Source organism: Miscanthus floridulus, chromosome 15 (genome assembly GCF_019320115.1).
Source record: "Miscanthus floridulus cultivar M001 chromosome 15, ASM1932011v1, whole genome shotgun sequence".
NCBI lineage: Eukaryota > Viridiplantae > Streptophyta > Magnoliopsida > Poales > Poaceae > Miscanthus > Miscanthus floridulus.
In genome coordinates this window covers 948,860-1,020,948 of record NC_089594.1, presented here as the reverse complement: position 1 = coordinate 1,020,948, position 72,089 = coordinate 948,860, and the positions used below count along the sequence as shown (strand labels likewise).

Below are 72,089 nucleotides of genomic sequence, written 5' to 3'. Positions count from 1 at the left end.
GTCCCTTGCCAAGTTTACGAAAAAGTGGTGTAAGGCATAATATTGATAGAAGCACCTCCATCCACCAACATCTTGTTCATTGGCTTCCCATCAACAAAACCTTTTACATATAAAGCATTTAAGTGCCAATGCTTGACTGGCTTATCAAATATAGCCTGCTGTATAACTATCAACTTGGCAACTATTTCTTCATACTCTGATTCATCGAAATCTGAATAAACTTCTTGATTTGCTAGAGCTCTAAATTCTAACAGCAATAGAAAAACCATATGAATATTAGCTGATGGTTGCCCTCTATCGACTGTTTGTTCAACACTGCCACACTTGAGGTTTACCAGATACCTGAGCCTGTTCTAGCTCTATCGACTGTTTGTTTAACACGCCACACTTGATGTTTGCACTCTTCTTTTTATGGCTTCTTGTCAAACCTCCTAGACACCATTGGTCTTCCTACCTAAACATATTCTGTAACAGTCCCGCCTCTATAAGGTCGGGCCCACTTACATCTGACAGCTTTTCTAGGACATAGACTGCCCTCATAGACCCACACAAGTCTTTTCTACGTACTTTGTACTCACTCATGCGCACCTAGGAAGGACTTCTCGGTCGGTCACCCATCCTGAAATTACTCTAGACCAAGCACGTTTAACCTCAGAGTTCTTTAGAGATGGACTTCAAGAAAAGAAGTTACAACTTGTTGGTATGAGTATCCTATTAATCCTATTAAGCTCTGGGCTAGGATGTTACATCCTCACCCCCTTAAGAGACCAACGTCCTCATCGGTCAATTCCAAGCCAGGAACGTCCCCTCTTGGCCACATCCATGTGTTCAAGTGCCAGCTGCATGTGCCATGATGTGTGAACTACTCTAGGACCACTCCTAGCCATGCGCACCATGTCCTGCGCAACTACGACACACAGCGCCTGTGAAACCAGTGAGAGTCGGCTCTGATACCATTCTATAACGTCCCACCTCTACAAGGCAGGGTCCGCTTACATCTGGCAGCTTTTCTAGGACATAGACTGTCCTCACAGACCCACATAAGTCTTTTCTGCACACTTTGTCCTCACTCATGCGCACCCTGGGAAGGACTTCTCGGTCGGTCACCCATCCTGAAATTGCTCTAGACCAAGCACGCTTAACCTCAGAGTTCTTTAGAGATGGACTTCAAGAAAAGAAGTGGCAACTTGTTGGTATGAGTATCCTATTGATCCTGTTAAGCTCTGGGCTAGGATGTTACATATTCTTCCTCATTACTTTCTTCTTCATAATCAGCCCAGTTTTGATCAACAACTCGTTTTCCAAGCCGATCATGAAAACTTTCTATTTTTTAAGCACCGATCCATGTTATTATGATGATGCGCATCTTGAGCATGGATAGACCGGCGGTTGGCTTAAGATTGCCTAAACTCCCAATATTGCTCGCTACACTCCAGACAGTTATTTCTGGTAGGCAATTTCAAACCTTCGTTCTAGCAATGTCTGAAGAAAGGATAATTCCAATATGATTTAGCTCGTTTTCTTTCATACATCTCTTTTTCCTGTTGACGCTGGTATTCTTGCTCTTTCTAACCAATGCTAATAATCATTTTCCTTCTGTCACTGCCATTTATTCAACAAAATTTGAGATGTGACACGTAGCCTTGTCGCCCCATACTTTGATGTTTCCTCCTTGCTCATATCGGCTCTTTTGTTGGTCACGATGCCTTCTAATTTCTCTGTATTCATCAGCCGATATTTACATCTTAGGATTGACTATTCTAGTTTCTCTTGATCTGGTTGATGTCAGGACCTTAGTCTTCCCTTTGAGCAGCCTGGCATCAACCATGTTCTGATCTCTTGGGAAATTATTATTATCAACTTTCATCTTTCGAGGCGTATCAAATTTGACCCTTCCTTGCTGAATAGCCCTCTGTATATGCTGCCTAAAAACTCTGTATTCATTAGTAGAATGAGATGTAGTGTTATAAAACTTGTAGAACTTCTTATTCTTCAACTGATTAGGGAGCAACATAACATGATTATCAGGCAAATTGATCTGTCCTTTCTCAAGCAAGAAATCAAAGAGTTTGTTTGATTTTGTAACGTCAAAATCATAGCTCTCTTCGACTCCTCTTCCCTAAAGGATTTGGCACCATTATCGTCTTCTTACCCCAATTCTATTCAGCCACGGCAACCTCTTCTTCTTCATCATCTTCATAGCCATCATCGACTGAATATGGATTATAGGCTTCGGCCATTGTGGTATTTTTCTAGAATCAGGTATCTCTGTGCATATTCTGGAATTGGCTATTGAGCACTGCCACTCGTTGAGCCAATTGACCCAGGTTGTCAAATTCTTGTTCCAGCAGCTTCTCTCTCCATGTTGGCAACATTCCTTGAACGGCCAAAGCAGCTAGCTGATCATCAGTCAAGTTCAGTGAGAAGCACAAATTTCTGGTCTCTCAAAATCTCTAAAGAAACTCAGTGCCTGATTCATTAGTTCTCTGCCTTATAGTTGTTAGATTGGTAATTTTCTTTTCCCCTGTCCCAGTGTAAAAATATATATGAAACTTCTTCTCTAGGTCAGCCCAATTGGCAATGGAGTTAATCGGCAGTGATGAAAACCAAATGAAGGCTGTCCCTAACAACGACAAGGAGAGGAAATGAACTCAATGGGCCTCTTCAATGGATGCTTCGCCCAACTGTGTAAGATACTGACTGACTTGTTTTATTGTGCTTGTGCTATCTTGGCCAGTGAACTTGGCAAACTTTAGGAGTCTGTAATTTGCAGGAAGAGTGACCAAATCGTACCATTCTAGATATGGGCGTTTGTACGAGAAGGTCTGCCCTTTTGGTTTCAAACTGAACTGATTCTTCATCATCTCGATCACTCTCAGCAACAACTCATCAGCATTTGAATTTGGGTTTCTCTACAACTCCTGACCTGTCTGTGGATTAAAATTCCAAGTACCTTGGTATCTTGGATTCGAAATCATGTGAAGAGTACTATAATCTGTGCCATAATGATACCCTTATAGAATCTCTATTGCTAGGGTCCTTTGTTGGTTTACTGCTTGAAGTCTCTTATTATAGATGTTAGGATCCATATCTCTATGAATCCTTTGAATTGATGGTGCTATCCTTTGAGCCGACGACAACATTTGGCCTAATGTGCCAAAATTGACCATTTGATTCTAACCTTGCCCTATCGGCTGTTGCATGTGCTGCACTGATAATTCAGGATTATACTATATCTAGTTAGTAGTAGCACCTTGAACTTGCTCAGATGAGCTCTGAGCTACCTGGACATCATCATTACTGGCTGGTGCTGCTTCTTGATGGCTAGTACCGGCTTAATTAGTCCCCTGAGTCGACGGATGTGGAATGTTGTAATAAGCCAGACCAACCTGATCGACTGGAAACCCATGAAACACCTCTTTCATGGTGTTGTGGAATGTGTTCAAGAAGACTTCATTATGGTTTGGTATGGCATCATAAATAGATTTGTTTATAGCTTCCATGAAGAAACGCCTGTCTTCTACTTCATCTGCATCTGTCTGCCCATGGAATAGAACTCTTGGTAGTTTATATTTCTGAACAATTGTATTGTCATGTGTCTTGGTGTAGGACAACAAACACTTGTTATGAAATTCTTCTATAGCTTTACTGATGACATTTTTATCTCCATCAGGTAAGTCTTCATAAGGCAACATAAGGATGTCATTGTTGTTGTAAGATGCCATGACGATTATGGGGTCCCACCGGGCGTGCCAAAACATGTGTCAGCACAAAGATGCATTGACACACAGCAAGCCAGAAGGGTCTGCTTGATGGAGCTGGAGATCCGCTTGGCTTCAACGTAGGGATAACCGATCCTGCATATTCCTCCTGAGGCGTGCTAGTCAATTTGACCCTGCAATTGACAAGGAGAGAAAGTATATCAGTAATTTAAGGTGTGACATACCGTTCTATGCCTAGACAGTTCTAAGTGTGCTGGTTCAAGAGCAGCTAGACACAAAAAGCGACTAAATAGCCGATACGCATAGAAATCGGCTGTTATAGACTGTAAAGCTCGTGGGTAGCATTTGACTTTGTGTTGATAGGTACAATACACGTAGATGTAAGTGAGATCATTAGCTAGGTAGATATTACCAATATGAATCATTGAGCTATTGAATCTAATTAGGAAAAGATATAGCATGCGAACAAATTGACTATCTGATACGAATGAACCTACAAACGCTCTAAATCTAATCTGTTACCATCAATAGTGAGGTTCGACTGAATCGATGGCAGCTATGATGATAATAACAAACTAAAACCAAAGAATCCATAAAAACATCTATACTTCGACAGGCCTTCCGAAAGACATGCTATACGTGAAGGCTTGGATGAATTGGCTAAAATAGCTGATTCAGGTGAAGAGGACTACAATGTGTGAACAATTGACTATTTCACATGGACAAACCTATGGACTCATCAGACCTAACCTACTATCTCTAATAGTGGGGTTCGATCGAATCGATGCAGCCGTGATAAAGATAACAAATCAAACCTTTAAAGTAAACAAATCTATTCACGCTTAACAGAATCATGTAAACACGCTGTAGGCGTTAATGCATAGGCGATCAGCTATTTAGATGATGCAGGCATAGCAAATAGTTAAAGTCACGCCTAATCAAGAACAGATCTATGAACTAGCGTCCTCCAATCTACAGTGCTATCAATAGGGATCGACCGGATCATTACAGCCATAATAGTGAACCGTAGACCAGATTTAACTAACCAGCCGACGTCTTCAAGATCATTCATGCCTTAACCTGCAGTACTATGCACGATCAAGATCGAAGTAAAATAGCCGATGAAACATAAACCAGTCGCTCAAGGTAAACAATAACATGTTGTAACAAAGCGAACAATGGACTAAAAAGATATGAAGTCGATCTAAATCGATCTTGACCAGGGCAAGTTGATGTTGCTATAAACTAATAACAATGAAAACATTAACAAGATCGGTAACTTAATGAATCTACCCGAAGAACGCCACCCTTAGATAGAGACGATAACTAACCTCAATCTAGTTCGAGCAGTGGAGGTCGACCGTATCAATGCAGCCGTACTTGAACTAGACAAGAGTCGATAACTAGCTTATACTAAAGTTCATAGTGGAGGTTGACCGGATCGATGCAGCTATACAAACCAAAGTATAAACCATGATGGTACTTACAGACAAACCGGAGGTCGACTGGACTGATGCAGCCCTGCTTGCTGAAGAACTCACCGAGATCTACTCTACTCCTACTCCTAAGGGTTGGCCAGAGCCGAAAAAGTAAATAACTTATGTTTGATTGATTGTATGTCCATTTACAATAGCCAGGGTCCAATATTTATACCCGGAGCCTAAACATGAATCCTACTAAAGTACGACTCATTACAATGTTTGGTATAAAAGAGAACATTCCTAACTTAAGATAACTTGGACCCTAATCTTTCCCTTTTTATAGAGTCTGATATGTATTTCTCGATGCCAACCAGTAGCCCATTATCATTATCTACTGACGTCATTCAAAGAGAGCCGATTCTAGTGTCTCCTCTAAATTAGCTGATATCGATCCTCAGGCCATCGAGTCCTTGATCGACATAATTTTGGAAGCTTCGAGTTCCCGTGTTCTTCTTCCCAAATTTTAGTGTAAACAGTAATTATTAGTGACACTTGTAAACTTTAGAGAAAAATATATATATTAAAGTATCCGCAAGCACACAGATAATATACCATTGTAGCATTTCATCCGGGAGTATACTAGGTATCATTATTTATATTTTTACCATAGGGAGGAGTTTATGGAGTTGTGTTTGATTAGGAGATATTGACAAATATGTGTACTTATGATAAGAATCACTCTCATGCTATGGCAGGGGTAAGTCAAAGGGTAAATAGATGATAAGTGTAAGGCAATAGTGGTATTCCAGAGATAGAAATAGAGACTCATAAAATATAGTATAGCTAAGCAGGAGATTCGTTAAGAGCAAAAGATTTCTAAGTCATTACTTATCTACTAAGTCTTTTGTATACCCTAATATATACACTCTCATCTATAGTATAACTAACTTTGGATCTATGCATAAGGAACATTACTAAGGAAGATCTAAAATAGAGCTTATCTACCTTCGTAATCACTGTTCTACGTGCTCTACAAACAGGGAGTGGACTATAAAGAACTCAATGGGAGTGTCACATCCATGATCTACCACATGACCTAGCATGCAGAGGGCATCCATAGGCAAACAATATCTAAGCACCATGCTTACATAGTGTCGACCACTTAACTCACTGTGCATAATGTGTTAAGCGCTTTGCGAACATGTGCATAAACTCATCATTAATCATAACTATATCAAGCATACAACTAGAGCAAACTAGGAACATAATAAATAGCAACATAGTAATATTAAAGTAGGACAAAGACATAAATATAGAGATACAATGGCTATACCAGTCTCCAGATGGTAGATCTGGAATCCTGAGCAATAGCCCACACTCTTCTTGAACCTTGCTAGCTAATCTATACTAGAAACTTGAAGAACTAGAGCTCTAATCTCTAGAAACCCTTGTTTTCTGTCTAGCCCTGACTTATGACCTGATGATCTAGAGGGGGCATGGGGCTAGTATATATAGCCCTGAGGATACAACATGAGCCCTTGGATCAAATTGACTTAAGCAACGGCTTAGATGCATCCTAGGAGGCGGTGGGAAACCAACATAGCGATGAGGCTGATAGGTAGGGCCCCTAGGGGGCTGGGTGGCTTGTAGTTGAGGCTGAGCAGCCCCATCTATCACCATCTCGTGCTTCGCTTTGGTGATGTGGCTTCTAGAGTCCTCTAGAATCCTTCTAGGAGTTGGTTTCATGGTGAAGTTCTGATTTTTCCTTTGACGTTTAGGTCCTCTTTGATGGTTTTTTGATTAAACCCTGCTAAAACATAGATTCACTAAAACTCATAAAAATTAGTCAGTTTAAACCCCTAAGTCTATGTTGGTGATCATTTTCATGCATTATTTTGGGTTATATTGATGTTTAGAATGGTCAGAAACTACCGTCAACAATTCCCCCAAGCTTAGCCTTTGCTAGTCCCTGAGCAAAGCTAAACTTAGCAATGAATCAGAATTTTAGGGTCGTAACAACTCCCCAAAAGTACACATGCGTTCAAACAAGAATTCTCCTCTAGATTAGAACAAACTGATCTATCTTTCAAACTTACTCATGTTGCCTTCAACTATGGGCCTTGTGGCCTTCACTTGGGTCATGGGCAATTAAAGACAGAACAATCAAGTCAAGCACTATATCTCAAGCTCTTTGTTCAACCATTATTCTAGAGTTTTTGCATGTTTTCAAAATAATACTCAGAGATTCCACTATATGACACTCTCAAGTCTCTCAAAATATGTGGTATTTGTGGATCCTCATGTAGGCAATAACGATGTTACGCCTTTCTTCCTACAACTAAGGCTTATGTGAAGCTCATAGGAAGGGTGATTACATGAAAGAGCAAACTTGCAATACATATATTGTAAAGTCAAACAATGGATCCAAATAGAGTTAAGTCATACAGTCAAGTCAAGATGTGCATGTGTGTGGAATATATGGAGGATATATGTGGTAGCTAGCCTAATTGTACTATGCTCCTTGAAAATATATCTCTCTTTTTTTTCAGGTGACATCTAAGTACCTGTTGTTTTGATAATTCAGATATTTGTCCATTTTTTTCTTAACTCTTTTTATGAATAATTTTTTGCATAGCCACATGCTTCTTTTCTGCATAACAATTGTTGGAGAGATAGTAACTAGAACTTGGAGCATTTATTTGGTGGAAACCTATGAACATATTTTTGGTGTTTTCTCCCTGATGTAGGAGTAAAACATTTTTAAAGGATCTAGATAGAAAGCATGTTTTTGCGCCTACCCCAGTGTAGGAATAGTGCATATGTGGGTGTGTGTACATGATCTTTATTTTAAGAGCATGACAAACCTCTCATAAGGCATGAATAAAGCTTGACTAAACTCAATGCAAAACAAGCAACATATGAGTGGAGGTTTTCCTAGCCTAAATATAAACATGTTTGGCTCTGGTTGGAATTCACACTTTGTCATACAGGATCTCATCATGTGAAATTTTTATGTTTTCAAAGATAAATCTCTAGAATTTTAGTATCACTTAGAACTAGATAAATAGCAGCTCAGATCTTCTTATATCATATCTATCAATTACCTAGACTTAGATCCAGCATTGCTACCCACGAGTTTCAAGTTTAGAGCAAATTCTCATGTCAAATCAATTCTATCCAAAACTCAGGAGAATTCAAGGCTGAAAACTAGGTACTTAAAAGGGATTATAGCAAAGCATCTATTTATCATTTTTATCATGTGAGATCATCTTCAAGTTCCTTTATTCATATGACTCTTAAAAATACAAGAAGCTAAAGCACACCTTAAACACATTAAACTTAAAGCAAACTATACACACTAATATATATATATATATATATATATATATATATATATATATATAAAGGCAATTTTTTGTTTTGTTTTCTTGGTTATGCATTTTTTAATAAATAGCAAATTTAGAAATTAAGCAAACTAAAGAAAATAATAAACTACAAGAAAGAAAAACTTACCTGAAATGATGGAGGCTCCTCCCCCAAGCTGGTTGTTATTGTGGTCCTCAAAAGGGCGGGTCGATGTTCAGACCCTGGAACAAATATTGTTAGTTCTGGTTCTCTTGCTCATGGTGTTGTTGGATGGTGGCAACGGCAAGGTGCTATCCTGCCTCTTCTTGCCATTGGGAGTGCTGGTAGAGAGTGTCCTGGATGTCTTGCTGGCCTTCTTCGATGGTGGTGAGCCTGTTATCAAAATGTGCATGCTCCACCTGCTACTCATGGTAATGCATGGATGGCGGATGGTGGCCGATGTGCTGATCATGGAAGCCGTGACTAGAGAAAGACATGTGTCCTCCTTGATAGCCGCTGGAGATATCCATCATAGGACAGCTGCTGGTAGCAGTCAAAGTTGCCTGTCCTCCCATCACCCACTCCAGCCCTGTTGCCAGGAGCTCTCCAAATGGTGCTGAGTAGGTTGCTCCCATCTAGCATATCTAGGTTGGGAAGCCCCCTGGCTGGTCCCAACCTGAATGCATAGGATGATGAACCTAGGAAGGTCCTACCTCCTCAAATCCTCTATAGCCAGTGTAGGTAGGGCCTTCTGGGATAGGATCATCTCCACGATATCGAGGCTATGGGCTGCGTGTGATCCTCGCTGATGCACTCCGGCAAGGTGCCTCTTCCTTCCTCTGTAGGTCAAAAACAAGAGAATCTACCACATATAAACTGAGGTTCCGGTTGGGTAACAAGATCTCGATTGTGTAATCTACATACATCATAACTAATTTCCCATCTCTCCCCGTTTTTTAGTATGTGAGCATGATTAAAATAATTATAATCTATTAACCGATGGAGAGTATCAATGTATGTGATAGAAGCATCCTCTAGCAATCCCAGATTCTTAGCTAAGCAGGGTAACTAGAGAGGTGCACCCAACATCTCCCTTCAAACCAGGAATTTCTAGCCAATGATCCATCATTAATTTAACTAGGTGAAACCTTCTTCCTCTTTATCATGGTGTTGGTGGTCAATAATGATAACATTTGACCACCAATTATTATCCTAGAACAGGAGAAATGAATGTACTTTTGACACATATGCATATGCTATTAACCTATTTCCACTTGTATTGGAGAAAACATGTTTTGCAGGGCTCATATTCAAATACAAGTGAAAAACCAAGTAAAAGGCGCAATTCAAGAAGCGTAAAGCAGAAATGCATCAAGCTAAATCAATGAAGAAACCCATCTACACATTTTATCTAGGCAGAACACCACCAAGGACGCGACCCAAGCCCAACCAGAAGCCCACCTAGAGCAAGGCAGTGGCGAGAGGAGGAGCCTAGGGTGTGGCCACACCGCCCCTAGCTCGTCTCGGCCCCACTTTGCTCTGGCGGTTGCATGCCACCAGTGCATAGGAAGTTCATGGGTGTTTCCTATTTTTCCCACACCAAACAGTCCTCACTCCACTATATAAGCAAGGGTGGAGATCATATGCAAGACACACCTCATTTGGAGCTACCCTACCCTCTCTACTTGTATCCTTAGCTTAGTTCTTAGCTTTTAGTGTTAGTTTGGAGCAAGGCTAAAGCTACAAGGACAGCTTGTCTGCTTGGAAGAACAGCTACTCGGTATGGAAATTTCTATAATATAGTTCTTCCAAGTTTAAGCTCTGATATCAATTATATAGCAATGCATATGAACTAGAGTATAGTTTTCATGTTATGATCATGATGTATGAACTAGTATATAGTTTGTGTGTTATGATCCTAACATGTCTAACTTTAAGCTTAATCATTCATATGATTCAGTATGAGTAGAAGTAGAGCTAGGGTTGGGGTGGCGGTTCGTTGTTCTTTCAGGGTTGCCTATATCCTTGCTTGTTAATCCGTAGGGTTAGAGTCCTAGGGGGGTATAGGTAGATTCCTTGTACACGGGCGTGGTGCTCAGGTACACGGTAGGTGGTGACAACCCTGTCCGTCCCTCGTATTCCCTCACTGTTCGGGTATTGTGTAGGAGTTTTAAAGTCTCTCGCGCTTGCTGGCAGACCAGTGCTCGAAGATCTCCCCGTTCATTCCAAACTTAGTTCTATCTCTAGTCATATAGGTTGTATGACCATTCACTGTTCTTTGCACGACTGTATTAGAAATGTCGCTCCACATAGGAATATTCTTTTATTCTTTATTTCTCTTTTATCCTTGAGGGTAGCCCAGATGTGTGTCCACTATCCACAAAATACAATTTCTACCCCTGTTATGAACTATGTTCCACTATGCAAGTATGTCATCATGTTTATGTCTATGCCAGACTATTCATACCTTGCCCTCCATTGGGAAAATATAAATAACGATACCCTAAATACTTCTGGGTGCAATGCTACAACTGATAGCTCCATATGCTTGCGGATAATGTCTGTAATCTTTAAGGACTATCGTAGTTGGTGTTCCTTGATGGCATTGCTAAGATTAACTCAATCTTAGTAATGGTGTTAAGAAATACCAACTGGCATTTCTGGAGCCATTGCTGGTGATGGACTTAAAACCTCTTCACTTGGTGATTGCAGTTAAGAAATGCCAACACATGGTGTAGAGCAATGTTAATTCATCATTTCTGATAGTACAAAAGTCACTCCTAGGGAAAAGTGAGAACCCTAACCATTTGTGCATAAAACGCTAAGGTGGGATGGTGGATGTCATTAGTGCATGGGCAGGTAGCAGACTATTTCCCTATAAATCTCCCGCCAAAACTTTTTCCTATCGAAATCTTGAATTGCAAAATCTACATCTAGTATGCACTATGAATGGAATCCTAGAAGTTCACTAAAGTTCTTCCAAGGGATAGAAAATTATTTCCCAAAGAGCCTGAATGAAACTTCTAAGTCAGTAGGTTGCAATGTGCACAAGAATTCAATAGTTAAAAGTTTGCACCCCTGCTCATCAATGTCCCAGGCATTTTCCCATCCTATGATCTTAAAGATCAGATTGAATTCAGAATTCATATGTGTGGCCTAGAGCAAAGTTGGATCATAGGTCGGAGTAAGGACGAAATCCTTGTTCTTCAACTTTTTGTATACGTCCTTCTCTCGGTCCCCACGGAGCTTCAGCTGCTTTTCTTGAAGTAGAACATTCTTCTCTACAGGGGCAGCTCGGGATGACTGTCCAACAGCGGGGGATGGAGGGTTGACATCCATGTCGGCACTCGCTCGGGATGATGAACTTCTTGTTGATCGGAACGAGGCCGCCCGCTTAATCTTGCCTAACAACTTGCTCATTTTTTGAGTTACCTCCTGGCGAGGGTTTGAGATTTTTAAGTCCTCTGAACCGGACTTCTCCGCTCGAATTTATTCTTTGGGTGCATCAGTCGGCCCCGGAGATGGAGACCTTAATGGCTGCACTTTCTTTTCATGCCACTCCAAATTAGAGCATTGTTCCAGTCTTGGCTTGAAGGTGAATCGCTCTTCCTTTCCAATGATATGGAATTTAATTTCTCTGGCTCTGACATCAATGTGAGCAATTGTAGTGCTCAGGAAGGGTCTCCTAAGAATGCGAGGTGTCTTCTTATCTTCCTGCATGTCAAGTACTACAAAATCTATGGGAATGAAGTTTTTTTGTATTTTTACCGAATATTTTCGGCGACTCCCGTAGGGTAGCGGACTGATTGGTCGGCTAGATGCAAACACATTGATGTTGACATAAGTGTTGAATAGTTGAGCTTGTCGAAGACCTTTTTGGGCATGACACTGACACTTGCTCCAAGATTGCATAACACATTCTTGAAGTTCTAGTTTTCGATCGAACAATCAATAGTGGGACATCCTAGATCCTTCTTCTTGATAGGTGAAGTTGTCGACACAGAATTTCGTCCCATGTCAAGGGCACACGAGCAAGCCGGAAGGGTCTGCTCGATTGAGTTGTAGATCCGCCTAGCTTTAGCGTAGGGATGGTCGATCCTACGCACTCCTCCCGAGACGTGCTAGTCAATTTGACCCTACAATTGACAAAGAGAGAAAGTTTATCAGTAATTTTGGATGAAACATGCCAGTGTTGCCAGACAGTCCCAAATGTGCGGCTCTGAGAGCCGACATGGAAGGAGATCGACTAAATAATCGATTCTAGCATATTCATAAGAATAAATCGATTAAAGCTCATGGGGTTGTGTAAGAAGAATCGGTTATTGTTCAGGATGAATATCATTATTTAGACAAATATTGGTCAATGGCAAAAAGATGTCATCAATAATTAGTTTATGCTAAGCCGGTGACTGCAAGTAACCGAACCCCTTTTGTATAAATGAAACAACTCATCATCATTTAACTAATTAATAAAGATAAATCTAATAAACATATTAGATCTCATCTATCGCCATGACTAGTGAGGCATGAGGTAGAATCATGTAGGCCGTAGAAACAACAATAGACTCGATGACCCTAACTTATTACTAATATTAGTGGAGCATGAGGCAGAATCATGTAGGCCATAATATAATAATAAGATCATGGGGCTAACACATCTTTTAACCTATCTCTACTTCAACAATCTCATGATGTGAACTGTTCGTGAAAGCGCTCGATATCGGCTAAAACAGCCGATTCAGGCATAGCGCACAGTTAAGGTCATTCCCTCTTAGGAACAGATCTACCAAATAACGATCCCCACTCCACAGTGCTAATAGTGGGGTGTGAGGTAGAATCACATAGGCCGTGATAACGGGCCATGGAACAGTTTTCGCTAGCCAATAGATCTACTCAAAATCAGACACGCCTTAACCGCATGCTATGCACGATCAAGATTAATATAAAACAGTCGATAAAACATAACTCATCATTTAAAGTGCAGATTAGATCAAATTTAGATTAACAAATGATGGGTTAAAAAGGATATAAGGCCGATCTAGATTAATCTCAATTGGGCGAAGTGATATTGCTGTAATTGAATAAATACTAAAAGCAATAAGCAATATCGGTAACTTAATGAATCTATCCGAAGGAATGCCACCCTTAGATATAGTCGATAACTTGGCCTTAATCTAGTTCGAGCAGTGGAGGTCGATCGTATTGATGCAGCCGTACTTGAACTAGACAAGAGTTGATAACTAACTTATACCAGAGTCGTAGTGGAGGTCAACCGGATCGATGCAGCCATACGAACAGAGGTATAAGCCATGACGGTACTTACAGACAAGCAGTGGAGGTCGACCGGATCGATGCAGCCGTACTTGCTGAAGAACTCACCAAGATCTACTCTACTCCTACTCCTAAGGGGTGGCCGGAGCCAAAAAAAGTAAATAACTTATATTTGATTGATTGTGTGTTCTTTTTTACAATAGCCGGGGTTTGATATTTATACTCGGAGCCTAAAAATGAATTCTACTCGATTATGATTCGTTATAATCTTCAGCATAAAGGAAAACATTCCTAATTTAAGATAACTTGGACCCTAATCTTTCCCTTTTTGTAGAGTCCGCTATGTAGTTTCCTGGCGCCAATCATTGCTCATCATCGCTATCCGCTAACGTCATCCAAGAGATCCGATTCCAGAGTCGTATCCGAATCAGCTAATATCGATCTTCATGCAATCGATTTCTTGTTTGGCACAATCTTGGAAGCCTGCGAGTTCCCGCATTCTTCTCCCAAATTTTGGTGTAAACATATGCCCCCCAATTTTGAGATAAAATGGTTTTATTCCAAAATTCCACTTTATTGGTTTACCACGCCGCAACCGTTCTATTCCGAGATATACACATAACTCCTGACTTCCTAGTCCTAGTCTTATATAACATCCCAATAGTATCTCTTTTGATTCACTTGGCCCTTTTGCTTTCTCCTCCTTGAGCCAACTCCAACAGCTGACGCTGTCATCGCCAAGGCCTCAAACCCTAGCAAATCCTCTGTTCTATCGAGCTGTCATCCAAGCTATCTTCATCAGACTCAAACCTATTTTGGCTATAATGGCGACCAATGACCATGTTCCTGAGGTATGCTTCCAAGTTTCTATTCTCCAAGTATCAGCCGCTACCCCGTATTTTTCTTCTTGAAGTTATTTCATCTGATTTCTAGGAAATGAGAAACAAAATCTTGATTCCAACAATTGTTGTTCCTAATGTCTATTTCCTCGGGCCTATGGGTGATCCTAATCCATCTTATTTTATTCATCAAGAAACCAACTAGATCCCCTTCAAACACTCTGGAGTGGATTCATCTTCCTAGAATAAAACTCCCTTCAGAAACTGGCCTAAAGCACCTAAGGGATGGAGAAATTGGTTTCATAGCATATCCGAGAAAAAGGGTGGAGATTAGGAGCTTTATGATTTGAATCAATGCTTGATGCTCTCGTTGTCCAAAATGGAGAGGAATGATCCACTTCTGATCTCTGCTTCTTATTTTTGGTCCAATGCTCTAAATGCTTTTATTTTTTGTCACGGTCCAATGACCATCACCCTGGCCGATGTTTACATGTTGATCGGCCTTAGAATCACCGAATCACCGAATCACCGAATCAGTGTAGCCAAGAGATTAGCCAAAATAGCAGATTGTATAGGATGGGCCAGTTACATTCTGAACCACGTTGGAGATGGATCAACTATCAGCGAAAGGGAATACATGGCCTTCCTGAACATGTGGCTGGAAAGATTCATTTTCTGCGGGTCATCTTGTGGTCCAACCTACAATCACAAACTCATAGCGGAGCATCTAGCATTAGGCAAGGATGTCCCTCTTGGAAAGTATCTGCTAGGAGCTGCTTATCATCTAGTGTACCAGGTGGCTGCCCAACTACTAAAGAATGAATCAGTGCATACTATCAGCGGCCCTTGGTGGCCGATACAACTATGGCTCAATTTGTATATGCACAAGCTTGTAAGGCCTGAGCTTTCCTTCCTCTAATTTTGATGAGGAATATAAGGGCAAAGGAGGAAGAACCCGTCAGTGCACGAGCTATGGTGAAGCTGCATTGGCCATAATAATTAACGTCGATGTTGGCCACCTCTTCAAAAAGTTTTACAAAGGGATTGATGCAGACGTCTTTACTTGGCTACCTTATGATGAGGATGAGAATAGTGAACTGTCTTTCCCATTCAAATTTTGATTTGAATCCGACTGTTCGGACGAGACAACAGCTGCGATCTTCAATTCTTTTATCAAGCCCTATGTTCTCCCAGCTAAATTTCGCCATGGCCATTCCAGGCAACCTTCCAACTTATGAGTTTTACAACCCTTTGTTTGTAGCTTGTCAGTTTGGTCCTAGCCAATTGCCCCCCAACTTTTCTTCAAGGATATACTGAGGCCAAGAGAAGATATCAGTGAAATATTGGAAGTCTTTAGAGTTTTCTGACTGAGATCAAATCTTCCTTCCCTTTTCTTGCATGATTGGATTAGAGTCAGACTTTCTTCTACTCTCTTCGACTCCTGGTGGCAAGAAAGGTGCTCCCATCTTTTCTATGGATCGGTCCACCCCTTGTGTATAGCCCTAGATGGAAAATTTGCTTCTGACAGAGAGGTAATTTTCTATTTCTCTTCAAAAAACTGCTTGACGAATTCCTCTGCTAACCGTCCTAATCAACCTTTTTAGGATGTTGAATTTGACCCTCCAAGCTTGGATAGGAAGGGGCATCCTATAGACTACCAGCCACCGTGCCTGGTTTCAAGAATGGGATCGGCTGCGCCTTCACTGAAGAAATTGATGAAAACTCCTGCTGCCCCCATAATTGTGACAAATCAATCTTCAAAGCGCAAGGTGGTCTAAGGGGCAACCCAGAAAACAACTAATGGGAAGAGACTCCATAGACCAAGACTATCAGCGGCTCAGGTAAACAATTCATCTCCTTCTCAAAATGATATTCAATTGCTGACTTTGTCCCTTTATAGTTATCGAGCATTGCATCCCACCCTGCTCTAGGTGCAGAACTGCTATCCTAGGCGTTCGACTCAGCACCAACCAAACCTCCATCTACTGTTCCACGAAAGGAGCTAATCTCCCTTGAAATAAATACTTCCACAACAACAAAAAACGTGAGTTTCCACCCTTGATATTTCATTGGAGTATTTTCTTTAACTTCATGATTCACTCTGCTTTCCACCCTTTATTTGATTATTTATCATGCTAGATACTCTCTGAAGAAACACTCGTGCAAGAACAGGAGTCTGGTAGTTCACCTATTAACAGTGATCCTATTGACGTTGGGAATAATCTTGTTGTTGATACTCATACTACCAATTCCCCAATCCGACACACACTTGATGGTAAGGAAGTCGTATGCCCCTTTTTATTGCAATAGTCATGAATTAAAAATTTTCCTTGCCATTGTAGATACCAACGCTGGAAGCTTAGAGCCGATTCAACTAGATGTTATTGGTGCATTATCAGTTGTTCCTCCTTTTCGGATAGAGGCTACTACAGAGAAGGTACTGTATCCTCCTTGCCATCCGCTTTGTGATAAACTGATTCAAACCCCCTAATCAAGATTTCCCTTATACATAGGCACTTGATCTTCTAGCCCAGAGCTACTCTTTCAATCTTGAGGAATATTTTGATGAAGATGAAATCAGATTGTCAGCTACTTCCTCTAGTGAGGCTTTGTCGGAGGAGACCAAAAATCGGCTAACACTACCATTATTCGAGAAGAATATAGCCGATCTGGTCCAAGATACTGATCCATCCCCAGCTCTCTCTAGAGTCTTGTCAACTTTGTCTACTTTCGAAGATTAGGCTTTGAAGGTGAAAAAGACTCAGAGAAATTTGTCCAATTGTGAAGCTCTGCTGGCCAGGGGGAACTCCAACAGGCAAGAGGCTAAAGAGCTGGCGCAGTTGATTGATGACTTGAAGAACTCGTTCCTCAGGACCGATCTAGAGTTGTCCCAATTGGAAATCAAGCGTGTAGAACTTGAGAAGGAGCTAGAAAACGTGAAGGCTGCCATTGATCATCGCAAGTCCACTCTGGCCCAAATACCTAATGCCATCAAATAGAAGAAACAGGAATTGTTGGCCAAGGTGAAAGAAGGTAGAGCCATCCAAAGCAACCTTGAGAACACTCCTGGAACAGCCGAAGAATACGAGCAAAAGATTATAGAAGCTGAGGCTATTTGGCTAGAAGTACTAAAAGTCATCTAGGATGCCTTAAACCTATAACTTGTATGTTATCACATGTCTCATGTAGGATCAATGATAACCATATTTTCGTTATCTCGTTGTATTTCTCGTTTCGGCTAAAGAGCTGATTTGAAAACAACCAACTCCGTACTTCCAATCTTAATCCAATTAAGCCTAAAAATCTAGCTTTGTCTAGAGAGCCCTTCGATTTTCTGCCCTCAGTCACCCAACGCCGCATTTTCTTTGGTATTAGTAAGGCGGCGCTTTGCCTTCTATTAATTGCGGTTGCCTTTCGCACTTCTCGATGCATCCACCTCTCGGCTTCGTGGCTTCAAATACCAGCCAATGGTTTTGGCCTTGAACACATCTTCACTCACAACTGTTCCTCTGCACTTCTATTCCTTCCAAAACCCTATAGCGGTTTTCTTCCCTTCCTGCAAATCCAATCGATTTCATGGCCGACGAGGATAACCGCGGCAAGCACGCGGCGGAGGAGATCCTGGAGGAGAACATGCTGGTGAGCCAGCGCCTCTGATGCATGAGGTGTGATTGATGACTCCTGCTCATGGCAATGATCTGTAATCTTCCGCTCATAGTGATGAACTCTTCTCTTTTGTTTCTAGGTTTGTTGTGAATGACAGCCTTCGTCCTCTTCCTAGGGCCAACGAACCCTCTGATGCTGTGTCTTCCGCACAGGCTTTATCGTCGGATTCCTCTGGTCCGTACAATGATGATGATGCCCGGTGCTTCCTCTAGGAGTGGAGGGCGGCTCAGAACCGTTATTCCAAGGCAACTCGAGAGAATGGCCAGCTCAAGATCCACCTCGAGGTCTCTCAGGCTGCTCTTCATGCGGTCGAGGAGGAGTCCAGCGCCGTCCGAGAATGGCTAGCCGAGTCTGATGCCACGGTGGAAGGTAAGATGAACTTCAGGGATGCCTCTATTCTAATTTCCATTGTCCTTATCTTGATAGTTCTTTTGTTTCTATGATCATCAGCCCCGACGGTGCAGTTGGAGTCTCTCCAACTGGCGACGAACGCGGCCGTGGACGCTGTCAATGCCCGAGGCTCCCTCATCAATGCTCGCCTCCATGACGTTCCGACCCACGTTCAGGAGATCGCCCTCCACGGCATTCGTCATTGTGCGGCGATGGTGCTGACCGCGGTGCAGGTCCAAACTGAGTACGCACTCCACGCCATGGAGACTGGGTTCCCAATGGGCAATGGTCCTGAGGAACATGAGGACCTGCTCGAAGAATTCGTCATGGCAGCGGAGGCCACAGTGGAAATCACTTCTGCTTAGGATGTGGTGAGCAAGGTCTCCGATTAAATTGTATTTAGGGCAAACTGAATGAAACCTTCTGTTCTTCTCATGAATGTATCTCAGTGCCAAAATTGATCACCTGATTCTGACCTTGCCCTACTGGCTGTTGCACATGCTATACTGGCGGTCTAGGATTATACTATATCTGATTCGTAGTAGTTCCTTGAGCTTCTTTAGATGAACCTTGAACTACCTAGACATCATTATTACTAGCTGGTGTTGCTTCTTGATGGCTGGTACCGACTTGATTAGTCCCTTGGGTCAACGGATCTAGAATGTTGTAATAAGCTAGCCCACCTTGACCAACTGGAAACCCATGAATCGCTTCTTTCATGGCATTGTGGAATGTGTCCAAGAAAGCTTCATTATGGCTTGATATGGCATCATGAACAGATTTGTCTAAAACTTCTATAAAGAAACGTCTGTCTTTAGCTTCAACTGTATCTGTCTGCCCGTGTAATAGAACTCTTGGTAGTGGAAATTTCTAAACAATTGTGTTGTCACGTGTTTTGGTGTAGGACAACAAACACTTGTTCTAAAATTCTTTTGTAGCTTTGTTGATGATACCCTTATCTCTATCAGGTAGATCTTCATAATGTACCATAAGGATGTCGTTGTTGTTGTGAACTGCCATGATGATTGTGGTGTCCCACCGAGCGTGCCAGAAACGTGTGTCGACACGGAATTTCATCCCATGCCGAGGGCACACAAGCAAGCCGGAAGGGTCCGCTCGATGGAGCTATAGATCTACCTAGCTTCAGCACAGGGATGGTCGATCCTATGCACGCCTCCCAAGACGTGCTAGTCAATTTGACCCTGCAATTGACAAGGAGAGAAAGTTTATCAGTAATTTCAGGTGGAACGTGCCGGTGTTGCCAGATAGTCTCGAATGTGCGGCTCTGAGAACCGATATGGAAGGAGATCGACTAAATAGTCGATTCCAGCATATTCATAAGAATAAATCGGTTAAAGCCCATGGGCTTGTGTAAGAAGAATCGGTTATCGTTCAGGATGAATATTATTATTTAGACAAATATTGGTCAATGGCAATAAGATGTCATCAATAACAAGTTTATGCTAAGCCAATGACTACAAGTAACCGAACTCCTTTTATATAAATGAAACATCTCATCATCATTTAACTATTTAATAAAGATAAATCTAATGAACATATTAGATCTCATCTATCGCTATGACCAGTGGGGCATGATGCAGAATCATGCAGGCCGTAGAAACAACAATAGACTCGATAACCCTAACTTATTACTAATATTAGTGGGGCATGAGGTAGAATCATGCAGGCCATAATATAATAACAAGATCATGGGGCTAACACATCTTTCAACCTATCTCTACTTCAACAATCTCGTGATGTGAACTATTCATGAAACGCTCGATATCGGCTAAAATAGCCGATTCAGGCATAGCGCACAATTAAGGTCATGCCCTCTCAGGAACAGATCTACCAAATAACGATCCCCACTCCATGGTGCTAATAGTGGGGTGTGAGGTAGAATCACACAGGCCATGATAACAAGCCATGGAACGGTTTTTGCTAGCCAATAGATCTACTTAAAATCAGGCATGCCTTAACCGCACGCTATGCACGATCAAGATTGATATAAAACAGTCGATAAAACATAACTTATCATTTAAATTGCAGATTAGATCAAATTTAGATTAACAAACGATGGGTTAAAAAGGATATAAGGCCGATCTAGATCAATCTCAATCAGGCGAAGTGATATTGCTATAATTGAATAAATAATGGAAGCAATAAGCAATATTGGTAACTTAATGAATCTATCTGAAGGAACGCCACCCTTAGATAGAGTTGATAACTTGACCTTAATCTAGTTCGGGCAGTGGAGGTCGACCAGATTGATGCAGCCGTACTTGAACTAGACACGAGTCGATAACTAACTTATACCAGAGTCACAGTGGAGGTCAACCGGATCGATGCAGCCGTACGAACAGAGGTATAAGCCATGACGGTACTTATAGACAAGCAGTGGAGGTTGATCGGATCGATGTAGCCGTACTTGCTGAAGAACTCGCCGAGATCTACTCTACTCCTACTCCTAAGGGGTGGCCAGAGCCAAAAAAAGTAAATAACTTATATTTGATTGATTGTGTATTCTTTTTTACAATAACTAGGGTTTGATATTTATACCCAGAGCCTAAAAAAGAATCCTACTCGATTATGATTTGTTACAATCTTTGGCATAAAGGAAAACTTTCCTAATTTAAGATAACTTGGACCCCAATCTTTCCCTTTTTGTAGAGTCCGCTATGTAGTTTCCTGGCGCCAACCGTAGCTCATCATCGCTATCCACTGACGTCATCCAAGAGATCCAATTCTAGAGTCATATCCGAATCAGCTGATATCGATCTTCATGCAATCAATTCCTTGTTTGGCACAATCTTGGAAGCCTATGAGTTCCCATGTTCTTCTCCCAAATTTTGGTGTAAACAGAAGTATTTTGGATGGCTGCACTACACTCCTATGTTAAGTTGATTACCTTGGTGGAAGGCAGTGGTCTTTTGTTGTTGAGGATGTCTCTGAGATACTTCGCGTAGGTAGGTACCTGTATGGCATCTAGCAATGGAATATTGATGTATAACTTTTGAATTACCTCTACGAACTTACCAAATTGCTCATCCATTTTGGCTTTCCGATTTCTGCGTGGAAACAATAGGAGGGTCATGTCAAGAAAATCTTGTTGTAACTCTCGCTTGTGTGGCCCAAATTCTTCAACTTTATCAGTTGTTTTCTCCTCTTCCTGCACTACCACTGGTGTCTTACTTGTCATTGTCGGATATGGTGGATCATGAGTAGACTTGCCACCTCTTGTAGTTATGGTGTTTATCTTCTCAAGGTTAGTAGCAACAGGCAGAGCAGCAGCCAACTGGGCTAATTGAGATTCTATATTTCTATTATAGCTAAGTTGGTCTTTTATAGCAGAAGAAAAACTATCCATTTTAGTGTTTATGCTTTCTAGGACCTTATCATTAAAGCAAGCTTCTTAGAAATATTCTCATTAATCCTAGCTTGTTCTAAGATCAAGTCTCTCAAGGATGATTGTTTAGGAGTATTATAGTTATTACCTAGGTACTTACCTTGGTAAGTCGACTATTGTTGTTGATTCCACCCTTATCTCTATTGTTGTGGAGCAGAGTTGTTGATGATGATGTTTGCATCCTCTTGATATTTAGGGAATTCAACCCCCAAATATTCTCCACATACATTCTGAGCATTCAATGCATCTTGAATAGCTTGACGATCTTTCTTGTAATTGGCTCGCTATTCAATCCAATTCAACAATGTGTCCATCTTGGTTGACAATGCACACATCTCTTCTGGTACTTCTTCACTCTTATTGTATGATTGAATGTTGCATGATGACTAGCCTTGATTAGAGGCAGTCTTTTTCATAAGAGTTTTAGCTTTCCCAAAGGTTAGTGACATAAATGATCCTCCAGCAGTGGCATCGAGTTGTTCATGAGCTCTTTGAGTTAATCCATGGTAGAAAGTTTGCATGAGCAACCAATCTTCCATACCATGATTAGGACAATCTGAAATGTATTCTTGAAAATGTTCCCATGCTTCTGGAATGGTTTCTCCTTTCTGCTGTTGGAAGTTTGAAATCTTTTCTCTTAAGGCATTGATCTTGCCTACAGGGAAAAACTTTTCTAGAAAGGCCTTTGAACATCTTGCCCATGTGTTGATGTGATCTTTGTTGATATAGAACCACTTCTTCGCTCTTCCAACTAGTGAGAATGGAAACAGGTGGAGTCGTATGATGTCCTGAGCAACGTCCTTAATGATGACTATGCTGCTAATCCCTAGAAAATTCTAAAGGTGAGCACTAGCATCTTCATGTGCCTCCACTAAATGGGGTAGCTTGCACCATGTTGATGTGGCTTAGCTTGAGCTCAAACTCAAGGTTATTGGTTTTGAGTGTTGGTCCAGTGCAGATGTTCTCAATACTTGGAGCAGAGAATTCACACAGAGTCTTCTTAGCCATGACTTTAGGAACTGGTGTTGAGCTTCCTCTTGATTTGGCCCAAGTACCCCCCCTGATGTGTTTGTATAGGAACTTTTAGTACCATCAATCAAGCAAGAAATCTCCACACCCTCCAGTACTCCAACTCCTAATGTCTAGGTACTAGTGGTTAACCTGACATGGACCCAAGTCTTTATTGACTATATTTGAGATAACAAATTGCTTGACTACAAGGTAGAAGCAGAACAGATCACACGTAGAAGCAAGAATTACGTCCTAGTCGGAGACAGATTATACCGACGGGGCATGTCATCTGGTGTTCTCCTTAAATGCATCACATCTGAAGAAGGGCAGCTGATTTTAGAAGAAATCCATTCCAGGTGCTGTGGGAATCATGTGGCCTCTCGGACCTTAGTTGGCAAGGCCTTCAAATCCAGGAACTATTGGCCTACTATACTTAAAGATGCAGAAGAACTCGTACGACATTGTAAGGGCTGCCATTTTTTGCTAAGTAGGCTCATGTCCTAGCCCACAACCTCATCTGCATCCCTCCATCATGGCCTTTTTCGTGCTAGGGGCTCGACATGGTGGGACCACTCAAACAGGCACCGGGTGGCTTCGAATACATCTACGTGGCTATTGACAAGTTTATCAAGTGGATAGAGTACAAGCCACTCGTCAAATTCAATGCTACAAAGGCTGTCGAGTTCATGCAAGATATCATGTACCGGTTCGGTATGCCCAATCGGATCATTACAGATCTCGGCTCACCCTTTAAAGCTATCAAGTTTAGAAGTTGGGCTTAGGATTGCGGCATCAGCGTTGACTATGCCTCAGTAGCTCATCCTCAAGCAAACGGCCAAGTACAATGGGCCAACAGGCTACTCCTAGCTGGACTCAAGCCTAGGCTATACGATGAGCTCAAAGACTTTGACAAGTGGATATACGAGTTACCCAAGGTAGTCTAGGGATTGCGCACTCAGCAAAGCAGAGCAACAGGGTACTCTCCTTTTTTCTGGTTTATGGCTCGGAGGCCATCTTACCAGCGGATCTGATATGGAACTCTCCTAGGGTTGAATAGTACAATGAAGGCGAAGCAGATGAAACACGGTGGCTAGAAATCGACAGTGCTGAAGAAGTCAAGCTTAATGCACTTTTCCAGTCTACCAGATACCTGCAAGGCCTACGACATCACTACGACAAGAACGTACACCCTCGTACTTTTCAAGTCAGAGATCTAGTCCTCAGATGTATTCAAAACACAATGGGATGACACAAGCTACTCAGTCCCTGGGAAGGCCCTTTCATCGTCTCCAAAGTTACCCACCCAGGTTCCTTCGAGTTAGTCATAGAGGATGGCGACCCAGTGCCTAACTCCTAGAATATCGACCAGCTACGGAGATTTTATGCTTAATAAGTGGTGTCTTTTATACAAGTAAAGTCAGAGTTCTAGTGTCTGTACTTAAGATTCTCAATTATTAATACAAAGTCAATGTTATTTGCTAGATTCATCTATCATTTTACTTCTCACAATCTACACAACTTTGCAGTTGTCCCTCTCCGTTAAAGTAATAAACGAAATACACAGCCGACTACTTTCGTGGCTATATATCTCTTAAATAATTAAAACCACTCGAACACAATTTTTTGTCTATATATCGAGTACTATGCAATATTACACGAGATACGCCTCCTACCCGGATGGCTTACATCTCCTTGGCCGAGAGCCAATTACCAACATTTAGTCTAATTATCACATGTCATCCTAGGTAGGGTGAATCCTAGAAGCAAGTAACCTGATTCGTTGGCTACTGATGGGATCCTAACAACAAACAATCATAACATGAGTTCCTTGAACAAGTGACTTTGAGCACCTAACATCAACATAAAAGTCCAACACGATTTCAATCACAGCGACCACGTTGATCCCCTTTTTGCCTAGCTAACTTAGCCTTATTTGCCTTTTGCAAGGGCTCGCTAAGACTACAGCCTATACACATCACAATCTTATCTAAAAGATTACCCATCTTAAATGCGTCAAGTACTCTGACAAGATGGATTATATTTGCAAAATCACACAGACTAAGTTCTAAGCCTGTATAAATAAAAAGAGCTTAAGTTTCTTTACATAGTGCCCACTCGGCACACATGATTCACAAGTTCTACCAAGATTACATCAGCCTACTGATCAGACCCGTCCATGTTAAAATCTAAGGTGTCGATGATGATGGTGGCAAGGCCATCAACATGCTCCTTCACCCATTCTACGGCGGCAAGGTGGTCTCCATCATCGTACTCCACCGTCAGTTGGTTCAGGTCGATAGCAGGATATAGTACTCAGAGGGTGCTAAGCACATGCTTGACGTAGAGCTCAGTAGCCCCGCGCACATATCCCTCGAAGTGGTTCGAGAATTCCTTTACCACATCCATCCACCTCCTTGTTCCCACATCCTCTAGCTTGCGGAACAGGTCAGCAAGTGGCTTGATGGCGTTCCATAACTCGTCCCGCTCCAATTGCACGACCTCCAGCTGGGCCTTCATGTCATTAACCGATTTCATTGCCTACATCAGATCACAGTCAGTGTTGGCATTTCTTAACACAATCACCAAGTGAGGAGGGTTTAGGTCCATCACTGGTAACAGCGCCAGAAAAGCCAGTTGGTATTTCATTAACACCATTATTAAGATTGAGTTCATCTTAGCAACACTATTAGGAAACACCAACTACGATAGTCCTTAAGATTATAGACAACTCTGCAAGCGTATGGATCTATCATTGCAGCATTTCACCTGGAAGTATTCAGGGTATCGTTAATTATATTTTCCCAAAGGAGGGCAAGGTATGAATATACTAGCATAGACATAACCATGATGACATACTTGTATAGCAGACCACAATTCATGATAGGGGTAAAAATGGTATTCAAGGATAGTGGACACACATCTGGGTCTACCTCAAGGATAAAAAGAAAATAAAGAATAAAAGAATAATCCTAGGTGGAGCAGGCATGTTCTAATATATCCTTGCAAAGAATAGTTGATAATCATACAATAAATACGGTTAGAGCTAGAACTAAGTGTGAGTAGTTGATAATCATACAATAAATATGGTTAGAGCTAGAACTAAGTGTGAGATAGGTTGGGAGGTCACCGAGTACTGGTATGCCAGCATCCTCATGTGACAATTTAGACTCCTACACCCTAGACGAATGTGGGGGATTATGAAGGATGGATAGGGCTGTCACCACCTGCCGCCTATCCCTCAACCGTGGAAAGGGAAATGTATTCATCTGCTCCTATGTACCCGAGCACAACACTCGACTACACAGAAACTACCCATACCCCCTAGGACTCCAACCCTATAGATTGACAAGCAAGGATATGGGCACACCCGAAGGCATGATGAACCGCTACCTCAACCCTAGCTCTAATTCTACTTATATCCGTTATATGAATGATTAAGCTTATAGTTGAACATGTTAAGATCATCACATACAAACTATATACTAGTTCATATATCATGATTATAACATGAAAACTATACTCTAGTTCATATGCAATGCTATATAAATGAAATGAGAGCTTGAACTTGGAAGAACTATTTATGAAATTATTCATACTGAGTAGCACTTTTTCCAAGGAGACAAACTCTCCTTGATAGCTTTGCTTTTGCTCCAAAAACTACTAAAGATCTAAGAACTAAGCTAAGAGACTAGAGGTGGTAGTGAGGTAGACTCCAAATGGTTGTGTGTGTTGAAGGTGAGCACCTCCTCTTCTTATATAGTGATCCATGGTTGGTTTGGTGCAGTTAAATTAGGAAACAACCTTGGACCGACGTAGCATGGCGGCATGCAACCGCCAGAGGAAGCCAGGCCTAGGTGGTATAACCTGGGGTGCGGCCGCACCCCTAGTGCGCCCGCACCTTGGTGGGGCCGCCCCGCGACCACCTTCATGTGGTCAGTTCTTTCCTAGGCCTAGGCTCCTCCTACGTCGGTGCTCGGCCCAAATTTAGCAGTTTGAGTGGGCTTTTGCTTGTTTTTCTATTTGCGCCTTTCTAGAATATGCGTTCTGCTTTGCGCTTTCTTCTTTTTGCATATTTTCCACTTGATTCGGAGATGTGTCCTGCAAAACATGTTTTCTCGAATACAAATGGAACTAGGTCAATAGTATATGCATATGTGCTAACAATGTGTTAGTTTCTCCTGTTTTGGACTTTAATTGGCGGTCGAATGTTATCGTTAGTGACCGCCAACAGTTAGCCCCATGACTTATCAGCTTGGCACGAGCGAGTTCTTCACTCGCCAGTTGAGTTACCTCTTCGACCTAGTTGTGCTAGGTTCTTAGGGCCTCGTTCAACTCCTTTACCGAGCCATCTAGTTGTCGGGTTCTCACTTGCTCCTCTGCCTCCTGCCTCAAAAGAAAGACAAGTGACTATTATTATACACTCTGGGTACTACAAGCAATAGAACTACAGAGAAGTCAAGCTAGATTTTTTACCTTTTAGCTTTTTATCGAAGAGCTCTGTCTTCTCCATCATCTTCAGAAGGGATTCGAAGTCGTCATTCTTCCTAGTCTCAGCAGCTTCCTTATGGCACTTGGCCTTGCTAATCTGGGAGCGGAGGATTGACAAGGCCTCCTCGTAGGGATGAAAATGGTACGGATATTTTCCGACCGTATTCGAAACCGAATCCATTTAGAGGGGTTGAGATCTGTCCATATCCGAGTCCGGATATCAACATCTGATACCGTATCCGTATCCGAATACTCAAATCGCATATTTATGATGTCGATATCCAATCGTATCCTATCCGATATAGTTGACACTATCCGTATTCGAATCCGAATCCGGATAGAAATATGAAAACAAATGTAATATCGGTGATATCCGTCCGTATCCGATCCGTTTTCATCCCTACCTCCTCATGATGCTACTTGGTAGACTCCAACTCGGCCTCCTTCTAGGCCTTCTCCTCCCTTAGCTTGGTTAGCTCCGCCTAGATCTTCTAGACTTCAGCAGAAGCCCTCAGCTCCTCACCCTGAGCATAAGACTGCTCTCGGAATAAGAACGCGAAAAAACAAAGCAGAAAAACGACAAAATATAACTACTTACCCGTAGCTAGCTGTCAAAGACTGAGGCCTGGGTTCGTAACCCGGGCCTTGTTTAGATGCCACCAAAATTCCAAGTTTTTTCACTCTCTCTCCATCACATCAATTTTTAGCCGCTTGCATGGAGTATTAAATGTAGGTAAAAAAATAACTAATTACACAGTTTAGTTGGAAATCACGAGATGAATCTTTTGAGCCTAGTTGGTCCACGATTGGACAATATTTGTCAAATAAGACGAAAGTGGTACTATTCATCGGGTTGAATTTTTTTCAGCATCTAAACGAGGCCTCGGACCATGACTGCACCAACCTAGAGAACTCCTAGCTGTACACCTAGAGTTGGGTTCCTGGCTCAGTCACCAGGATAATGACATCCTCCTCTGGGGCTGGAGCGCTCGTCACCGATGTTTCTGGCTGAGGGGCACCCGACGCAGCAACATCACCCGCTGCGCTTCACTCCACCTCTTCCATGATGGTCTCCATGGGCACTCCCCCTGGCGATTGGTGTACTTCTTCCTCTCTAGGCGCTGCAATCTAGGGCTACGACACGGCACTTGGCTCCGCAGACTGCTCTGCTTCACCACCAGCAGGAACAGGACCCTCCGTCCATGACGCTTCCACCAACTTGGGAGGTGATGCGGGCCAGCCCTCCTGGCCTCCCTCCACCCGGTCGCCGCTGGAATGAGGGCTCTCCTCCACGCGGGCCTCCTCATTGTGCACCTGGACGCTTGGCGCTTCGGACACCCTGACAGGCAGACAAATGAGAACAAGGAAGCAGAAGTTAATGTTACATCAAAGGTATCTAGGTACTTGGAACTAGATTTCTTCCTGAGGGTGGGCCTACCTAGCGACATTCTGCTGAGAGTGCGACCCAACCCTCCACTTGGGATGGGTGCTATTGGTATTTATTAACGCGTCACTTGTTCAAAGTACTTAGCCACTTATTATAAACCTATATCCCTAACTTTTCTAAGTTGTCATCCCTAGTGATTATGCCAGAGATATGTATGGGTACTACATAGTATTACTACTATAATAACACTAAGTAGTTCTTTATTAACGCAAGTGACTAGAGAGAATATAAATATATGAATACAAAGTATCTGCAAGTGCACAGATAATTATATCATTATAGCATTTTACCCGAGAGTATTCTAGGTATCGTTATTTATATTTTTACCGCTGAGAAGGTCTAGCATGGATATGTATTGTTAACTTGTACTATTGAAGGAGAAAATAACCATAGCCAATACTCTACTCATAGCAGGAACATGTCATAGAATAAGATATAAATAAATGATAAGTATTGACAGGGATAAATCACTCAGAGCACTCCTTTAATATTAACATGGTCAGATAGAATATTAGAGAAATAATTCATAAGTTATCCTTAATTACAAGTTAAAGCATACATTTGATTAGTGTAATTACATCTAGTAATCATGGCTAAGATCATCATTATATCTACACAGAAGGGATATTACTAAGGAAGATTGAGGGCAGAGCTCATTCTACCTTCGTAATTGGACCCTACGTGCTCCTATATTCGGGGAGTGGACTATAAAGGACTCAACGGAAGTGTCACATCCATGATCTACCACATGACCCAGAATATAGGGTGTATCCGCAAGTAAACAACATATAAGCACCACACTTACACAATGTCGACCACTCACCCAATGTACATTAGAGTGAGTGCTATACGAACTTATGCATAAACACAATGATAAACTAGCTATACAAGATATATAATCAAAGTAGACGATGAACATCATAATGAAGAACATGAATCAGATGAATATTGATATTGTCATAACAATTGTATCTAACATATAAAAACAATGGAGAACAATAGAGAGATGGGCACAAGAGTTTATACCGAACCACACTCTAGAGAAGGTTGAGAATCCAAGCGAAGTCCTACTTGCCTCCCTCTAGATCTAACCTAACTAGCTATGGAGGAGCTCTGAGGAGATTAGGGTTTCTGTCAGATGACTTGATGACTTTTGATCTGATTCTAAATTAGCTAGGGGACTGGGGTCTGGTTATATAGTACTAGGGGAGCAACATGAGCCATTGGATCAAACCGACTTAAGCAATGGCCTAGATGCATCCTCAAAGGCGGTGGGAGAACCAATGTAGAAGCTCATTGATAGGTGGGACGCATAGGGGCTGGCCAGCCTATAGGTAGGGCTGGTCGGCCCCACCTGGCGGTAGCTCGCCCTCTGCTTTGGTGACATGACTTCTGGATGCTTCTAGAATCTTCCCACATAGGTGCCATGGTGGAATTCAGTATTTTCCTTTGATGTTTAGGTCCTCTTTGGTCGTTTTCAGATTAAACCCTGCTGGAAACATAGATTCACCAAAACTTATGGAATTTGTTAGTTTAGACCCCTAGACCTTCGTTGGTGATTATATTTATGCCCTTATACATGTTTATTTGATGGTTTATATTGGTTGTTAACTACCATCAATAACTTCCCCAAGCTTACCTTTTGCTAGTCCCTTAGCAAAAGCTAAACTTAACTAAGAGTATAAAGATTTAAAAACATTGTAGCAACTCCTGAAAAGTACTCATGCATTCAAACAAGAATTCTCCTCCTGAGTAGAATAAACCGATCTGACTTTCAAACTTACCCATATTTCCTTGAACCATGGGGCTTGTAGCCTTCACTTGGGTCTTGAGCAATTGAAAGACAGAATAATCAAGTCAAGCACTATGTCTCTAATTCTTTGCTCAACCAATATTCTAGAGTTTTTTATAAGTTTTCAAAATTAAACTCAGAGCTCTTCCTTGTATGGCACTCTCAAGTCTCTCAATATTTATAGTATTTGTGGATCCTTACCAAGGCAATAGCAATGTTTTGCCTTTCTTTCCCTATATCTAAAGCTTATGTGGGGTTCATAGGTAGGGAGAAGACATAAAGAGCATACTTGCAATACATGTATTGTAAAGTCAAACAATGGATCCAAAGAGAGTTAAGTCATACAATCAAATCAAGATGTGCATATGTGTGGATGTATAGTGGATATGTGGTGGCTAATCCTAATTCTACTATGCTCCTTGAAAACATATGTCTCTTCTTGAAACTTGGAAACAACTTTGCAAGGACACATGGGCTATCTTATTCATCTCACTTTTTTAGGCGGGCATCTAAGTACCCATTGTTTTAATAACTCGGACACTTATCCATTTTTTTCAACTCTCTTCTCTTTTTTTTCTTTTTTCATGAATAACTTTTGCGTAGCCCCATGTCTCTTTTCTACAACAAAACTTTTGAGAGATAGTAACAAGAACTTGGAGCATTTAGCTGATGGATATCCTCTATGGCATATTTTTGGTGTTTACTCTCAGTGTAGGAGCAAAATATTTTTGGGTGGAACTAGATGGAGTGGCATGTTGTTGCGCTTACCCCTAGTGTAGGAGTAGTGCATATGTGGGTGGTGTGTACGTGATCTTGATTTTAAGAGCATGACAAACCTCTCATAAGGCATCAACAAAGCTTGACTAAACTTAATGAAAAACAAGCAGCATATATGAGTGAAAGTTTTTTTCCTAATCTAAATTTCATATATGGCTTTGGTAGGAATTTAAGCATTGTCATACAGGAGCTCATCATGTAAGATTTTCATATTTTTCAAAAGATAAATTTCTAGAACTTAGTATCACAAGGAATAGGATAAATAGCAGCTCGAACTTTCTCATATCATATCCGTCAATTACCTAGACTTAGATCAAGCATATGCTACCCATGAGTTTCAAGTTTAGAGTAAATTCTTATATCAAAACAGTCATATCCAAAACTCAGGAGAATTCAAGGTTGAAAACTAGGTACTTGAAAGGAATCACAATAGAGCAACTAGTCATCATTTCCATTGCAAGAAACTATCCTCATAGTCCATTTATTTAACTCCTATACACTAGACACATACTTTTTATTTTGTTTCTCCATTTTTAAGATCACACCTTAATACTATATATAAGACAAATTTTTGTTTTGCTTTTGTTTGTTATTCATATTTTTATGACTAACAAATTCATGGAAGACTAAAAAATAGTAAAGCTAAAAAGGGAAAGAAATACTTAGCTAGATAAATGGGGTATGCTCCTCCCCCAAGCTAGATGTTGTCATGGTCTCTCTTTCATCCTTCTAGAAGTAGGGTTCCTTATGCAGCGGATGAGGCAGCAGTTCGGGAATAGGTACTTCGGATGGATGGCTTTACTCTCGATCATCCTGCAAAATATTCCAACAAGAACACCAAAACTCATGGCACAGATTAGGATAAGGGGTTAGCAGTCAGTCATTTAAAGATTTGTTGTCCTTGGAGGTTTAGACAAGTTTCCTAAAGTTCTAACAGAATGTCTATTAATATATTTTTGGATTTTCTTATTTATATGATGTGGAAAGAAATTATGCATGCATCATATATATATTTTTATTTTTTATGCCACCACGGTGAATATTTCTATAGGCTTTTACACACCGTATTTTTATTCACATGGGGCTTTGGTTTTGTGATGCAATGGTGCAATGCAGTAATGATACTTTTATTTTAATTTTCTCTATGCAATATTAATACAAAAAAGTAAATATGCTAAAGTGAAAATTAATTCATGCAATACTAAAGAGTAAATATAGATAACTACCGATGTTACCTCACAGCTAGGGTTTAGATTTTCAAGTCCTCCAGACATGACTCTTTCTCCTATCTTGTTTAGTTCTTGGATGCATCTATCGATCTCGGAGATAGAGTCCCTGATGGTTGCACCTCTTGTGAATCTAGTGACGATGTTACCCTCTCTTTCCATACCTACTTTGTCTATGGATTTGGGCTCGATGGAGCAGGTTCATCCTCTCCAACTTCTTCAGTACTTCAGATGGATGGCTTTACTCTCGATCATCCTGCAAAATATTCCAACAAGAACACCAAAACTCATGGCATAGATTAGGATAAGGGGTTAGCAGTCAGCCATTCAGAGATTTGTTGTCCTTGGAGGTTTAGACAAGTTTCCTAAAGTTCTAACAGAATGTCTATTAATATATTTTTGGATTTTCTTATTTATATGATGCGGAAAGAAATTATGCATGCATCATATATATATTTTTATTTTTTATGCCACCACGGTGAATATTTCTACAGGCTTTTACACACCGCATTTTTATTCACATGGGGCTTTGGTTTTATGATGCAATGGTGCAATGCAGTAATGATACTTTTAGTTTAATTTTCTTTATGCAATATTAATACAAAAAAGTAAATATGCTAAAGTGAAAATTAATTCATGCAATACTAAAGAGTAAATATGGATAACTACTGATGTTACCTCACAGCCAGGGTTTAGATTTTCAAGTTCTCCAGACAGGACTCTTTCTCCTATCTTGTTTAGTTCTTGGATGCATCTATCGGTCTCGGAGATAGAGTCCCTGATGGTTGCACCTCTTGTGAATCTAGTGACGATGTTACCCTCTCTTTCCATACCTGCTTTGTCTGTGGATTTGGGCTCGATGGAGCGGGTTCATCCTCTCCAACTTCTTCAGGTTCCTTATATTCCTCCCACTCATTAATTGGAGATTGATTCTTCTGTTTACGGGATCGATGTCTCCTCCTAGAGCGAGACTTCTTTGGCTGTTCATGAGTAGTATAACTATTAAAATAATAGTGTACCTTTTCTCCAGGGAATTGGAAGTAGACTTGTCCAGATCTGACATAGATGATCGCATTGGCAGTGTTAAGGAATGGTCTTCCAAGGATGATGGGTGTATCATCTTCTTCTTCTCTCATATCTAGAACCATGAAGTCAGCAGGGGCAAAGTGGTCATGTACTCTTACCATGACATCCCTTGCTATCCCCTCCAGAAATCAGATTGATTGATCCACCATCTGTAATTGCATATATGTAGGGAACAAAGGTTCATCACCAAATAAGTATTCATACATTACCTTAGACATTATGTTGACTCCTGATCCAATGTCACAGAAGGTCTTGTGGAAGATTCTTTGTCCAACGGTGCACTCGATCATGGGTACTCCTAGATCATCCTTCTTAGCAAGGAATGGTGAAACGAGAAGGTGGTCGTACTCAGATCAGAATGTGTTCATCATGTTGACTGATTCTACTTGAGGCTGCTAGGCTTTGTTCTCCCTCCTGTTGTTCTTCTTCTTGGTCATTGTTGTCACTTCGGGCAGATATGGTGTTTGTGGATGTCCGGGAGATCGTAGGACACGGTTCTTGAATGAGAATTCTCCTTTTTATCGTTGATTGTGAAGCAGGTCTTTGCACTATCCGCGTAGATGATGGCCTTGGCAGTGCGTAGGAAAGGTCACCCCAAAATAATGGGTGCTCTTAGATCTCCACCTGTTTCCAAAACCACAAAATCTACGGGAACATATGATTGCCCCACTCTAATGAGGGCGTCTTCAAGAATTTTCTTGGGGTAACAGAGCGACTGATCTGCAAGCTACAAACGCATATTTGTGTACAAGAAAGTATCTCCATTAATTTTATCATAGATTACCTTAGGCATAATGTTGACACTTGCCCCGAAGTCAGACAGCTTCCTGGAAGATGTGAGGTCCAATGGCGATTTGGATGACAGGTCTCCCTGGATTGCTCTTCTTATTTGGCAAGGTATAATCTATCCACCTTCCCATTGATGGCTCCATGTAGTAGTAAGCTGCATTATGAATATTGGCAATATTTGTAGTTTCTAGATCTTCCGATTGCCCTAGAATCTTACCTTTGTTAGACGGAGGAATAGAAGCCGCCAGCTGAGCTATTTGTTATTCTAACATTTTATTAAAGCTATGCTGGTTCTTAATGGCAGAGGCAAAGCTATCCATTCTATTATTTATATTTTCTAAAATTTTATCATTAGAAGCTACCTTTCTAGATAATCCCTCTGTAACTTTGGATTAACCAGCAATTAAATCTCTCAAGGGTATTTGAAAATTATTGAAATTATTACCCTAATAGTTACCTAAATAGTTGGCCCTCTGTTGCTGGTTCCATCCTTGATTCTGCTAAGAACGGAAGTAATTGTTGTTGTTGTTATTAACAAAATTCACATCATCATGGGTCTCAGGGCAGCTATTCCCTGAATGCCTAGTGCTTCCACAAACTTCACATGTCATGCGGGAGTCATGAATGTGCATGACCTCTTGCTTCTCTTTGGCCCGATCTTCAAGCTTCTTCATCAGCAGGTCCATTTTGGCAGACAACATGTTTACTTCTTTGAGTTGATGTATACCTCCACCTCTCTTACGGGTTTGAGCACATTCTTCATTCCAACCTTGGTTGGAGGGCATCTTCTCCACAAGAGCTATTGCATCTAGAATGGTGAATGACATGAATGCGCCTCCAGCAGCAGCATCCATTATTTCACGGGAACTATTGGTTAGCCTATGGTAGAAAGTCTGCATGAGTAGCCAATTCTCCATCCTATGATGAGAACATTCTACAATATAATCTTGGAAGCGTTCCCATGCCTCAGGGATAGACTCGTCATGATGTTGCTGAAAGCTTGAAATTCTCCCACGTAGAGCATTGGTCTTACCTAAGGGAAAGAACTTTGCAAGAAAGGCCATGGAGCAGTTGTCCCATGTTGTATTACTATCTTTATTGGCATAGAACCACTGCTTTGCCATCCCTAAGAGTGAGAATGGGAAAGGCAAAGTAGTATGGCATCCTGGGTCTCTCCCTTGATGGTGAAGGTGCTACAGATCTCTAGGAAGTGTTGGAGATGTGCACTTGCATCTTCATGTGCCTTTCCACAAAACTAGTTGGCTTGCGCCATGTTGATGAGTGCTGGCGTGAGCTCAAATCCATTGTCTTTGACATTAACTGTCGATCCAGTATGGATGTTGGCCATAGTTGGAGCAGAGAATTCACGAAGAGTCCTGCTGGCCATGGCTTCAAATTCTGGTGTTAAGCTTCTTCTTATATGGATGTCTTTCGATTTCAAAGCTAGAGTGTTCTTGAGCTTAGCTCTAGTTCTCCTGATTAAAGCTTCTAGATTTTCAACATAGTTTGTCGAAAGGTCAAAACCGGTCATACATTACCCTGCATAAGATACAAAAGTAGACAAAACAACGGTAAGCCTATTTGAGCAGAGGTCAATGGTTATCTCGATCACATCAATAAGTATAAGTTTATCAATACTTCCTTTGCTAGTTACCTTCCTCGGCAACGGTGCCAAAAATGTTTGTTGATATTTATTAATGTGTCACTTGTTCAAAGTACTTAGCCACCTATTATAAACCTATATCCCTAACTTTACTAAGTTGTCATCCCTAGTGATTATGCCAAAGATATATATTGGTACTACATAGTATTACTACTAGAATAACACTAAGTAGTTCTTTATTAATGCAAGTGATTAGAGAGAATATAAATCTATGAACACAAAGTATCTGCAAGCGCACAGATAATTATACCATTGTAACATTTTACTCAAGAGTATTCCAGGTATCGTTATTTATATTTTTACCACTAGGAAGGTCTAGCATGGATATGTATTGTTAACTTATACTATTGAAGGAGAAAATAACCATAGCCAATACTCTACTCATAACAGGAACAAGTCATAGAATAAGGTATAAATAAATGATAAGTATTGACAGGGATAAATCACTCATAGCACTCCTTTAGCATTAGCATGGTCAGATAGAATATTAGAGGAATAATTCCCAAGTCATCATTAATTACAAGTCAAAGCTTACATTTGATTAGTGCAATTACATCTAGTAATCTTGGCTAAGATCATCATTATATCTACATAGAAGGGATATTACTTAGGAAGATTGAGGGCAGAGCTCGTTCTACCTTTGTAATCGGACCCTACGTGCGCCTATATTCGGGGAGTGGACTACAAAGGACTCAACGGGAGTGTCACATCCGTGATCTATCACATGACCCAGAATATAGGGTATATCCAAAGGTAAACAACGTATAAGCACCACGCTTACACAATGTCAACCACTCACCCAATGTACATCAGAGTGAGCGCTATATGAACTTATGCATAAACACAATGATAAACTAGCTATACTAGATATATAATCAAAGTAGACAATGAACATCGTAATGAAGAACATGAATAAGATGAATATTGATATTGTCATAACAATTGTATCTAACATATAAAAACAATGGAGAAATAATAGAGAGAGGGGTACAAGAGATTATATCGGACCACACTCTAGACAAGGTCAGGAATCCAAGCGAAGTTCTACTTGCCTCCCTCTAGATCTAACCTAACTAGCTATGCTATGAAGGAGCTCTAAGGAGATTACGGTTTCTGTTATATGACTTGATGACTTCTGATATAATTCTGAATTAGCCAGGGGCTGGGGTCTGGTTATATAGTCCTAGGGGAGCAATGTGAGTCCTTGGATCAAACCAACTTAAGCAATGGCTTAAATGCATCCTCAAAGGTGGTGGGAGAACCGACGTAGAACCTCGCTAACAGGTGGGACCCATAGGGGTCGGTCGACCTATAGGTGGGACCGGCCGGTTTCACCGAGTGGTGGCTCACTCTCTGCTTCGGTGACATGGCTTTTGGATGCTTCTAGAATCTTCCTAGGTAGGTGCCAAGGTGGAATTCCATATTTTCCTTTGACGTTTAGGTCCTCTTTGGTTGTATTCAGAATAAACCCTGCTAGAAACATAGATTCACCAAAACTTGTAGAATTTGTTAGTTTAGACCCCTTGTTGGGTTCATAAACCCAAGGTCCCTCATGGACTAGCTTTCCCACAAAGGCTCGGCCCAGCAGACAACATTCTGAATGACGTGCGACTCCTTGGCCGGCCCAAATACCAAGCGACAGGTCAAAGGGCGATCCAATCTCCGACCAGAAGGCCTGGCCAAGGAGGAACGACGCCCACTTCTAACTCCAGCCGCCTCTCCGACTGGAAGGCCTAGCTCGCTTCTGACTCTAACCCACGTCCCCAACTAGGGATGCACCAAACCTCTGCTTACGGCTCTTCTCCAACTAGTGCAGTCGGAGCCGACTGGGTACCAACCGATCGGGGACGCCCGCTCGGTAAGGACCTAGGAAATGGGCAGAGCAAGTAGGGTGGGGCGCTCAAGTCAACTACAAAACCGAGGACCGCACCCTATACACTTGCAGGATAGTACCAATAGGGCATGTCAGAAGGGTGCCCTGCAACCTTCCAGGCATGTCAGAACCCAAGCAGTGTTGTGGGCGCCGAAGTTTTACCCTACAGTGTTATGGGCGCTATCAATTCCCATACCAGGCAAATACGGTAAGGCCCCCCACGTGCATCTAGGCATCCACCGTGTTGTGGGCATCGGCATTTACCATACCTGGTAGGACACGGTAAAACCTCCCACATGCGTCTGACATCAACAGTATTGTGGGCGCCTACAATCACCTTGTACCCGACGACATGAGCAATAAGACTTAGTAGCTTATGTACTCTCTCTCTCTCTTGTAAGGTCGTCCCCTTCATCTATAAAAGGGGATGCGCTCTCTCCGAATAGGGGGATCAATCAATTTACTTACATTGATTCAACACACAACAACAGAACCAATAGGTTCAAACCTCGAGCACACGCTCAAACACTTAGCACATAGCGGAGCTCCCGTCACTCTTGACCTTTCAGACCAGAGTCCGACTGGACCTCTTGTACCCCCTATCTTTCTCCTTCTCATTTGTAACCCCACTACAAACTTCGAGCACCTAGGCTCAGGAATAAAGTCATCGACCGACTCAAACTAGACATAGGGCATGCTGCCTGAACCAGAATAAACCCTATGTCATTGAGTGCTAGGCCACATCTGATCACAACGTATGGCAAAACTACAAATATTTATGTGTTGGTCACTTTCTGCACCGACAGTTGGCACCGTCTGTGGGGAAGACGCTGTACGTTCACACTTTTGGTCATCAGATGGCCCACCTTTCCGCCACCTTCGCCATGGCGGGCTCAAGCGATACCACTCACTTCGGCTCATTGGAGTTTCCTGCACTCCCACCTATTGGGATGTGGGTGCCACTCGTCTTTGAGCCATCCTAGGCCTTCCTCTTTGGAAGCCTAGACTTCATCGCCGACCAGCTCAGCATACTACACCTCCATGAGGAGGCACTTGTTCCAGTGCCTGTTGGAGGGGCGCCCTCCATCGGCTCCAGGACACTCAACAACTTCAACAACAAGGCATCTGTGCTTCATTCCGAGCAAACTCTCTGCTCAAACCTCGCTGTGAGTAATGTACATATTGTTATTTACTCGATATTTACTATCTTCCGCCGATTACCCAGAGGGACCATGTTGTCCACATCGTAACCACCATACGACCAGTTCCCTTATGGACTTGCATCCCCCATGGACACATATGCCTAGGGGGCTCCAAAAAATGCTAACGCCGCCTCCTCTCACATCTGAATTCATGGGGATGGCGAGCTATGCTCCCACCAGTTTCTATGAACTTCTAGATGATGAGGTTGAGAGCGATGGCTCCAACATCAGTGACATGGCACCTAGCCACCATTCGTCCTAGGAGTGAGCTATGGTGAACACTTTGGAACAGCCACTGGTGGTAGCGGAGTCCTTGTAGACTCACACCCCTTCAGACCCTCATACAGGGGCCCTCGCGCTCGTGTAAGAGCACGCAGAGGAGCTACGACAACGGTGGCAAAACCAACCGCCACCTACGCCGGTGCACTCGGTGCAGTACATTGCGCCCCATGCACGTAACCCAACAAGTGGTGCTGGGGTCACGCCCGCCAGGTCCAACATGACATCATGGATGAGGGGAATGACCCCCCACAGTTCACCCGGGCTAGCCAGAACATCACCGCTGTGGCAATCTTCTACGCGGCGTTCTCGAGCCCGTCGACCCCCAGGAGCAGGCGGTCCACTAGAACCTCTGGGTGCTGGTGGAAGCCTCTGTCGTTCAATAGGCAGAAAGCTCCGTGTCACGACTCCAACTCGCACCCTCTCTCCCCACTAGGGTAGCGGGGACACACCAGATGGATAGCTCCATCCGCTCACCGCTACAGCCACCAAGCGCAGCACAGGATGCTATAGCTGCGCTACGGTCTGACCCAGTGCCTGCTCCACACCGATCGCCGGTACATGAATAGCTCGGTCTGAGCCGAGACGCTCACAGCATCATTAGCAACTGGCATCAGGCCTGGTGTGATGATGATGTCTATCGAGCAGCGGTGAGGGCAGGCGACATGGGCCCTGGCTAGACCATCGAGGGGAGTGGTGAAACATGCCCTAGACAAGGTCGCCTGCCAGATGACTAGAGTCCTAGCTCGGATGGCCCAAGACCACGGGCCTTTGGCTGATGCATCAAGAGAGCGTCGTTCCCACAGTGCTTACAACCGCCCACCAACATCGAAAAGTACACCAGGGAGACAAACCCTGGTATATGGCTCAAAGATTTTTAGCTCATCTGTTGAGCTAGAGGGGTGGATGATGACCATTTTATCATTCAATATCTCCCCATCTATGTAGGGGAACATGTTCGAGCATGGCTCGAATTTCTCCCACACGATAGCATCCAGTGACTAGGGCAAACCTCAAGAGGATCTTTGTCAGAAATTTTCAAGGGACGTATGTCCACCCTAGGTAACTCCTGGGACCTCAAGAGATACTAGCAGGAGCCCTAGCGAGACCCTATGGGATTACATCCAGTAGGTTCTCCCAATGATGCAACTCCCTCCTTGATGTCGTCGACGTAGATGTCATCAGCGTATTCCTCTCTAGGACAACCTACGAGTCCCTGATCCACAAGCTTGGGTGTCTGAAAGCCCTGTACCACCCAGTGACCTACTCGATGTCACCACAAACCACACCTCTAGTGAGGAGGCAGTCAGAGCGGTCTTCAATGGAGGCTGGGACAAAGGCAAGGCCAAGCGCGAGGACCAGGATGAGGGCCCCTCCATGCAGAGGGGCAAGAAGAACAAAAAGGATCAGCGCCGACTAGACAACACCGCGTTGGTCACCGCGGCTGATCGCATAGGCAAGCAGCCCCAGTAGGGCCTACTTGACCACTTCAACAAGCCCATGGATAGCCCATGCACCAACCATGCCTACCCCATCAAACACCTCTATAAGGACTACGAGCTCCTCAAACATTTCCTATGATAGGCCAGAAGGCCGAAAGAAGGAGACGACAAAGAGGCAGCGGCCAAGAAGGGAGGCGCGGTGGGCAAGGATGGGGATAGCTTCCTTGACCCTGAGGAATGCATCATGATCTTAGAGAGATCCGATGCCATCTGCTCTAAGCACCAGCACAAGGTACGCTACCAAGAGGCATGCGCCATCGAGACGGCCATCCCCTCCCTCCTTAGCTGGTTGGAATCTCCAATCACCTTCGATCAGAGGGACCATCCCTCCCATGTCGCCAGACTAGGACACTACCCACTGGTCGTTGACCCCATCATCCACAAGAAGCGCCTCACCAAGGTGTTGATGGACAGAGGTAGCAGCCTCAACATCCTCTACATCGACACCCTCGATGCCATGCGCATCCCCTGGTCGGAACTCCACCCGACGGGCTCTCCCTTCCACGGCATGATCTCAGGAGCGTAGGCGTACCTACTCGGGCAGATCGACCTTCCCATCATGTTTGGCAATCAAGCCAACTTCCGCTCGAAGGTTCTTACCTTTGAGGTGGTGGACTTCCTAGCATCATACCACACCATCCTAGGGCAGCCATGCTACGCCAAGTTCATGGTCATGGCTATCCCCAACTACACCTACCTTAAGCTGAAGATGCTGGGACCAAACTGGCGTCATCACTGTGGGTAGCGCCTTCTCGCATGGCTTCACGTGCGACCGTGAGCATTTCGAGCTTACCACTACGGTCGTCAACTCATCCGAGCTCCCGTGGCTCGAGGAGTCATCGACCCCAGCAGTCCTGGACTGCAACAAACTGACCTCCTCGATGGCCTTTCGCCCACTCGAGGAAACCAAGGTGTTGGGGATTGACCCCACTAACCCAACCAAGACGGTGCGGATTAGTTCCTAGCTCCCGACCAAATTGGAATGCAAGCTCGTTGACTTCCTACGTGGCAATCGTGATGTCTTCGCATGGAAGCCATCTAACATGCTGGGCATACCGCGGGACATCACTGAGCACGCACTATGCCTCATCCTAGGCTTGAAGCCAGCCAAGCAACACCTGCGTTGTTTCGACAATGAGAGGTGTAGGGCCATAGGCGAAGAGATCGCCAAACTCCTGGTAGCCGGATTCATCAGAGAGGTATACCACTCCGATTGGCTCACCAACCCTGTTCTTGTCAAGACGAAAACCGAGAAATGGAGAATGTGCATCGATTATACTGTCCTCAACAAGGCATGTCCAAAGGATCACTTTCCTTTACCGTGCATAGACTAGATAGTCAACTCCGCCTCGGGTTGCGAGATCCTCTTGTTTATACCAAAATTTAGAGAGAAAAATGCAGGAACTCGAAGCTTCCAAAATTGTGTCGATCATGGACTCAATTGCATGAAGATTGATATCAGCTGATTTAGAGGAAACACTAGAATCAGCTCGCTTTAAATGACGTCAGCAAGTAACGATAATGGGCTATGGTCGGCGTCGAGAGATACAGATCGGACTCTACAAAAAGGGAAAGATTAGGGTCCAAGTTATCTTAAGATTAGGAATGTTCTCTTTTATACCAAAGATTGTAATGAGTCGCACTCAAATAGGATTCATGTTTAGGCTCTGGGTATAAATATTGGACCCTGGCTATTGTAAAGGACACACAATCAATCAAATACAAGTTACTTACTTTTTTTTTGGCTCCAGTCACCCCTTAGGAGTAGGAGTAGAGTAGATCTCGGCGAGTTCTTCAGCAAGCAGGGCTATATCGGTCTGGCCGACCTCTGGCTTGTCTATAAGTACCATCATGGCTTATACTTCTGTTCGTACGGCTGCATCGATCCGGTCGACCTCCACTGCGACTCTGGTATAAGCTAGTTATCGACTCTTGTTTAGTTCAAGTAAGGTTGCATCGATCCGGTTGACCTCCACTGCTCGAACTAGATCAAGATCAAGTTATCGGCTCTATCCAAGGGTGGCGTCCTTCGGATAGATTCATTAAGTTACTGATATTGCTTATTGCTTTTATTATTTATTTAATTACAGCAATATCACTTTCCTTGATTGGGATTGATCTAGATCGGCCTTATATCATGTTTAACCCATCATTTATTAATCTAAACTGATCTAATCTGCACCTTAAATGATGAGTTATGTTTTATCGGCTATTTTATGTCAATCTTGATCGTACATAGTGTGCGGTTAAGGCATGTCTGATCTTGAATAGATCTACTGGCTAACGAAAATCGTTCCATGGCCCGTTATCATGGCCTATGTGATTCTACCTCACACCCCACTGTTAGCACCGTAGAGTGGGGATCGTTATTTGGTAGATCTGTTCCTGATAGGGCATGACCTTAACTATGCGCTATGCCTGAATCGACTGTTTTAGCCAATATCGAGTGTTCTCACATATGTAGTTCATGTCAGGACACCGTTCAAGTAAAGATAGGTTGAAAGATATGTTAGCCCCATGATCTTATTATTGTATTATGGGCTGCATGATTCTGCCTCATGCCCCACTGATATTAGTAATAAGTTAGGGTCATCGAATTTATTACTGTTTCTATGGCCTGCATGATTCTGCCTCATGCCCCACTGGTCATAGCGATAGATGAGATCTAATATGTTCATAGATTTATCTCTATTAAATGATTAAATGATGATGGGCTGAATTTTTATATAAAAAGGGATTTGGTTACTTGCAACCATTGGCTTAGCAAAAACTTACTAGTGTTGACATCCTATTGCCATTGACTAATATTTGTCTAAATAACGATATCCATCCTGAATGATAATCAATTTTTCTTCCATAACTCCATGAGCTTTAACTGATTTATTCTTATGAGTATGCTGGAATCGGCTATTTAGTCGATCTCCTTCCACATTGGCTCTCAGAGCCGCACATTCGGACTGTCTGGCAACACCATCATGTTCTGCCTTAAATTACCGATTAGCTTTCTCTCCTTGTCAATTGCAGGGTCAAATTGACTGGCATGTCTCAGGAGGAGTGCGTAGGATCGATAATCCCTATGTTGAAGCTAGGCGGATCTCTAGCTCCATCGAGCGGACCCTTCCGGCTTGCTCGTGTGCCTCGGCATGGGATAAAATTTCATGCCGACACACGTTCTGGCACGCCTGGTGGGACCCCACAATCGTCATGGTGGCTTATAATAACAATGACATCCTTATGGTACCTTATGAAGACCTACCCGATGGAGATAAAGATGTCATCAGCAAAGCTATAAAAGAATTTCAGAATAAGTGTTTGTTGTTCTACACCAAAACATGTGACAATACAATTATTCAGAAATATCCACTACCAAGAGTTCTGTTGCATGGGCAGACAGATGCAGATGAGACTGAAGACAGGCATTTCTTTATGGAAGCTGTAAACAAATCTGTTCATGATGCCATATCAAACCATAATAAAATTTTCTTAAACGCGTTCCACAACACCATGAATGAGGTGTTTCATGGGTTTCCAGTTGATCAGGTTGGGCCGGCTTATTACAACATTCCACATCCGTCGACCCAGGGGACTAATCAAGTCGGTGCCAGCCATCAAGAAGCAGCACCAGCTAGTAATGATGATGTCTAGGTAGTTCAGAGTTCATCTAAGCAAACTCAATGTACTACTATGAATCATATACAGTATAATCCTAGATCGTCAGTACAGCATGTGCAACAGCCAGTGGGCAATGTTAGAACCAGATGATTAATTTTGGCACATCAGGCCACATACCGTCATCGGCTCAAAAAATAGCACCATCAATTCAAAGGATCCGTAGAGATATAGATCCTCATGTCTACAATCAGAGACTTCAAGCAGCAAACCAGCAAATAACCCAGCAAATAGAGATTCCACAGGGGTATCATTATGGCATAGATTATAACACCCTTCATATGATTTCGAATCAAGGGTATCAAGGCACACGGGATTTCAATCCACAAATGGGTCAGCAAGTGCAGAGAAATCCAAATTCACATGCTGATAAGTTGTTGCTAAAGGTGACCGAGATGATGGAGAATCAGTTCAGTCTGAAGCCAAAAAGACTGACCTTCTCGTACAAACGCCCATATCCAGAATGGTATGATTTGGTCGCTCTTCCTACAAATTACAGGCTCCTAGAGTTTGCCAAGTTCACTGGCCAAGACAGCACAAGCACAATAGAACATGTCAGTTGGTATCTTACACAATTGGGCGAGGCATCCGTTGAAGAGGCCCATCGAGTTTGTTTCTTCTACCCGTCCCTGTCAGGGCCAGCCTTCACTTGGTTTTTATCACTGCCAGTCAACTCTATTGCCAATTAGGCTGACCTAAAAAAGAAATTTCATACATATTTTTATACTGGGACTCGAGAAAAGAAGATTACTGATTTGACAACTATACGGCAGAAAACTAACGAATCGGGCACTAAGTTTCTTCAGAGGTTCCGAGAGACTAGGAATTTGTGCTTCTTGTAAAACTTGACTGATGATCAGCTAGCTGCTTTGGCCGTTCAAGGGATGCTGCCAACATGGAAAGAAAAAGTGTTAAGACAAGAATTTGACAACTTAGATCAATTGGCTTAACGAGTGGCATCGCTCAATAGCCAGTTCCAGAATATGTGCAGAGATATCGGATTCTAGAAAAGTACTACAATGGCTAAAGCTTATAATCCATATTCAGTCAATGACGGCTATGAAGATAAAGAAGAGGTTGCCGCGGCTGAATGAAATTGGGACAAAAAGACAATAATGGGGTCAAACCCTTGGGGAAGAGGAGTCGAGGAGAGCTATGACTTTGACGTCACAAAATCAGACAAGCTCTTCGATTTCTTGCTTGAGAAGGGACAGATCAAGTTGCCCGATAATCATGTTATGTTGCCCCCTGAGCAGTTGAAGAATAAGAAGTTCTGTAAGTTCCATAACGCTACTTCTTATTCCACTAATGAATGCAGAATTTTTCGGTAGCATATACAGAGGGCTATTCAGCAAGGAAGACTTAAATTTGATACGCCTCAAAAAATGAAAGTTGATGATAATCCTTTCCTAGGAGATCAAAACATGGTCGATGCTAGGCTGCTCAAAGGAAAGACCAAGGTCCTAACATCAACCAAATCAAGAGAAACTAGAACAGTCGATCCCGAGATGCAAATATTGGCTGACGAATATAGAAAAATTAGAAGACGTCACGACAAGCAAAAGAGCTGATATGAGCAGTGAGAAACGTCAAAAGATGAGACGACAAAGCCGCGGGTTATATCTCGAATTCTATTGAATAAATGGCAGCGACAAAAGGAAAAGGATTATCAGCGTTGGTTAGAAGAGCAAGAATTCCAGCGTCAACAGGAAAAAGAGAGGTATGAAAGAAAGCAAGCTAAATCACATTGAAATTGTCGTTTCTTCAGACATTGCTAGAATGAAGGTTTGAAGTTGCCTACCAAGAATAACTGTCCAGAGTGCAGCGGACAATATTGGGAGTTTAGGCAATCTCAGGCCAACCGCCAGTCTATTCATGCTCAAGATGTGTATCATCACAATAACATGGATCAGCGCTTAAAAAATAAAAGTGTTCATGGTCGGCTTGGAAAATGAGTTATTGACCAAGACTGGGCTGATTATGAAGAAGAAGGCAATGAGAGAGAATATGTCCAAGAAAATAAACATTGGAAGTAACAGCTGATGGAATCAAGATTTCGTTCCTCGTTTCCTAGAAATTGGATAAAATAAATTTGAGGACAAAGGAAATACAGGGTAGCGATCGACATTTTGAGAATGTGAACTTGAAAGCATACCTCGGGGACATGGTCGCTGGTCGCCATTACCGTCGAGACAGATGTGAATCTGAGGAAGACCGCTTGAATAAGAGCTTGATGGGGCGGAAGATTTGCTAGGGTTGAAGCTTTGACGATGGCGGCGTCGGTTGTTGAGATTTGCTCGAGAAAGAAGGGGAAAGCAAATAGGCCAAGTGAGTCGAAAGAGATACTATTAGGACATTATATAAGACTCGGCCCGGGAAGTCAGGAGTCGCGCGTATATCTCCGAGCAAAACGGTTGCGGGGTGGTAAACAGATAAATAGAAATTTTAGAATAAAATCACTTTTATCCCAAAATTGGGGGGCGTGTGTTTACCCCAAAATTTGGAGAGAAAAACGCGGGAACTCAAAGCTTCCAAAATTATGTCGATCAAGGACTCGGTTGCATGAAGATTGATATCAGCTGATTTAGAGGAAACACTGGAATCGGCTCTCTTTGAATGATGTCAGCAAGTAATGATAATGGGCTATGGTCGGCGTCGGGAGATACAGATCGGACTCTACAAAAAAGAAAAGATTAAGGTCCAAATTATCTTAAGATTAGGAATGTTCTCTTTTATACCAAAGATTGTAATGAGTCGTACTCGAATAGGATTCATGTTTAGGCTCCGGGTATAAATATTGGACCCCGGCTATTGTAAAGGACACACAATCAATCAAATATAAGTTACTTACTTTTTTTTTGCTCTGGCCACCCCTTAGGAGTAGGAGTAGAGTAGATCTCGACGTGTTCTTCAGCAAGCAGGGCTGCATCGGTCTGGCCGACCTCCGGCTTGTCTATAAGTACTACCCGAACGGGCCCTGAGCTGGCCCACGATCTGTTGAAAGACACGAGACAAGGTGGCGTGGACTTCAAGCTCTCAGATTAACTTAGTCGGCTTATTATGAAAGCTTGGTTCTGTAATAGGACTAGGACTCTTCTCTTGTAACCGGCTAGGACTAGATACGTGTCTTTACCCTCTCTCCCTATATAAAGAGAGGTACGGTGCACCCCCTTTAACCATAACAATCATACAATCAATCCAACGCAAAAGGCTACACGCCGACTGGACGTAAAGGCTATTACTAGACAAGAGGGTTCGAACCAGTATAAATCGTTCGTCTCTTTGCGTTTACTGCCGGGTTCTGCGTATGCCGAAGCCCTCCGAACACTGTCTCACGTACCCCGTAATGGGTTGCCGGTCATCAAACACCGACACACGCCGTCCATGCCGGACGCAAGGGAGGACGTGGCCACGCGGCTTCGACGACCAGGCCACGCACACCGACGCGTGGGACGCGGCACGTCGCAGCTGCTGGTCTGTTCTTGTTTGTTGGCATGATCTCTCTCTATTCTTGTTTCTTGGCCTCGATCTTCGTGTATACCTCTCCTCAGTGACTACAACCTATCTATCTTGTGGATTTACGGTCGGATGAATGTGATTTGTTCAGGCTACTGCTTAAACTCTGAAGAAACGAGGTGAACAGCTCTGCAGCTATACATTTTCAATGTTCCCTACAGCCCATTAGTAATGACTTAGCAGCCCTGTAGTTGTGTTGATATCGGCCTTACCTTATAATTCGCACTATTCAGCTTGTTTTTTCAGTCAGAACAGTGTTTTTCTCTCACAACAATTCAACCAGAACAGTGTTTTTTCAGCCAATTTCAGCCAAATTTTAGCCAGCCGAACAGGGCCATCTTATCATCATTTGGTCATTCCGAATCCAAAGTTTTTGCACCATCGTTGTATGAATAAACTATTGGTACATTCACCATGTGATTTTGCCTCCAATTGTATAGAAGTTACAACCCTATGGACCAAAGCTTGTGTAATGGAGCATAGATCTTTGCAAGTTCGCATCTCCCTGACTTCCTCTGCTTGTTACGTTTGTTGGTCAGTGGGCACAGCTTTCTGTGTCCAAATAACTATGCAATCCATACCAAACATAGCTGTAATCCCTTAGATTCATTTGAGTGATGTCATGATCCATATGCGTCATCGGAGTCACAGAAGAGACAAACGAAGGCGCCCGCCCTCCTGGCCGTCACCCCCATCTCCGGCTTGCCTGCGTCGCTGCGCCCCAGCGCCGGCGGCCACCATCCCCGTCGCCCACGCCGGTCGGGCTTAGGCGCCCGCCCTCCTGGCTGTCGTTCCCATCTCCGGCTTGCCTGCGTCGCTGCGCTCCAGCGCCGGCGGCCACCCCGTCCTAACTTCTCGCCGAAGCTGGAGGTGAATGCAACCCTGCTCGACGTTTTGCCGGAACGTGAAACTGAAGGGAGCACCATTGCTTGGAGTATCTCCCATCTTCACCATGCATCTTCCCGGCCTCAACTTTCGGCCGGGGAAGGTCGTTGAAGCAGAGATCCTTCGAAGATTTGGTACGCCGGTCTGTGCTCCTTCAGCCTCTCCTGGTAAAAGTTTCTTCCTTGTTCTCTCCATTGGTCGATGCAAGTTCCGGCTCTCGGTGGATTCTGTGGCGCTGATTCTTCAATCTGTCATTGGAGGATCTGCTCCTCTTTTTGATGTTCGTTTTCTCAGTGACAGAGTCTTTAGATTCTCTCTCTCGTCGCACGACGTTGGTTTTCATGTTTACAAGCTCAAGTCCTTCGAATGTTCCAACTTCAAAAAAAAAAAATCATCTTTGGCATGGGGGAGGACCCAATTATGCCTCTGAATTCCGGCGGTGGTCTGCAGAGGAATTGGCCCAGTGGACAACTGTCTCAAAGAAAAAGGCATCTTCTCCGACGACGGTACGCCCAGCTCTGACTGGAGCCAATTCTATTCCTGTCCGTTACAATTCAAATTCAAAATCGAATTTTGTCCAGCGTCAATCAGTGTTCTCTCGCCTTGATTATGGCGCTAAAACGGGGAGATTTACTAGCTCAGTTCCCTCCCCTAATTTACGCGGCAACGGTATTCTGGGTAAACATCCCTTAGATCCTGCTGGATCGATGATTTTCTGCACCCGTTGCCTAGCCCATGATCACACAAGGCCCGGTTGCCACAATAGTATTCGTTGCAAGGCCTGCCTCCGGTTTGGTCACTCTTTTGGCAACTGCGCCGTCCCGCCTCAATCAGCGCGCCCTTCCATGAGAGCCGCGGCTGATGACTCTTGGCCTTCCGACGATCATCGCTCTGGTGTGCCTCTGCCCGGTGGATCCCCTCCTCGCTCCCAATCCTTCGGAGAATTTCTAAAAAACTTCACTGTCCTCCAGCCTCCCCCTCCCATTGTCATTCCGTGGAGCCGGACCTGGCGGATTTCGGCTCCTGAGTTCCTCGTCGACGACGACGAGGACGATGAGCTGCGACGCCCTGCTCCTTCTTCACCACGAGTGTTCTCCACCTTTGGTGAGTTTGCGAAAGCTCTTCTTGGCATCTCTTCGCCTGCTTCGTCTGTGCATATCTCTTGGGTTGAGAAAACCCCATTTCGTCCCCCTTCTACAGTAACTCCGTCTCTTCCGCAGAGATCCATGGCTTTTCGTCTCGTTGATCCAGCTCCTTTTATGCCCCATGGAGCTCAGAGGGTGATGATTCAGGGCCGACCGGTAATGCGAAGGGTTGTTGTTGGGCATGTTGCTCAACGCAACAGTGATCTGGCGATTGCAGTTCTTCACCCAATGCCAGATGGGCCGGTAGATTTCATGGACATCAGAAATGTTTTTGATGATTTTTTGCGTAATCATGCTGCGGTTGGCTATCGTTCCATGCAACCTTGTCCACTAGGCCAGGCATATGTACGCTTCAACTACATGCATGAAAGAGACATCTTGATTCAGAGCAGCCCCCACCAGTATGGCAATGGCTCCATCTCCTTCATCCCTCACAACAGGGCATGGAACAATCGGACGGCTGTCATGACTCATGAAGTGTGGCTAATGATGCTGGGCCTGTGGACACAGCCGCTGGTGGAAAAGGCAGTCGGTGAATTTGGTAAACTTCTTGTTTGGAAAGAAGATCACTATCACATGGCACGGGCACTGGTTAAAGTTCGTGTTGCTAGTCTGGAGGAGATTCCATGGTTTTTCGTCTTCACTGAAGGTACCAATTTTGAGGCAGACAGTTGGTCGGTTCAGTGCGAAATCCTTCAGACCAACATGCTTGGAGGGGCACCACAAGATGAGGATTTCCCCCCTAGAGGTGATCACTTCAACCCCAACAACTTATTCTATCATGGGTATGGCCAGATGGGGCAAGGCCCACCCCCACCACCTCCAGAAGCCCACAATCCAGCAAATGTCGAATTCCTTGATGGACTTGGATGGGGACTCTGGCCTCAACCTGGACAGCAGAACCAGGACCCCCAACCTGCAGACAATGAAGATGTCAATGCTCAGGCACCTGATCTTATCCCTCTGCAGCCGATACAAAATGTGGCTCCACATGAGGAGGTCATCCAAGCACCTGCTAACTTTGAGGCTCCTACTCTACCTCTGCATGAGGGTCAGGTGTTGGCAATGGATGATAACACAGCTTCCTCAACAGAAGAAGCTGATGACTTACCACCGCCTCTGATTGATGATATGGACAACGTGGACATATTGGCCAATTTCCCAAACTTGCAACTGCCTCACTTCCAAGTTGAAGAAGTCTTGCCAGAGGATCTCCTTGGGTTTGATCCACCTGCCAATGCTCAACCAGAAAATGCAGTCAACAATGTGCAAGTTGGAATGGTGCATACTTTCTTCAATGAGATGGATCCCTCAGCTCTGGGCCGGCCATCCTCTGCTGCAAACAGCCCACACCCGGCCACCATTAGACTTTGGGCCAAGTTCTTCTCTTCAGTGGACCCTGGCCTGCCTTCTGTCACTATCCCAAGTGAATGGATGAATTTCTTTACTATGATGCTGCTCAAGCAATCTTCCTCGGACTGGGCCGAGAAGTTTCTTCAATCACCGGCTTGGGCTCTGTTCAACCAGTCCTCCAATGATGGTAATTCTTTCATCTTTACCATTCCTAAATCTAAATCTTCAATTTCCATATCTGAAATCTTCAATTGCCAGATTGGGAAGAAGCTTTGGACTCTCTGGATTAGGACACTGAGACTTCTGAAAATACTTCGGTCCTGGAAGAGATTATGGAGCCACTGAATCAAGGCCTCGCCAAGGTTGCTGAGCCCCCAGCCGAGCCATCTCTGTTCGATGCTGGCCCTTCCTTGCCTGCACCCAAGGTCACGAAGAAAGGGTCAAAACGTGGTAAGGCACCTATTCTCTCTGAATCAGAAGTTAGACGTAGCATCAGACTGCATGGGGTTAATAAAGGCTTTAAACCTTCATCTTGTAAGGATAAAAACTGTGTTGGCTGTGCAACTAAACCCCCTCTTATCTCTTCCTCTGTAGTGAGGGAGTTGGCCACAACCTTTTGCAAGCTCAGTGACTCAGAGATTACTGATGAAAAGCTGATGGCCAAGCCAACCAAGAAGCGGGCGGTTGGTCGGCCCAAGAAGGACAACAAGGATGCCAAGAATCACAAGGACCATAATGCACGGGATCCAGAAGGGGCATCTGGTGAAGGCACTGATGCCTGAAGTCTTTGCTTTATCATCGTTTCGCGCTCTTAGTTGTCTCAAGAGCTGTTTTCCTTTTGCTTGTTTTAAATCATGAATACTAGATCGTGGAAAGTCCTTAGCTGGAATATTCGTGGTATAAACTCCGATGTTAAGTGGAATGCCATCAGGGATCGAATAACTGAAAGCTCCTCTGACGTTATCTGTCTCCAGGAAACCAAGCAGGATCATTTTGATCTTAGTTACATTCGTAAATTCTGTCCCTCTGCTTTCGATCGTTTTGATTTTATTCCATCAGTGGGCGCCTCAGGTGGGTCCATTGTTATCTGGAAGAGTTCATCTTTTAGGGGTACCAAAGTTTTTCAGAATGATTACGCAGCTTCCTTTGAGTTTTTCTCTCTTCACAATGGCGTTGTTTGGTTGTTTACAAACATTTATGCCCCTTGTACCCCATTCGGCAAAAGAAATTTTCTGCATTTGTTAAAAAATGTGCCAATGCCAGATTCAATTGATTGGTTGGTTGTCGGTGACTTCAACCTGTATAGAAATCCAGAAGATCGAAACAAGCCCGGTGCCGACTATGCTGAAATGTTGTTATTCAATGATGCCATCAGTTATCTAGGCCTGATTGAGCTACCGTTGAAAGGGATGCGATACACGTGGACTAATAAGCAGCACCCACCCCTGCTTGAACGCCTGGATTGGTTCTTCATGTCTGCGAATTGGACAGTTTCTTATCCTAACTCTTGTGTTACCACTTTAAGCATGGAAACATCTGATCATGTGCCATGCTTAGTTTCAATTAACACCTCGGTGCCTAAGGGTCATGTTTTTCGTTTTGAAAAGTATTGGCTTCATCATGAGGACTTCATGGCACAGGTACAGGGTGGCCGGTTAGAGGGCCTTTGTCACCTCGATGCAGCAAGAAATCTGACTGCTAAACTCAAGTACCTGAGAAAGGTGCTCAAGACCTGGAGTTCAACCTTGTCTAATTTGAAGGATCACATTGGCAGGGTCAAACTGGTGTTGGGTTTTCTGAATTTTCTAGAAGAATTTCGTGATTTATCCTTGATTGAATGGAATTTCAGGGCTATCTTGGAAAACAAATTGGTCACTCTTCTTAAACAGCAGAAGGCCTACTGGCAACAGCGAGGGAAGATCAATTGGGTGACTTTAGGACGACGCCAGCACCAAATTTTTTCACGCCAATGCTACTGTTCGATACAGAAGAAATTTGATAAACCAAATTACAGATGATGCTGGCGTTTCCTTTTCTAATCATGCTGATAAAGCTTCATTGATTTGGCATTCTTTCAGAGATCGGTTAGGTAAAAGTGACTTCTCTGCCATCTTGTTTGATCTTAACCAGCATTTCAATACTAAAATGAATTTATCACAGTTAGTGGAGCCTATCGAGAAATCTGAAATTGACCAAGTTGTCAGATTGCTGCCCTCAGATAAGGCCCCTGGCCCGGATGGTTTTAACACCGACTTCTTTAAGAGATGTTGGCCAATTGTTTGTGAAGATTTTTATCTTTTGTGCAAAGCCTTTTTTGAGGAGCACATATGTTTACAGAGTATCAATGGATCCTTCATCACTTTGATCCCCAAGAAAGATGATCCTCAAAAGGTTTCTGATTATAGTCCCATCTCCTTATTGAACACTTCTATCAAGATAATTACAAATTTTTTGGCTAACAGGCTGCAGCTGGTTCTCCCCTCTCTTATACACAAAAATCAATATGGATTCATCAAGCTTAGGTGTATTCAAGACTGTCTTGCCTGGTCCCTTGAGTATCTGAACATGTGTCATCTCTCAAAAAGAGAACTCATCATTTTAAAGCTAGATTTTGAAAAAGCATTTGACAAAGTGGAACACCCTCTGATGATGCAAATTATGGAAAAGAAAGGCTTCCCAGTTAAATGGCTTAAATGGATGAAGATGATTTTTGAGTCTGGAACTTCATCTGTTCTTTTAAATGGTGTTCCAGGGAAAGTGTTCCATTGCAAATGAGGAGTAAGGCAAGGGGACCCTTTATCCCCTCTCCTCTTTGTGTTAGCTGCTGATTTTTTACAAACATTGTTGAATGCAGCTTGTATAAATGGAGATCTTCAGCTACCTTTACCCCTACAGCATGATCAAGACTTTTCTATACTTCAATATGCGGATGATACTTTGATTTTCTTGCAAGGAGATGTCACTCAGTTGAGTTTTCTAAAAACTCTTCTTCAGCAGTTTGGAGAATCAACCGGCCTCAAAGTTAATTTTGATAAATCTTTCATGGTACCCATTAAAGTTCCAGAAGATAATTTTCATCCTCTTGCTGCTGCTTTTGGTTGCTCTAAAGGCTCGTTGCCTTTTACCTATTTGGGTTTGCCTTTGAGCATTACAAAGCCGACGGTTGCAGACTTCTGGCCCCTAGCTACAAAATGTGAGAGGAGATTGGTAAGTGTCTCATCTTTTTTAAGTCAAGCTGGCTGACTGGAACTTACCAATGCAGTGTTCTCGGCCTTGCCAACTTTTGCCATGAGCACATATCTTCTACCTAAAACGATTATCAAGCAGATAGACAAATATCGCAAGCACTGTCTTTAGCGGGGTTCAGATGCTAATAATAGGAAGCCACCAAAAGCGGCTTGGCCTATGGTCTGAATTCCAAAGGAAGAAGGAGGTCTCGGTGTGCTCAACCTCCACACACACAATGAATGTCTTCTACTCAAGCATTTGCATAAATTTTTCAATCACTTGGACATCCCATGGGTTCATTTGGTATGGGCCAGATATTATACTGAAGGGCGGCTTCCTAGACTTACTAATCATTTCAGAGGCTCGTTTTGGTGGCGTGACTTATTGAAGCTACTGGATTCTTTTAAAGGTATGGCCATGGTTAATGTTCTGGATGGCAAGTCATGTTATTTCTGGTTAGATCTTTGGAATCACAATGTGCTACAGCTAGTCTATCTAGAGCTTTGCTCCTTTGCAAAGGACATATATATTTCAGTCGATAAGGTCCAAGGCACAGCAGCATTACATACCCTCTTCCACCTGCCTCTTTCCACGGAAGCCTATGCCCAATACCAAGAGGTTCAGCTCTTGATACAAAACATCACTGTCCAGCAGCATAGTGATCAGTGGTCTTATATTTGGGGCTCATCGTTCTTCTCTTCACGCAAAGCTTATAAGGTCCTGATTGGTCATAGCCCTGTTCATCACGTCTATCGGTGGCTTTGGAAATCTTCTTGCCAGAACAAGCGTAAGTTCTTCTGGTTAGTACTCAAAGACAGGCTCAGTACTCGTAATCTTCTGCGACGAAGGAACATGTTCCTACCGGATTATAGCTGTGTTCATTGCCTCAATACTACAGAAGAAACGCTTTTTCATCTTCTAGTAGGCTGTCCCTTTGCTGTAGATTGCTGGAACAGTTTAAACCTCTCCATGCCGGCGCAACTGGATTTGCTGTCAGTCCTTGAAAGCTTCAGAAATCAGCTTAGAGTACCCTTTTTCATGGAAATTCTAATCACCATGTGCTGGTCGTAATCTTCAGGAATATCCCATCTTCAGTTCAGCGCTGCAAATCCATCTTCAAACAAGAATTTGCTCTAGTTAAGCTAAGAGCAAAAGGAAAGTATCAGCCCCATCTAGATTTATAGATAGAAGCTTATGTGTAATTAAACTTGTTTTCTATGTTTCCTTTTTTGTCTCTTGAGGACTTGTACTGGACCTGTTTTTGTTTCTAATAAAGCACAGTAGGGGGGTTACACCCGTCCTGTTTCAGATAAAAAAAAACATAGCTGTAACCGATTTTGTCTCAAAAAAGATGGGTTACACTACCTAAATCCTGTAGCGAAATGTTATGTTACTGATGTATTTATAACAAAGTGCACCTGATTTTTTCCCATCACTATTTTTGCTCTGGCCTCTGTGTTATTTTTTTTTATTAACTGCTTTTATGCTTGAGGGATCTGCAATCCCGACCAGAAAATGTCTATATATTATCTGCCAAGCTGCTTCTAATTCGAATCATCCGAACTACTCATGTAACATCTGTGGTTTCTGTTCATGAATGGAAATGGGGAGGCCCAGATTGGTCCTGGTTGGATGCTCTCTGTATTTCCAAACTACTCAGGTTGGATGCGGATGAAGCTGTGCACTTGTGTCCTACAAGGAGGACCAGTTGCCAACACGCCAAGATGTCTTCCATGGGTACAACCTCGTCTTCGCAACCACGCTAGGCCATGCCGCCGGCCTTGACTACTGATATGAGTTTCCAGTATGGTAGGCAAAGGGCACTAGCATGGTAGTCCGAAATTTTGCCATTCGAACACCAACAGTTAAGAAATATTCAGAACTTTTGTATGCCATTAGATGTATGGGTTTTTTTGAGTCATAAAAAAATCTCTATTTTAGTCTCTGGAATTAACTGCAAAATCACACTTCAGCATCATCATAGCTGTTGTTATTGTTCACTCCGTTCTTAAGTTTTGGTGAATTTCTCCATTATGTGTTTTGTTCATAGGGCTTTTACAATGCTTTTTTGTTTCAGGCAGAACGACAAACAGATTAACAAGCAATCAATATTAGATATGAAATGGACCTGCAAGATATTCTTAAGGCCATATTTCCTTTTGCAATCTCATTTGTCAAACTGCGACACATTTTTTCAGAGGATCTTTTGGCTAAACACATGGGGAACCATGGATTTCTCTTGCAGGTAATTCCCTATTTTGATATCTCTGATTTCGTTTGTTTTCATTATCCTGCGTTCTTCCATAGTTGTGCCTCTCCCTGTATGCAGCCTTTTCTGATCAAGGTGAATGCGTTGAGGTGCTGAACTTTACTTACATGCAAACATTACAGGTTGCTCAAAGTTTGGATCCAGGTGAAATTAGCCCAACATTGGGCAGTAGGGATAGGTATTCTAAAAAGAATCCAGTTTGTATGTTGTCACCATAGTCATCTGATGTTAGTTTGGATAACATAAGTCTACAACCACCCAATATTAAGCAACATCAAATGGGTGATGTAAGCCATCAACAATCATGTGTCATGTGCTTTCTTGCTTTTATTTGCTCTGCTCTTAATACAGAGCTGGGGGTGGTGTTGTGCTGATGGGTGTCTTTGTATAAGACAACAAAGTTATACATGTTTAGTTATTATGCTGTGAATTCAACCAATAGTAGTGTCTTTCATGTCTTTATTATGAACAATTTGATCTGTTTGATGTTAAATGATAAATATAATTTTGAGGAATGGCATTATTAGTGAAAGAATATATATGTGTTACGCCAAAAGGATTACCGCAAATTTGAATGAAGTGTTTTGGTCGAGATAATTCATAATAACATCATCATCTAAATATTACACGGGCATACATAATTATTGTTCCGTTGCAACGCACGGGCACTCACCTATAACAAGTGAAGACTCCCTTCCAAGATATTATCGTGAGTCGGCCCAGCAATGGCTAGTCACGGAGCGGGGAAAAGGGTACGCGCGGATGCCCGGCCGGCGCAGCGGGAGTTAGGTCAGTCGAGCTGGGCCGATTGGTTTGTTAGCACGATGTTTTAGTTGGTTAGATTGGTTTTTGACTTAGCAGGATAATTTATATAGTATAGATATATAATGTATGTGTTGCTTGTCCCAAAAAAATGTATGTGTTGCTAAAAAAAGATACATAATGTATGATTATTCCGTGACTTAGGATATAGAATATATAATGTATGATTATTCTTCAGTACAAATTAATTAAAAACTAGTACATATGTAGATTGCATTGCATAATACTCTGTAGGAGGATAGGACGGATCGGATACACACATATATACAAAATATATAAGATGAATATACATATATGTAGATACTTTATTCATTTCTTTATGGTCGAGCTTACATACATACATACAATAATAATAATATAAATATAAAGTATTACAATGGGTCGGATGGCGTACGTACGTGTTCATCGTCTATATCGATATCTAAATATAAATATAATATAAAATAATAAGTGGGCGCGTGAGAGTATACTCCATTACATACAAATACAACATATATGCATGCGTGGTACGTCTAATAATTTATATATCCGTTGGGCGAAGCAGAAAATCAACGATGTTCCAAGCATCGAGCATACCGTTGACGTTACTATTCTTTTTCACTTTGTCAGCAAGACTCTGATATCGACCTTTAGTAACACCCCAGTGTTTGGTTCGGTCCCACAGAATGAGGAGCGTTGAGAGCGATCCCCAGTCGACAACATACTTTGTCTTGTTCTCATATATGAAGGTCTCCTTCTCCCAGTTCTTGCCCGAGAATGTGTCGCGGAACACTTTGAACCGCATGGCTTCACAAAACATGACCACACACCTAACCAGCCCGTCTTTGAGTTGGGGTTCGTTTTGTGGCAGAGAGTCGTACCTTGCAAGTCCCTTGGTGGCATGTATGGCCGATTGTTTTCCTAAAGGAACCATCCAAAGATTCTTGTGACCTCCTTCAATCATTTCTCCATAATTCTCTCCAATCGGTAGCTCGATGGCTCCCGCGGGTAAACCTTGGAATCCGCCACTAAACTTGTACAAATGGTTAGTGGCATTACTGAAGCCAATAAGATAGAGATCATCAATAGCTATGGCTAGTGTCACCTTGTCTTCTTTTGCTACGCCCTCAATGTGGATGTAGATCCACCCAGGCAGCTCGCCATGGAAATCGCGACGTTGTTGCCCGAGGACAAATTTTCCAATCACATTTGTGGGGTTATATTTTGGCGTGCTCGGGCGCTGCAGCAGCTCTTTTAGCTTGCTGTACACATGCTGGTAATTTTGAGTTTTAAGGTTAAAATAGATATGGTGGCCGATAGGTGGAGCTGCTAAAGCCAAGCTAAGGGTGCAAAAGCAGGCCACTAAAAATATGAAAACCTTGCGCTGCGGCATGGTTAGCTTAGTTGGGATTGGCGGATCCAGGAGTAGGTGTGGGGGACATTCATATATGCCGGCGGCCCGGCCGCATGCATATGGGATGCATGATCCATGAATTGAGGGCCGGATGGATCGCATGCGCAGCGCGCAGATCGATCATCTCATCTCAACGGTGGGATGCATGCATATCGGACGACTCTGTCTCTAGCTATCCTTTGGTTGCCAAGCGACCAACGAATGCGCATCGATCTGTATGCCGCGCCGCCCGGCTGCACTGCATCTGTATGCCTCCATCTCCCTCGTATGCTATACGCATCTTCATTCTCCAGCCGCCACACCTAGCCCCCCTCACCTCTCCGATCCGATCCAATCCACAGGACTTGGAGATCGATCGATGGAGCAGTTACCTGACGACATGCTGGCCAATGTCCTGGGCCGCCTCCCTCCCAGCAGCCTAGCGGCGTCACGCTGTGTCCGCAAGCACTGGTGCTCCATCATCGACGCCCGACGCCTCCTGCGCGCCGACCTCCTCCCTCTTCGCGTCGAGGCTTTCTTCTGCAACAGCTACTTCATATTCAATCGCACGTTCCTCTTCGCACGCCCCACGGCGGCGCGCCGAATCCCCGGCGGCCACCTTGACTTCTTCGACGACGATGACGTCTCTCCGATAGCCATGGATCACTGCAATGGTCTCCTCTTGCATTACGGGATGGTGGTTAACCCTGCCACACGACAATGGGCCACCTGGCCTCCCGTACCACAACACCTGGATGACTTGTCTCCGTCGTATAGCCGCCACTGCTTTGCCCTTGTATACGATCCCATGGTATCGCCTAATCACTATGAGGTGTTTCTTATCACCTTACCTGGTTCTGGTTATGTTTACAACCACAATGATGGTAGCAGAAGTCGTATCTTCGAAAACGACGACTTTCAGCAAGAATGGCCGCCATCGTCATACACTGTGTATGTCTTCTCCTCCTCCACCAAAGAATGGAGGTGGGAGGAGAGGTCCTTTGTTCGCCGCCAAGGAGGGGAGGCTGTTGGGACCATCGCCGATATGCATATCGCCGAATCCAGCAGTAAACACAAGACGGTCTATTTCCGGAGATCACTTTATATCCATAAATTTTATAATTAAAATAAATAAATGTCAAAAAGAGACGGCCTAACTGTGTGCGAGCGAGCAGGCGAGCATAGGTAGGCCGCCTCTTTTTGACATTTATTTATTTTAATTATAAAATTTATGGAAGTTCATTTATTAATTAAAAGAGGTAATTTTTAAACATACAAAAACTATTCATTTTCCAAGTTTCATATTTTTTCTAGGTAGAGTACATCATATAGAGGCTACACAAAAATTTTTAGAATGTTTGGAGCTCTAATTATTTTTTTACAAAAATAACAAATTCCAGCACTATTTATCCATTTTCAGAAAAAGAAAAAGAATCAAAATTCATTTTCCCGCGCTCCTGGTCACTCTGCAGCGGCGGCGACGGTACCCAGATGGTATGGCCCAATAGTTTAAGTACCCAAGTGGGAGGTTTTTTAGTTCGAGTACCCAGATGGTAATGCCCCCATAGTTTAAGTACCCAGGTGGTAGATTTTTCAGTTCGAGTACCTAGATGGTAATGCCCCAATAGTTTAAGTACCCAGGTACATTTTACAGATGGAAAGAGGAAGAAGGCCCACGATCCTTCCTCGCTCGCTCGCTCGTCGTCGTTGTCGCTCTCTACTCTATTCATTCGCGATTAACGATTCGATTTTCGCCGATTAGGAAACCCCATCGCACCAGTCGGCGCCGCGGACGCCGTGATGGGCTCCGCCTCCGGCTCCAAGGAGGGGGACGAGTGGGTGCTCAGCCACGGCGACGTGGTGCTCATCCCCTCCGACCTCGCCATCCTCCGTGGTTAATCCGCTCGTCCAGGGGCAGTGGGGCACACGCCGAGGCAGACCAACGGGTACAACTGCGGCGTCTACGTCATGGCCATCGCCAGGGCCATCTGCGCCTGGTGGAACGAAGCCCAGGACCACCGGGGACGGGGTGGGGATTGGCTCGAGGTGGTGAGGAGGGAGGTGGATGCCCGCAGCGTCAAGGCCATGAGCACTGACCTGCTGCAACTAATCAACACCCTCATCCAAGAGAAGGCCAAGCCCAATTCCATATCTGAGGGAGACACTATCAGATTGATAGGCAGTAGCTTAGTTGCTGCCAGTGATTTCTCAACTCTCAAGTCTGGTACCCCCTGTTGATCTTAATCAAGGGTTCTCTTGCTATGTCGCCTTGTTGTGAAGAAGAAGAACTGGTAGAGCATACACACTTTGTGTAAGTAGTGAAGTCTTAGGAAAATACATCTGTCCATGTGAGTAAAGTTTTGGCAAAACCCAGTAGCAAATTAACTATTACTGATCATGATCAAAATGCTGCGATCTCACCGTGCTTATGCTTGCAAGTTTGTTGAGTTTGAATGGATTCGTGTTGAAGTTCTATGCCTTTGGAGTTTGGATATTAGTCCAGTGCAGGTGTATTTGGATGACAATTGAGAATTAGTTGATAAGAGCGAAATGGTTGGTTGAGCAGTTCAAGTGTTGTTTCCTGAAATTTGTATTCACTGGAATTTTAGAACTTGAGAGCTACGTTAAATGTGTTTACATGTTTCTTACTCAAATGTTTCATTGAATATGCATATTTTATATTGTAAAACATTCAAGTTTCTAGTATTATCATTGTAGAAACACCTGCTGTTCAACTAGGTAATCCTGAACCAGTTCTAGTTGAGATGTATTATGTTCAATTCAAATTTAAGCTTTCCTGGTAGCACCACTGATCTTTTGCCTTTCTGTTGGCATGGTTTATTATCAAATGTGTTTGAATATTTTGCTATAATGAACACTATATGTCGGTGCGAAAAGTGACCAACAAGTAAATATTTGTACTTTTGTCGTGCATTGTGATCGGACGTGGCCTAGCACTCAATGACACATGATTTATACTGGTTCAGGCAACATGCCTTACGTCCAGTTTCAGTCGGTCGGTGACTTTATTCCTGAGCCCAGGTGCTCGAAGTTTGTTGTGGGGTACAAACGAGTATGAATAAGAAGGGGGTGTTAAAGGTCCAGTCGGACTCTGAAACGAAGGGCCGAGAGTGACGGGGGGCTCTAACGTGCGCTAAGTATTGGAGCGTATGCTCTGTGTAGTTTTAGAGTTCTAGAGCTATTGAGCTATTCGAGTTCTCAGGTCCTCGAGTGCTCGAATCGTCTGGCTTCTCTTTTTTGAGAAAAGCCAGAGAGAGCTTTTTAGGAGATAGCTCATCCTCTTTTATAGTCGAATGGGATGGCCTTACAAGTTAGAGAAAGAGAGAGAATGTATACGTGTGAGACCTAGTCTTGTTGCCCACAGCTGTCGGGTACGAGATGGTCGTCGGCGCCTACAATACTGTTTATGTCCATATGCATGTGGCAGGGTCCACCGTGTTCGCCTGGTATGGCAAACATCGGCACCTACAATACTGTTTGTGTTCTGACACACCTGGAAGGTTGTATAGTGCCCATCTGGCATGGCCTGGTGGCACTGTCCTGTAGGTGCGCAGCGTATGGCAGGGTATGGTCCTCGGTATTGCGGTTTGACTTGAGTGTCTTACCTTATCTACTCCGCCTGATCCCCGGGCCCTCACCGAGCGGGCGTCCTCGGTCGGTCGTTCCTAGTCGGCCCCAACCGTATCGGTCAGGGGAAGAGCCATGAGCAGAGGTCCGGCGTATCCCCGGTAGGAAAAGGAGGTTGGAGTCGGACTGTGTCCCCACCTTGGCCAGGCATTTTCGGTCGGGGACCGGATCATTCTCCTGGCCTGTCATTATGTATCTAGGGCCAGCCCGGGAGGCGCACGTTGTCGTTACGCCGTCTGCTGGGTTGAGTTTTTGCAGGGAAGCAGGGTCCATTGGGGACCCAGGGTTTATAAACCCGATAGGAGCCCCTAGGCCCTTTTGGGACTTCTGTGAAGTCATGAAGGGGTTGTTTACACTCGTTTCACGGAGCGCACCCGGTGGGTGTAAGATCGTGGGTCGCCGTCGGACGAGACGGAGGGCAAACCCAAAGTGTCGGGTGAGACGGAGCGCCAACCCAAGTGTCGGGCGCCAACCCAAGCATTGGGCGAGGCTGAGGGGTCGGGCGAGACAGAGCGCCAACCCAAGTGTCGGGCGCCAACCCAAGCATCGAGCGTGACCGAGGGGTAGGGTGAGACAGAGCACCAACCCAGGTGTCAGGCGCCAACCCAAGCATCGGGCGCGGCTGAGGGGTTAGGCGAGACGGAGCGCCAACCCAGGTGTGGGGTGCCAACCCAAGCGTCGAGCACGGCCGAGGGGTCGGGCGAGACAGAGCACCAACCCAGGTGTCGGGCGCCAACCCAAGCGTCGGGCACGGCCGAGGGGTCGAGCGAGATGGAGCGCCAACCCAGGTGTCGGGCGCTCACCCAAGCGTCGGGCGCGGCCGAGGTGTCAAGCGAGACAGAGCGCCAACCCAGGTGTCGGGCGCCAACCCAACCGTCGGGCGCGGCCGAGGGGTTGGGAGAGACGGAGCGCCAACCTAGGTGTCGGGCGCCTACCCAAGCGTCGAGCATGGCCGAGGGGTTGGGAGAGATGGAGCACCAACCTAGGTGTTAGGCGCCAACCCAAGCATCGAGCGCAGCCGAGGGGTCGGGTAAGACAGAGTGCCAACCCAAGTGTCGGGCGCCAACACAAGTGTCAGGTGCTGCCGACGGGTCGGTCTAGTTTCGTGCGTCACCCCATCCATTTTTTTCACAACCGGAGGGGTTGAGCTAATGTCGCTTGCCTCGATGGCTTGAGTGACACGCTCGGTGAGCTTAATAATGGGTACGTCCAAGTGGAATCCGGGTCCATCGTTCGTAACGGGGTCGGCATAGCCCTCATGTGGCATTCCACTGCTCCTTAACCCGCCTCCTGGCACATGCCCAAGCTATTCTAGAGACTGACTCGGGTGGCCCGCTGGCCTCTCCTCGATGGAGATTCTGTGGGCATGGCTCGAGGTCAGGATCGAACGAGAAGGTCGAGATGACCCTGTCCGCTTCTGAGTGGATTGGGCGAGGGCTGCTGGGGCTCATCTGTGTTTTCTCCCCTGACTCTATTTGATGCGAGGCGATCTCGAGTCCTTTGTGGGTCAGCCTTCGAACCTCGGTCGGTCGTCGCTCATATCGAATGAGGCAACTACCGCTTTGTGACGCAACACGAAGCGTTGTGATGCAATAACTGCATATGCAATGCTTGGATGTATGGGATGAATGTATGGATGAATGTACGAATGCATGCATGAGAATGGATGAATGAATGATTATGCACTAGAAAACAAAAAGGGGGTTTGGTAAGGTTACCTCGATGGCTCGAGTGACGGGTCTGGGGAGCTCCTATCGAATATGTCCGAATGGGATCCATGTCCGTCGTTCATGACTGGGGTCGGCATAACCCGCATGAGGCATCCCGCTGCTCCTTACCTATCTCTCAGCAGCTGCCTAAGTCGTCCGATCGACTTGGGTGACTCATTGGCCTCTCCTCGATGGAGATTCTGTTGGTGGGCCCTTCCAAACCCTGCCTGGGAAGGCGGAGGATCGTTTGCGTGCGGTTGCGCCTTATTTCCCGTGCCCGAGTTGTGGTAGTGGTGGGCCCTGCCTAGGCCATGTCCCGCTAACCGGGCAACGTTTCAGCGGGCAGGGCGCATCCCATTAGCCAGGGCCACGTCCCGTCGCATGCCTTTCCGCATTAAATAGGGGGAAGGGAGAGGATTTTTCTCCCGTTCTCTTGCCTTCCTTCAACGATTATCATTCCTCCTTCCTCCTTTTCGCCAAGTCTATTCTTGTGCCACGGCAGCTTCTAGGAGAGAGGAGGGTAGAGCAAGGGAGAGGAGAACCCACAGATTCATTCGTAAATCCAAGGCGCGATGTCGAACTGGAGGCCTTCAAATGTGGATGAGGAGGTGCTGGCCGCCTTCGCCGAGAAGGGACTGCTCCCGTTGAAGGAGGTGGCGCATTGGAGGGCTCCTACATCAAGGGAAGTTGTTCCGCAACCCTGGGCCGACGAGGTCGTCTCCTTCCTCTCCTTCCACGAGCACAGGCTCGGGTATCCCACGCACTGGTTCCTGCGTGGGCTCCTCAACGAGTGGGGCTTGGAGCTATAGCACCTCAACCTGACTGGGGTACTACACATCACTGGCTTCATCACAGTCTGCTAGGCCTTTCTTGGGATGGAGCCACATGTGGACCTCTTCTGGTGGATCTTTAGTGGGCGAGCCATGTCTGAGGGGAAGCCACCCAGAATCGCACCGGTTGGGGGATTTGCCTTGTAGAAGAAGCTAAAGACGTCGGTCCCCTACCCTACGTACTCCCCCTATGACTCCAACCAGGGGTGGCACGGTGAGTGGTTCTACATCAGGAACCCAGTGGAAGCACCATTCCCGACGTTCACCAGAAAAAGGCCAGAGAGGAGGGAAAGCTGGTCGTGGGGTACCACCGGTTGGCAGAACAAGTTAGAGGTTATCGAGATAGAGCTTCAAATGCTTGTGTAGCATGGCCTCGATGGGTTATGGGTCTTCCATACCTTCTTCCACCAGTCGGGTTGCCCCGTTGGCGAAAGGAACGCACCGGAGGAGTTGCCAAAGGATGAAGTCTAAAGTCATCTTGATCGAGTGCTATAGTTGAGGGATAAAGACTCCCTTGAAGGGATGCCTGGTCCCCTTCATGTCGCAAAACTGTCCAATTTGGTATGCCCCCCACCTTTTTGTGACCTTTCCTTCTTGTTTTGATGTTTTGATTGATTCTGAGTTGCCCATTTTGAAGGGACTCGCGGGCTATAAATCCTGGCCGCATCTTCTGAGAGGGTCGAAAGGCATGGCTCAGCATGCTGCCTAGAGGGAGGTGGCGCTTGCCAAGAAGAAGAAGAAAGCCAAAAAGGGCCCGGAGTAGGTTTGATAAGGAGAAGGAGATCAACCGGAGGGTCCGGGGGGCGAGAGCCTGAGTGACGTGGAGGCAGAGCTCGAGTCGGAGGAGCCCATGTAGATGGGTGACGACACAAGTGCCTCGGAGGACGAAAGGAGTCAAGGGTGCTGTTGTGACCTTGGTGGAGCACCGTGAGCCCATGGCTACATCCAGTCAACGGCGGGCGTGATGTGGAGATGCGAGGAGATGTTCCTAAGTCAAGGAAGCACGCTGTGAGCGAAGACACCGCCCTTGTATGAGAGGTGAAGCAGACGTGGTTGTCGCGCCCTTCAGGGGGCATCATTAGCTTCGTGCCCTCCTGCTTCGAGTGTGGTGAAGCACTCTGATCGGTCGAGGGGATGTGATCATTCCCCTACATCTTTAGGGTTGGCGTGTGTGTGCGACCCCTAATGGGGGGATGCCCTAGCTAGTTGCTCTGGTGGTTTTGCCATGAGCTAGTGGTCACGTGGCCAGTTCGTGGGCCGATCAGGGACTAGCTAGGTCGGCCCCTCCCTCAGCCAATGTGAGGGGGTATGGGTCATGACCCAGTGAGTGATCCTCGTCTAGTTGGCTTGTCATCAGGCCGGTCAGGGGCTTTAGGGTTCTGTCGCTTTCGTCTAGGTATGCATTCATGCTCCTTTTTGTTCTCGTAGTTGAGTTTTTGAGTGTGATTAACCTACACTTATTTGATAGCAGGCTAGGGCTGGTAGGACAAGGAATCTCCCCACCTCCCGTGCAAGAAGAGTGGAGACCCAGCCTGCAGCGGGTCGCGATGAGCGGCGGGGGAAGTAGGTTGGCAGCGGCATGACCTTCCCAACTAGGGGTTGCGTCTTCTCGGCCGGTCATGAGAACAGCGGCAGCGGTCGACGGCTATGATGGTGGTGATCCCCATGGTGACGGCAGAGGTCGGGTCAGATGTGACTCTCGCGGTCCCTCCCCCAATAGTTGAGGAGGAGGAGAGGAGGGAAACTAGGCTCCCTGCCTCGCTTGGCAGAGGAGTGCATGGTTCACCCGCTTGATCAGAGCTAGGAGGGGTCAGGAGGAACCGTGGCCAGGCTGGAGGTAGTGTATCCATCGACGAGCCATGGAGTCCTAGGCGGTGGACATCCCCTTCTTCGGTGAGGAAGACATCAGGGTGGAGCCACCGGCCATCCCGCCATCCTAGGGAGCTAGTGATGATCTGGTTGTCGCATGATACTACGATGGCTGGATCTTCCAGCAGGTCAGGGGTGAACCTGTGAGTTGGTGTGGCCTTGCCCCAGTGAGCCAGGAAAGGCCCGATTTGTCCTTCGTGAGGAGGAGGAGGTGAATCTCTGGCACCTGCTCGGGGAGAGAGGACTATCGATGGAGTCCGATCTCGCCCTTACCAAGGCAAGGCTCAAGGAGGCCTTGGAGAGGGTTGAGCTCGTCCATCAGACCATGATAGTTGACCTACCACATGTTGTAGAGGTAAGTTCTCTACATTTTTGGTGTAGTCCTTGACTCAGCATGCCTGCTTCTTGTCTCACAAGATTGGGAGATGATGTCGATCTGTAAGTCCTAATTTTTTTGGGAGGAGCACGGTTGGATGTAGCAGGAAGCAATGGCATCGCGGTGGGTTGACAAGCTTAGGCACCAGCTAGACTCCGCTCGCCATGGTTCCCAAGACCGAGTGGCCGACTCGATGGGACCACAGGCGGTGGAGCTGTGTGCGGTCGAGCAGGCGACTGCTGCCAAGCAGGAACTTGATGCAGCAAAGGTCCACTTGGTGGACACTGAGGTGGTGCTTTAGAAGTCCTTGGGGGCTCTGGAGGCAGAGTGGAAGGCCCGATCAGATACTAAACAAGAAGTGGTTGCGCTCCGGGGGCAGATGCTTGGGGTAGAGGAGTCGAACGCTCAACTGCTCGAGAGGGTGACCCGGCAAGAGGAAGAGCACTCTATTCTCGAAAGCGCCCACCTTGGTATGTATATGTTCCACCCTCAGTTGATGCCTTGATTTTTCCTTTCCTTTGCTTTTGAATTTGTTGTCTTTTTCTAGAACTGGGTGGAAAGATTGGCTCTCTAGAGCAAGAGCTGGAGACGGTCAAAGCGGCGATCGGTTAGGGCACGGAGGCGCTAGCCTAGTCCCTTGAGGACCGATGTGCTCTCGAGGCGGAGCTCGACCAGATTCGCAACATCACGCAGGTGGTCATCTCTGAGGTGTTCGGGTTAGGACTGAGCACCAGTACACCCGTCGTCAAGATGGTGGAGGTCCCAAATGAAGTTTAGGCGCTCATCTCCGACAGCATGTTCTATGAAACTACAGGGGTGTTGACCTCGATGGCGACCCATCACCCCAATCTAGACTTCATGGCCATCAATAGAGGATACGCTGATGGGTGGAGCGCAGACAAAATCCATGCTCTAGGGGAGAGTTTGGTGCCACATGCATAGATGGTTGACGAGCAGGTCACCGCGCAGTGGGTGATGGAGGCTCGCCGTTCATCCATGGCTGAAGACGTGCACCGGGAAGATGTTGTCCAGCCTATGGAGGGAGTGGAGACTAGGTTGGAGGCGAACGTCATCCCACCCCTAACAGAGCCCAACGTCGTCCCGATCAAAAGCGAGCTACCTTCGTCCTTGTCGATCGTACCGTCAGTCGTTGCCACCGGGAGGCGATAATAGAGTTTAGAGTAGAAATAGTTAGTTCATGTAAGAGATGAGTTCGTGGGGGAGCCTCTATGTGAACAACTTTACATTTGTGAATATTCTAAGTTCATTTTGTGATGAAATCACTTGTGAGGGGAAGCTTGTACCATCTGCCCTTGTTTTTACCCTAGCATAGCTTTGTTTTTTGTCCTTTCTTTTTTGCACCTGCCCGTTGACCCGTAGGCTGCAACCTTAAGAACACGAGCGTGGCCCACGAGGCTCAGCTGCTCATAACCATAGGTCATGGTAGGGTGTGATCGGTTGGGAGATTAAAACGTAAGTTACATAGGGTAATCAAAGGAATGGCATGCCCTTTTGTTTGGGCGAAAAGTATTACTATATGATAGTAAAAGAGGAGGGTGGTATCGCACCCCCATGTGTTGGTGAGAATGCTGCTGTTGTCGTCCTTTAGCCGATAGGCACCCGGCTAGATCACCTTGGTCACCGTGTAGGGACCTTCCCATCGTAGAGAGAGTTTATGTTTCTCTTTGGTTGACTGGGTCCTTCGGAGTACAAGGTCACCGACCTCGAGGATCCTCCCCCTAATTTTTCTTTCATGATACCTATGGAGAGTTTGCTGGTAATTAGTGGAGTGGATGATGGTCATCTCATGAGCCTCCTCAAGCAGGTCGACCACATCCTACTGAGCCTCCGCGGCTCGGTCTTGGTCGAAGGCCTTTACTCTCGAGGCGCTGTGATCGAGGTCAGAGGGCAACACTGCTTTGGCTTCGTATGCGAGGAAGAAAGGGGTGAACCCTATGGACTAGTTTGGCATCATTCTTAGGCTCTAGAGGATCGTTGGAACCTCTACAACCCATCACTCGGCATACTTCTTGAGTCAGTCGAATATGCGGGGCTTGAGTCCTTAGAGGACCATGCCATTAGCCCGCTCAACCTGACCATTGGTACATGGGTGCCCTACCAAGGGCCAATCAATCCTGATGCCGTATCCGTCACAGAAGTCTAGGAACTTCTTCCTGGTGAAGTTTATTCTGTGGTCGGTGATGATATAGTTTGGAACACCAAACCGATAGATGATGTCGAGGAAGAACTAGACCACCTCTTCCAAGAAGATATTGGTGATGGGCTTCACCTCTATCCACTTGGTGAATTTGTCCACCACTACGAGCAGGTGAGTGAAGCCGCCCGATGCCTTTTTGAGGGGTCTGACCATGTCGAGGCCCCAGACCGTGAATGGCCAGGTGATGGGGATGGTCTGAAGCTCCTGTGCTGACAGATGGGTTTGCTGAGAATAGAACTGGCATCCTTCACACCAGTGGACAACCTCCTCTACATCTCGCATGCTTTCCTAACCAGCGACCTTAGGGCCACGTGATGTCCGTAGATTCTAGCATGGACCTCAAGGAGGAGTTGTTTCCCTTGGTCGGTCGAGATGCACTTTATGAGTACTCCTGACGGACTTCGCTTGTAAAGTTTGTCACCGATGGCGACGAACGTCTTGACATGTCGAGTGATTCATCGCGCTTTAGTCCTTTTTGGTGGGAGAACCTCCTCAAGGAGGTAGACGAGTAGTGGTGCTCTCTAGTCAGCCTAATCGAGTGCCACCACGGCGACGTCGGTGGCGACGTTGTCATGGAGGCGCCAAGGTCGGAGCCCCCGAGCACTTGGTCTGGGTCAGGGCACATCGGGAGGTCAGAGCCCCCGAGTGCCAGATTGGTGTCTGGATCGGATCCTCTAGAACATAGGCAGATGGCTCATGGAGATCGTTGAGACCCCATCTAGAGACGGAACCTACCTGGCAGCCAATTTTGCGAGGAAATCGGCGGCATCGTTGTCCTTTTGAGGGACATGATGCAGTTCAATCCCTCGGAACTTATCCTCGATCTTGCACACCTCTTGGTAGTATGCTGCCATGAGAGGGCTCTTGCAGGAGGACTCCTTCATGACTTGATCAAGGACCAACTCTGAGTCATCGTGGATGTACAACCACGTAGCGCTGAGCTCGACGGTGATGCGTAGTCCGTCGATGAGGGCCTGGTACTCCACGACGTTGTTTGAGACCGAAAAATGGAGACAGATTGCATAGCGAAGCCTACTCCCATCTGGGGAGATCAGAACCACTCTAGCCCCTGAGCCAGGCACCATAACCAACCCATCGAAGTATATTGTCCAGTACTCATGGGTGACGTCTAGGGCCGAGAGCTAGACTTCCGTCCATTCAGCGATGAAGTCAACGAGAGCCTGAGACTTGATAGCAGTGCAAGGGACATACCTGATGTTGTGACCCATGAGCTCGAGAGCCCACTTCGAGATTCATCCCGCGGCATAATGGTTGCGGATGATGTCTCCCAACGGGTACGAGGTGACGACCATGACCTTGTGGTCAGTGAAGTAGTGCAAGAGCTTCCGGGTCGCCATCAGCACGGCATATAGAAGCTTCTACACCTAAGGGTATCAAGCATTATCATCGGTGAGTACCTCACTGACAAAGTACACCGATCGTTGAACCTTTAGGGGCGTCCCATCTCCTCCCTTTCGATGACAACAGCGGTGCTCACAACGTGGTTGTTTGCCATGATGTAGAGGAGGAGGGGTTCTCCCCGTTCGAGAGCGACAAGGACTGGGGCCGATGTCAGTGATGCTTTGAGGTTTTCCAAAGCCTATTGTGCCTCCTCTATCTAGACGAATGCATCTATTATCTTGAGAAGTTTCTAGAGAGGCATCCCCCATTCCCCTAGTAGGGAGATGAACCGGCTTAGGGCAGCCAAACAGCCGGTGAGCCTCTGTACGCCCTTGACGTTGCGTATAGGGCCCTATGTTGGAGATGGTCATGATTTTTTCGGGGTTGGCTTCGATGCCACGCTCAGACATGATGTATCCAAGGAGCTTCCTCTTTGGAACTCTGAAAACATATTTTTCAGGATTAAATTTGATATTGAACCTTTGGAGTTGTGCGAATGTTGCAGCCAAATTTGCGATCAGGTCGCTAGCTTGAGCTATTTTCACCACTACGTCATCTACATAGATGGCGATTGTTGGTTTTGG

General features: G+C 44.7%; 1 protein-coding gene and 2 non-coding genes across 3 annotated transcripts; all 3 read left to right on the top strand.

Moving 5' to 3' along the window:
- Positions 1 to 22,598: 22,598 nt before the first annotated feature.
- Positions 22,599 to 22,705, top strand: LOC136509731 (small nucleolar RNA R71). The gene has a single exon (XR_010772474.1). It is a non-coding gene; the product is annotated as a small nucleolar RNA R71 (small nucleolar RNA).
- Positions 22,706 to 35,591: 12,886 nt separating this feature from the next.
- On the top strand, positions 35,592 to 35,698 carry LOC136509711 (small nucleolar RNA R71). Its single transcript, XR_010772459.1, has one exon. It is a non-coding gene; the product is annotated as a small nucleolar RNA R71 (small nucleolar RNA).
- A 24,078-nt stretch (positions 35,699 to 59,776) lies between these two features.
- Positions 59,777 to 60,580, top strand: LOC136509432 (F-box protein At5g07610-like). Its single transcript, XM_066504234.1, has one exon. The coding sequence runs from the start codon at positions 59,834 to 59,836 to the stop codon at positions 60,578 to 60,580; it is 747 nt and encodes a 248-aa protein (XP_066360331.1). The 5' UTR covers positions 59,777 to 59,833.
- Positions 60,581 to 72,089: the final 11,509 nt, after the last annotated feature.

What these genes read in the sequence shown, in the direction of transcription:
- LOC136509432 (XM_066504234.1), top strand. Translation starts at nt 59,834, where the DNA reads ATGGAGCAGTTACCTGACGACATGCTGGCCAATGTCCTGGGCCGCCTC.